Source organism: Pleurodeles waltl, chromosome 12 (assembly GCF_031143425.1).
Source record: "Pleurodeles waltl isolate 20211129_DDA chromosome 12, aPleWal1.hap1.20221129, whole genome shotgun sequence".
Classification (NCBI taxonomy): domain Eukaryota; kingdom Metazoa; phylum Chordata; class Amphibia; order Caudata; family Salamandridae; genus Pleurodeles; species Pleurodeles waltl.
Genome location: NC_090451.1, coordinates 199,190,790 through 199,262,878, shown reverse-complemented (window position 1 = coordinate 199,262,878; position 72,089 = coordinate 199,190,790).

Here is a 72,089-nt window from a genome sequence, read left to right as displayed (position 1 = left end):
GCTGGCCTTAGACAGGGAATCCCTAGACATAGAGACGGAAAGACAGAGATTGGGGTTAGTTCCCCATGGTGGCAGTAGCAGTATTTCTGATAGCAATCCTGTTAGAGAGCAAGATTCCAGGAATCTGCATAAGATAGTCCCCCCTTACAAGGAGGGGGATGACATTAATATGTGGTTTTCTGCACTTGAGAGGGCCTGTATGGTACAGTTGGTCCCTCAAAGGCAGTGGGCTGCTATCTTGTGGCTATCTTTCCCTGGAAAGGGAAGAGATAGGCTCCCTACTGTCAGAGAAAGTGATGCCAATAATTACAAAGTTTTGAAGGATGCACTCTTGGATGGATTTGGCTTAACTACTGAACAATACAGGATTAAGTTCAGAGACACCAGAAAAGAGTCCTCTCAAGACTGGACAGATTTTGTGGACTGTTTAGTGAAGGCTTTGGAAGGTTGGTTGCATGGCAGTAGAGTTTCTGACTATAAAAGCCTGTATAATCTTATTCTGAGAGAGCATATTCTTAACAAGTGTGTGTCTGACTTGTTGCACCAATACCTAGTGGACTCTGATCTGACCTCTCCCCAAGAATTGGGAAAGAAGGCAGACAAATGGGTCAGAACAAGGGTGAATAGAAAAGTTCATACAGGGGGTGACAAGGATGGCAAGAAGAAGGATGGTGGTAAGTCTTCTGAGAAGAGTGGGGACAAAAGTAAACATTCTGAGTCTTCATCAGGCCCACAAAAATCCTCGGGGGGTGGTGGGTCCAAATCCTCTTCAAACAATCTGAAAAAGCCCTGGTGTTATTTGTGTAAAGTCAAAGGCCATTGGGCAAGTGATTCCACTTGTCCAAAGTAAAACACCAAACCACCCACCACTACAACCCCTACTGCAACCTCTAGTGCCCCTAGTAATAGCAGTGGTGGTGGGAAATCTACTACAAATAGCCAATCCAAGGGTGTAGCTGGGCTCACTATTGGAAATGTAGTTGGGGTTGGTCTTTTTAGGGAGACCACAGAGGCTGTTTTAGTCTCTGATGGTGGCATTGACTTTGCCACCTTGGTTGCTTGTCCTCTTGATATGGGTAAGTACAAGCAACTACCCCTAATCAATGGTGTTGAGGTTGAGGCCTATAGGGACACAGGAGCCAGTGTAACTATGGTGATAGAAAAACTGGTCCACCCTGATCAACACGTACTTGTTCAGCAGTACCAAGGGACTGATGCTCATAACAACACTCTAAGCCACCCCATGGCTGTTGTGAATCTCAACTTGGGGGGGAAGGGGTTACTGGTCCGAAGAAAGTTGTGGTAGCCACTGAATTACCTGTCGATTGCCTACTAGAGAACGATCTGGAAACATCAGCTTGGGTAGAATTGGAGTTGGAGGCTCATGCAGCAATGCTGGGCATTCCTGGTCATATTTTTGCTTTGACAAGGGCTCAGGCCAAGAAGCAAAAAGGACAGGGAAACTTGGATCCTGGAACAATGGACCAGGTGCTCCCAAAAACTAGGGGCAGAAAGGGTAAATCCCTGCCCACTATCCCTCCCTCTACAGATGATTCCCCTTTTGAAGAAGAGGAATCCTCTCCATGTGCAGAACCTACACCAGAGGAGCTGGCAGCAGACACTGCTGAGCTTTTGGGTGCGGGGCCTGCCAGGGAAGAGCTGAGTGTGGCACAGCAAACCTGTCCCACATTAGAGGGTTTGAGACAGCAAGCTGTCAAACAGCAGAATGGGGATGTCAGTGATAACCATAGGATGTACTGGGAAGACAACCTCTTGTACACAGAGTCAAGGGACCCTAAACCTGGAGCTGCCAGGAGATTGGTCATTCCCTTGCAGTACAGAGAATTGCTTCTCACCCTGGCTCATGACATTCCTTTGGCTGGGCATTTGGCCCAGACGAAAACTTGGGAAAGACTTGTCCCCTTGTTTCACTGGCCTGATATGTCAGAGGACACAAAAGACTTTTGTAAATCTTGTGTGACCTGCCAAGCCAGTGGCAAGACTGGTGGCACTCCAAAGGCCCCTCTAATTCCACTTCCCGTGGTTGGGGTGCCCTTTGAAATGGTAGGGGTTGACATAGTTGTCCCCCTTGACCCTCCAACAGCTTTAGGCAATAGATGTATTTTGGTGGTAGTGGACCATGACACAAGATACCCTGAAGCCATCCCCTTAAGAACCACTACAGCTCATGCATAGGCAAAGGCTTTTCTGGGAATCTTTTCCAGGGTGGGTTTTCCTAAGGAAGTGGTGTCAGACAGAGGTAGCAACTGCATGTCCGTATACCTAAAAGCAATGTGGAAGGAGTGTGGTGTAACCTACAAGTTCACCACCCCTTACCATTTACAAACAAATGGTCTGGTTGAGAGGTTTAATAAAACTCTCAAATGTATGATAATGGGACTCCCTGAAAAACTCAGAAGGAGATGGGATGTCCTGTTACCTTGCCTCCTTTACAGGGAGGTACCCCAGAAAGGAGTGGGCTTCAGCCCCTTTGAACTCCTCTTTGGGAACCCTGTAAGAGGTCCACTTGCTCTTGTGAAGGAGGGTTGGGAACAACCTTTAAAAGCTCCTAAACAGGACATAGTAGACTATGGGCCTCATTCCGACCCTGGCGGTAAAAACCGCCAGGGCCGCAGACCACGGAAAGCACCGCCAACAGGCTGGTGGTGCTTCCTGGGCCATTCTGACCGCGGCGGTAAAGCCGCGGTCAGAAAACCGGGTCCGGCGGTTTCCCGCCGGATTAACCCCGGTTGGCCCAATCCTCCATGGCGGTGCTGCAAGCAGCGCCGCCATGGGGATTCCGACCCCCTTCCCGCCAGCCTGTTTCTGGCGGTTTTCACCGCCAGGAACAGGATGGCGGGAACGGGTGTCCTGGGGCCCCCTAACAGGGCCCCATTAAGCTTTTCACTGTCTGCATAGCAGACAGTGAAAAGCGTGACGGGTGCTACTGCACCCGTCGCACACCTGCAACACCGCCGGCTCCATTCGGAGCCGGCTTCAGTGTTGCAGGCCCTTTCCCGCTGGGCCGGCGGGCGCTCCCTTGGCGGGCGCCCGCCGGCCCAGCGGGAAAGTCTGAATGGCCCCAGCGGTCTTCTGACCGCGGAGCGGCCAATTGGCAGCTCCCATTTGGCGGGCGGCAACCGCCGCCCGCCAAACTTAGAATGACCCCCTATGTACTTGGCCTAAGATCCAGAATGGCTGAGTATATGAAAAAGGCCAGTAAAAACCTTCTGGCCAGCCAGGAGCTGCAAAAGCAATGGCATGACCAGAAGGCTGTCCTGACTCAGTACCACATAGGACAGAAGGTGTGGGTATTGGAGCCTGTGGCCCTAAGAGCACTCCAGGACAAATGGAGTAGATCCCATCTAATTGTTGAAAAGAAGGGTGAGGTTACCAATTTGGTAGACCTGGGCACTGCCAGGAGTCCCCTTAGGGTGATTCATGTCAACTGCCTAAAACCCAACTATGACGGGGCTGATCTCACCCTGCTCATGGCAACAGATGAGGGACAGGAAGAAGAGAGTGACCCTCTCCCTCATCTCTTCTCCACCACTGAAGCTGATGCCTTAGTGGAGGGAGTAGTCTTAGCAGATTGTCTGACTGCAGAACAGAAAGACAACTGCATCAATCTCTTAAGTCAGTTTTCAGACCTCTTTTCACTTATACCAGGTGCAACATCCTGGTGTGAACATACAATTGACACTGGAGACAGCCTGCCTGCCTGTCAAAAGTAAAGTTTATAGGCAGCCTGACCATGTCAGGGACTGCATTAAACAAGAGGTGCAGATAATGTTGGACTTAGGGGTGATTGAACCTTCTGAAAGCCCCTGGGCTAGCCCAGTTGTGCTTGTACCAAAACCTCACACCAAAGATGGAAAGAGGGAGATGAGGTTTTGTGTAGATTACAGGGGGCTTAATCAGGTAACCAAAACGGATGCTCACCCTATACCCAGGGCAGATGAGCACATTGATAAACTGGCTTCTGCCAAGTATTCTAGCACTTTTGATCTAACTGCAGGGTATTGGCAGATTAGATTATCAGAAGATGCTAAACCCAAGACTGCATTTTCTACCGTTGGAGGGCACTACCAATTCACAGTAATGCCCTTTGGTTTGAAAAATGCACCTGCCACTTTTCAGAGGTTGGTGAACACAGTCCTGCAAGGGTTGGAAGCTTTCAGTGAAGCATATCTAGATGATATTGCTGTCTTTAGCTCAACCTGGGATGATCACCTGGTCCACCTATGGAAAGTTTTGGAGGCCCTGCAAAAGGCAGGCCTAACTATCAAGGTCTCAAAGTGCCAGATAGGGCAGGGGAAAGTGGTTTATCTGGGCCACCTGGTTGGTGGAGAACAGATTGCACCACTACAGGGGAAAATCCAAACTATCATAGATTGGGTTCCACCTACAACTCAGACCCAGGTGAGAGCCTTTTTAGGCCTCACAGGGTACTATAGGAGATTCATAAAGAATTATGGCTCCATAGCAGCCCCTCTTAATGATCTGACTAGCAAGAAAATTCCTGAAAAGGTATTATGGACAGCCAGCTGTCAGAAAGCCTTTGAGGAGCTCAAACAGGGCATGTGCTCTGCACCTGTCCTAAAAAGCCCTTGTTACTCCAAGAAATTAATTGTTCAAACTGATGCATCTGAATTAGGGGTAGGGGCAGTACTATCACAACTGAATTCTGAGGGCCAGGATCAACCAGTTGCTTTTATCAGCAGAAGTTGACCCCTGGAGAAAAGTGTTGGTCTGCCACAGAGAGAGAGGCCTTTGCTGTGGTCTGGGCACTGAAAAAGTCGAGACCATACCTGTTTGGTACTCACTTTATTGTTCAGACAGACCACAAACCTCTACTTTGGCTAAAACAAATGAAAGGTGAAAACCCTAAATTGTTGAGGTGGTCCATATCCCTACAGGGAATGGACTATACAGTGGAACATAGACCTGGGAGTTCCCACTCCAATGCAGATGGACTCTCCAGATATTTCCACTTAGACAATGAAGACTCATCTGGGCAAAGTTAGCCTTATTGTCCTTTGTTTGCGGGGGGGGGGGTTGTGTAGGAGAGTACCATCTTGCATGGCATGTTACACCTATTTTCACTGTATGTATGTTTGTTTTTGCCCTGTGTCACTGGGATCCTGCTAGGCAGGACCCCAGTGCTCATAGTGTATGCCCTGTATGTGTTCCTTGTGTAGTGCCTAACTGTATCACGGAGGCTCTGCTAACCAGAACCTCAGTGTTTATGCTCTCTCTGCTTTCCAAAATTATCACTGCAGGCTAGTGACTAATTTTACCAATTCTCATTGGCACACTGGTACACCCATATAATTCCCTTGTTTATTGTACTTAGGTCCCCAGGATATTGGGGTTCCAGGAGATCCCTATGGGCTGCAGCATTTCTTTTGCCACCCATAGGGAGCTCAGACAATTCTTACACAGGACTGCCACTGCAGCCTGAGTGAAATAACGTCCACCTTATTTCACAGCCATTTTTCACTGCACATAAGTAACTTATAAGTCACCTATATGTCTAACCCTCACTTGGTGAAGGTTAGGTACCAAGTTACTTAGTGTGTGGGCACCCTGGCACTAGCCAAGGTGCCCCCACATCGTTCAGGGCAAATTCCCCGAACTTTGTGAGTGTGGGGACACCATTACACGCATGCACTACACATAGGTCACTACCTATGTGTAGCGTCACAATGGTAACTCCGAACATGGCCATGTAACATGTCTAAGATCATGGAATTGTCACCCCAATAACATTCTGGTATTGGGGGGACAATTCCATGATCCCCTGGGTCTCTAGCACAGAACCTGGATACTGCCAAACTGCCTTTCCGAGGTTTCCACTGCAGCTGCTGCTGCTGCCAACCCCTCAGACAGGATTCTGCCCTCCTGGGGTCTGGGCAGCCCAGTCCCAGGAAGGCAGAACAAAGGATTTTCTCTGAGAGGGTGTTACGCCCTCTCCCTTTGGAAATAGGTGTGAAGGGCTGGGGAGGAGTAGCCTCCCCCAGCCTCTGGAAATGCTTTGATGGGCACAGATGGTGCCCATCTCTGCATTAGCCAGTCTACACCGGTTCAGGGATCCCCCAGCCCTGCTCTGGCTTGAAACTGGACAAAGGAAAGGGGAGTGACCACTCCCCTGACCAGTACCTCCCAGGGGAGGTGCCCAGAGCTCCTCCAGTGTGTCCCAGACCTCTACCATCTTGGATTCAGAGGTGTTGGGGGCACACTGGACTGCTCTGAGTGGCCAGTGCCAACAGGTGAAGTTAGAGACCCCTCATGATAGGTGCTTACCTCTCTTGGTAGCCAAACCTCCTTTCTTGGTAGCCAAACCTCCTTTTCTGGCTATTTAGGGTCTCTCCTCTGGGCTATTCCTCAGATAACGAATGCAGGAGCTCACCAGAGTTCCTCTGCACTTCCCTCTTCAACTTCTGCCAAGGATCGACTGCTGACTGCTCCAGGACGCCTGCATAACCACAAAAAAGTAGAAAGACGACTACCAGCAACATTGCAGCGCCTCACCCTGCTGGCTTTCTCAACTGTTTCCTGGTGGTGCATGCTCTGAGGGCTGTCTGCCTTCACCCTGCACTAGAAGCCAAGAAGAAATCTCCCGTGGGTCGAATGAATCTTCCCCCTGCTAACGCAGGCACCAAAAGACTGCATCACCGGTCCTCTGGGTCCCCTCTCATCCTGACGAGCGTGGTCCAAGTGTCTCCCACAGTCCAGTGGCCCTTCTGTTCGAATTTGGTGGAGGTAAGTCCTTGCCTCCCCACGCCAGACAGCAAACCTGTGTACTGCGTGATTTGCAGCTGCTTCGGCTTCTGTTCACTTCTCCAAGGATTCCTTTGTGCACACCTACTCCGCCAAGGGGCGACATCCAGGTCCTTCCTGGTCCCCAGCAGCACCCAAAAACCTCTACTGCGACCCTTGTAGCTCACAAGGCTTGTTTGCGGTATTTCTGCGTGGAAACACTTCTGCAACATCCAGCACGCCATGGGCCATCTTCCATCTAAAGGAGAAGTTCCTAGCCCTTTTCGTTGTTGCAGAATCTTCGGCTTCTTCCACCCGGAGGCATCCCTTTTGCACCTTCATCTGGGGTTTTCTGGGTTCCTGCCCCCCCTGGACACTATCGCGACTCTTGGACTTGTTCCCCTTCCTTTTCAGGTCCTCAGGTCCAGGAATCCATCTTCAGTGTTTTGCTGGTGCTTGTGGTCCTTGCAGAATGCCCCTCTCACGACTATTGTATCTTTCTGGGGTGGTAGGGTAACTTTACTACTACTTTCTAGGGTCTTGGGGTTGGGTATTCTGGACACCCTTACTGTTTTCTCACAGTCCCAGCGACCCTCTACAACCTCCCATAGGTCTGGGGTCTATTCGTGATTCGCATTCCACTTTTGAAACATATGGTTTGTGTTGCCCCTAGACCTATGTTCACCTATTGCATCCTATTGTGATTCTACATTGTTTGCACTACTTTTCTTACTGTTACCTACCTGTTTTGGGTTTGTGTACATAAAACTTGTGTATATTACTTACCTCCTAAGTGAGGGTATTCTCTGAGATACTTTTGGCATATTGTCACTAAAATAAAGTACCTTTATTTTTAGTAACTCTGAGTATTGTGTTTTCTTATGATATTGTGCTATATGATATAAGTGGTATAGTAGGAGCTTTGCATGTCTCCTAGTTCAGCCTAAGCTGCTTTGCCATAGCTACCTTCTATCAGCCTAAGCTGCTAGAAACACCCCTATTCTACTAATAAGGGATAACTGGACCTGGCACAGGGTGTAAGTACCACAAGGCACCCACTATAAGCCAGGCTAGCCTCCTACACATTAGACCCATGTGAAAGTGGCACACATACTGACACAAACACATCACCCACTCCACCTCCCTCCATTTCAACCAGCCAATCCAATTGCACACGCATACAAGTACTGACTCACATACACAACAAGAAGCACAACATGACAGATACAGGGCCCCTTGTAATGTGCACACATTGACATAGTTGACAAGAGTGATTGTAACTTTATTGTGGTGCCAGCATTCATCTGAAAATGAATACTGACACCAAAATGACATTTCTGTATGTGTGTGATATGTGCTTTGTAACAGTGTTTCCCCATCAATGTGTGACAAAATGTAATTCCCAACATATGCATGTCACAGTAATTTGAAACAAGCATTTGCAATTCAATGGGTCATGTGTTTGTTCAACTTACGGCTATTAGCGTTTTAAACTCCTAACAGGACTTTTTTTGCTACATAAACTGAAAAGTAAAACAGTTTCACATAAGCGAGCCAACGACCACCATGAGCACGAAGCAGACGCACAAAAGGAAACAGAAGTGTGCTCATAGTGAAACGTATTTATATATCAGCAAAAGTGCAATTATCCATTTAACCGGCAAAAGTGCACTTATCCATGTAACAGGGTCGATGTCATGCAAATCGCTCGATTATTGCCCAGCAAAATTGCAGTGCCTATGAAATGAAAATAAAAAGTAGTCTAGAAACCATACGGAAAAAATCGACCCTCGCTTGTTTTCAGTAGTTGGCCGGTGCGCTTGAGGGGGGCTAAATATCGGAAAAGTCTTGATATGTGCATGCCTTTCACTAACAAAATCAAGTGAATTTTAAAAGGCAAGCCCAAAAACTAACCAAACTGATGGGCGTGACATGGGTGTGGTTAAAAGCCACAAGAGAGATTACACCAGGGACAGAGCACTTTGCACGCTCGACCCTAAAAATGACAGTAACATGTATATGACTGCAGTGGTCTAGAGCTCATGTTCAGATGTGCAGTACCCACACAACATACACTGGCACTGTGGATTCCCTACCTTCATGTCTGGCGAAGGGGGGCAGGGTGTGTTTTCTCTGTAGTCCAGTGGCAGCAGCAACGGAAGGTCTTGTCCTGTCTTGTTCAGTCGAAAACAGATGTGGATTAGTGAAAAAAGGTAGGTTTTTACCTCACTTCCCCTCCACTCCGCCAACTCAGGTGTGGAGGTAGTACCGCCACAGTTGCCTTGGCTGGAAGGCACACTAAAATCTGCTCAGCAGTAAGAGTGGCTGGAATCCCGCTGGCAGCCAATATTTCTAAAGGCCACGCAGGAAGGGTTTCCTGGTGGAGACGGCAGGACTCAGACAGGCTACCACATATGGGACCTCCAACATCTAAATCTGGCAGGTGGACTGCTAAGCCGGCAGACAGATTTTCCAACGGAAAACAATGGCAGGATGTAGGAAGTTGGCTCTGTATGTGCTATTTCAAAGTAAGGAATAGCATGCACAGAGTCCAAGGGTTCCCCTTAGAGGTAAAATAGTGGTAAAAATAGATAATACTAATGCTCTATTTTGTGGTAGTGTGGTCGAGCAGTAGGCTTATCCAAGGAGTAGTGTTAAGCATTTGTTGTACATACACATAGACAATAAATGAGGTACACACACTCAGAGACAAATCCAGCCAATAGGTTTTTATATAGAAAAATATCTTTTCTTAATTTATTTTAAGAACCACAGGTTCAAATTCTACATGTAATATCTCATTCGAAAGGTATTGCAGGTAAGTACTTTAGGAACTTCAAATCATCAAAATTGCATGTATACTTTTCAAGTTATTCACAAATAGCTGTTTTAAAAGTGGACACTTAGTGCAATTTTCACAGTTCCTAGGGGAGGTAAGTTTTGGTTAGTTTTACCAGGTAAGTAAGACACTTACAGGGCTTAGTTCTTGGTCCAAGGTAGCCCACCGTTGGGGGTTCAGAGCAACCCCAAAGTCACCACACCAGCAGCTCAGGGCCGGTCAGGTGCAGAGTTCAAAGTGGTGCCCAAAACACATAGGCTAGAATGGAGAGAAGGGGGTGCCCCGGTTCCGGTCTGCTTGCAGGTGAGTACCCGCGTCTTCGGAGGGCAGACCAGGGGGGTTTTGTAGGGCACCGGGGGGGACACAAGTCCACACAGAAATTTCACCCTCAGCAGCGCGGGGGCGGCCGGGTGCAGTGTAGAAACAAGCGTCGGGTTTGTAATGGAAGTCAATGGGAGATCTAGGGATCTCTTCAGCGCTGCAGGCAGGCAAGGGGGGGGTTCCTCGGGGAAACCTCCACTTGGGCAAGGGAGAGGGACTCCTGGGGGTCACTCCTCCAGTGAAAGTCCGGTCCTTCAGGTCCTGGGGGCTGCGGGTGCAGGGTCTCTCCCAGGTGTCGGGACTTAGGATTCAAAGAGTCGCGGTCAGGGGAAGCCTCGGGATTCCCTCTGCAGGCGGCGCTGTGGGGGCTCAGGGGGGACAGGTTTTTGTACTCACAGTCTTAGAGTAGTCCTGGGGTCCCTCCTGAGGTGTTGGATCGCCACCAGCCGAGTCGGGGTCGCCGGGTGCAGTGTTGCAAGTCTCACGCCTTTTGCGGGGAGCTTGCAAGGTTCTTTAAAGCTGCTGGAAACAAAGTTGCAGCTTTTCTTTGGAGCAGGCCCGCTGTCCTCGGGAGTTTCTTGTCTTTTCGAAGCAGGGGCAGTCCTCAGAGGATGTCGAGGTCGCTGGTCCCTTTGGAAGGCGTCGCTGGAGCAGGATCTTTGGAAGGCAGGAGACAGGCCGGTGAGTTTCTGGAGCCAAGGCAGTTGTCGTCTTCTGGTCTTCCTCTGCAGGGGTTTTTCAGCTAGGCAGTCCTTCTTCTTGTAGTTGCAGGAATCTAATTTTCTAGGGTTCAGGGTAGCCCTTAAATACTAAATTTAAGGGTGTGTTTAGGTCTGGGGGGTTAGTAGCCAATGGCTACTAGCCCTGAGGGTGGGTACACCCTCTTTGTGCCTCCTCCCAAGGGGAGGGGGTCACAATCCTAACCCTATTGGGGGAATCCTCCATCTGCAAGATGGAGGATTTCTAAAAGTTAGAGTCACCTCAGCTCAGGACACCTTAGGGGCTGTCCTGACTGGCCAGTGACTCCTCCTTGTTGCTTTCTTTGTTCCCTCCAGCCTTGCCGCCAAAAGTGGGGGCCGTGGCCGGAGGGGGCGGGCAACTCCACTAAGCTGGAGTGCCCTGCTGGGCTGTGACAAAGGGGTGAGCCTTTGAGGCTCACCGCCAGGTGTCACAGTTCCTGCCTGGGGGAGGTGTTAGCATCTCCACCCAGTGCAGGCTTTGTTACTGGCCTCAGAGTGACAAAGGCACTCTCCCCATGGGGCCAGCAACATGTCTCTGGTGTGGCAGGCTGCTGGAACTAGTCAGCCTACACAGACAGTCGGTTAAGTTTCAGGGGGCACCTCTAAGGTGCCCTCTGGGGTGTATTTTACAATAAAATGTACACTGGCATCAGTGTGCATTTATTGTGCTGAGAAGTTTGATACCAAACTTCCCAGTTTTCAGTGTAGCCATTATGGTGCTGTGGAGTTCGTGTTTGACAGACTCCCAGACCATATACTCTTATGGCTACCCTGCACTTACAATGTCTAAGGTTTTGTTTAGACACTGTAGGGGTACCATGCTCATGCACTGGTACCCTCACCTATGGTATAGTGCACCCTGCCTTAGGGCTGTAAGGCCTGCTAGAGGGGTGTCTTACCTATACTGCATAGGCAGTGAGAGGCTGGCATGGCACCCTGAGGGGAGTGCCATGTCGACTTACTCATTTTGTTCTCACTAGCACACACAGGCTTGTAAGCAGTGGGTCTGTGCTGAGTGAGGGGTCTCTAGGGTGGCATAAGACATGCTGCAGCCCTTAGAGACCTTCCTTGGCATCAGGGCCCTTGGTACTAGAAGTACCAGTTACAAGGGACTTATCTGAATGCCAGGGTGTGCCAATTGTGGATACAATGGTACATTTTAGGTGAAGGAACACTGGTGCTGGGGCCTGGTTAGCAGGGTCCCAGCACTCTTCTCAGTCAAGTCAGCATCAGTATCAGGCAAAAAGTGGGGGGTAACTGCAACAGGGAGCCATTTCTTTACACAAGCCCCCCCCAGCCCACAGGCCAGGAGACTCAGCCCAAGCTGGGAGAGTCTTCCTAGTCTGTCAGGCGAGGAAGAGTAGGAGAAATAGGCTGGTTAGTTGCAGGGCCTACTCTGCCTTACATCCTTCTGTTCAGGTCATTCCCTTTGGGGAACTGACCTACTTCCACAGTGATAGGACCTAGTCTGAATTGCCTCTTGTCTGCCTCTTCAATGTCTCCACCCATTCTTTCTATTTTGGTCTTAGAGGTATCCACCTCTGCTAACCTTATCTTGGCCAGGGTTACCCCTAGCTTACCCAGAGAGGTTACCCAGAGCTGGAGTAACCCCACCATGACCAATAGGGTCAGGGGGCCTAACTTGCTATTTGGCATGGGGTCAGACCACCATGCTAAGGATAGTGCAGCCATAAAGGCTAACACCCAGCAGAGGCCACTGACAGTTGTCAGTGCCCAGAACCACACCTTTAGCTCTTCACCTAAAAGGGAAGGGGCTAAGTTACAGGCCTCTTTGGGTTCAGGTTGCCTGTCTGCTGTATTAGAGTGGGGGGTTACCACATCTTGTAGTAAACACCCTTCTTCCACTCTTTCTTCTGTTAGCTGAGGAGCCACCCACTCAGGTTTAACAGTTGCCTGACTAGCCAGGACTTCTTGTGGGTCAGGTTGGACTTTATCAGGGCCATTTTTGGAGTTCTCCCCTACTGGAGCAGAATCTCCTTGGCTTGCTGTAACCTTGGCTAAAGGTTGTCCACCCTTCCTACTCTGTTTTCTTTTCTTCTTCTTCTGGGGCCTGCTTGCATTTACTGCAGAGGCAGGACTTCCAGAATCCTTGGGAGAGGACTGGCACTGGACCAGTTCCTCTCTTGGGCTCTGACTAACCTCTGGGTAGTCATTTCCAAGGAGACAATCAAGGGGGAGGTCTGTACTGACTACTACCCTTCTCCAGCTAAGAGTGCCACCCACTTCTATGGGTACTAAAGCCACAGGCCTCTTAGTGACCCTGTCTAGGCTAACTCTTACCCTGGCAGTCTCACCTGGGATGTACTGGTTTGAGAGCACCAGCCTGTCATGCACAATAGTGTGACTGGCACAAGTGTCTCTCAGGGCAGTGGTTGGGATTCCATTCACCAGTAGGTGGTGGAAGTGTCTACTTCCCTCTGGAATCTCCAACTCACCTGTTGGGCCCTGTTTCCAGTTGAAGGCTATGAAGACCTCCTCATCTGAGGAGTCATCTCCCATGGCTACACTGGTTACCCCTGGAATTTTGTTCTGGGGTTTGTTTTTGGGACAAGAAGTGTCCTTGGTGTGGTGCCCAGACTGTTTACAGTTGTGGCACCATGCCTTAGTGGCATCCCAGTTCTTACCCTGGTACCCACCTTTGTTTTGGGTTGTGTCTTGGGGCCCACCCACCTGTTCTGGTTTTTGGGGGCCTACAGAGGACTCTTTTTCTTTGTTTCTAGTGTCACCCACTTTCTCCTGGGGAGTTTTTGTAACCCCTTTCTTTTGGTCACCCCCAGTGGAAGTTTTGGTTACCCTAGTCTTGACCCAGTGGTCTGCCTTCTTTCCCAATTCTTGGGGAGAAATTGGACCTAGGTCTACCAGATACTGATGCAACTTTTCATTGAAGCAGTTACTTAAAATGTGTTCTTTCATAAACAAATTATAAAGCCCAACATAGTCACACACTTCATTTCCAGTTAACCAACCATCTAGTGTTTTTACTGAGTAGTCTACAAAATCAACCCAGGTCTGGCTCGAGGATTTTTGAGCCCCCCTGAATCTAATTCTATACTCCTCAGTGGAGAATCCAAAGCCCTCAATCAGGGTACCCTTCATGAGGTCATAAGATTCTGCATCTTTTCCAGAGAGTGTGAGGAGTCTATCCCTACACTTTCCAGTGAACATTTCCCAAAGGAGAGCACCCCAGTGAGATCTGTTTACTTTTCTGGTTACACAAGCCCTCTCAAAAGCTGTGAACCATTTGGTGATGTCATCACCATCTTCATATTTTGTTACAATCCCTTTGGGGATTTTTAGGATGTCAGGAGAATCTCTGACCCTATTTAAGTTGCTGCCACCATCGATGGGACCTAGGCCCATCTCTTTTCTTTCCCTTTCTATGGCTAGGAGCTGCTTTTCCAAAGCCAATCTTTTGACCATCCTGGCTAACAGGGGGTCATCTTCACTGGAGTTATCCTCAGTGATTTCAGAGGTGTTGGTCTCTCCTGTGAGGGAACCAGCATCTCTGACTATTATTTTTGGAGTCAGGGTTTGAGGGACCCTGTTCTCCCTAGATAGGACTGGTAGGGGGGAATTTTCCTCCAAGTCACTATCCTCTTCCTCTGAGTTGCCACCCTCAGAGGGGTTGGCCTTTTCAAACTCTGCCAAAAGCTCCTGGAGCTGTATTTTGGTAGGTTTGGGGCCCATTGTTATTTTCTTTATTTTACAGAGTGACCTTAGCTCCCTCATCTTAAGATGGAGGTAAGGTGTGGTGTCGAGTTCCACCACAGTCACATCTGTGCTAGACATTTTGTTTCTAAAAGTTGGAATACTTTTTAAGAATCTACAACTGGTTCTAGAATCTAATTCAAACTTTTACAAACTTTTAAACTCTAAAAGACAATGCTAAACAGGGACTTAACACACAAGGCCCTAGCAGGACTTTTAAGAATTTAGAAAAATTTCAAATTGCAAAAATGAATTTCTAATGACAATTTTGGAATTTGTCGTGTGATCAGGTATTGGCTGAGTAGTCCAGCAAATGCAAAGTCTTGTACCCCACCGCTGATCCACCAATGTAGGAAGTTGGCTCTGTATGTGCTATTTCAAAGTAAGGAATAGCATGCACAGAGTCCAAGGGTTCCCCTTAGAGGTAAAATAGTGGTAAAAATAGATAATACTAATGCTCTATTTTGTGGTAGTGTGGTCGAGCAGTAGGCTTATCCAAGGAGTAGTGTTAAGCATTTGTTGTACATACACATAGACAATAAATGAGGTACACACACTCAGAGACAAATCCAGCCAATAGGTTTTTATATAGAAAAATATCTTTTCTTAATTTATTTTAAGAACCACAGGTTCAAATTCTACATGTAATATCTCATTCGAAAGGTATTGCAGGTAAGTACTTTAGGAACTTCAAATCATCAAAATTGCATGTATACTTTTCAAGTTATTCACAAATAGCTGTTTTAAAAGTGGACACTTAGTGCAATTTTCACAGTTCCTAGGGGAGGTAAGTTTTGGTTAGTTTTACCAGGTAAGTAAGACACTTACAGGGCTTAGTTCTTGGTCCAAGGTAGCCCACCGTTGGGGGTTCAGAGCAACCCCAAAGTCACCACACCAGCAGCTCAGGGCCGGTCAGGTGCAGAGTTCAAAGTGGTGCCCAAAACACATAGGCTAGAATGGAGAGAAGGGGGTGCCCCGGTTCCGGTCTGCTTGCAGGTGAGTACCCGCGTCTTCGGAGGGCAGACCAGGGGGTTTTTGTAGGGCACCGGGGGGGACACAAGTCCACACAGAAATTTCACCCTCAGCAGCGCGGGGGCGGCCGGGTGCAGTGTAGAAACAAGCGTCGGGTTTGTAATGGAAGTCAATGGGAGATCTAGGGATCTCTTCAGCGCTGCAGGCAGGCAAGGGGGGGGTTCCTCGGGGAAACCTCCACTTGGGCAAGGGAGAGGGACTCCTGGGGGTCACTCCTCCAGTGAAAGTCCGGTCCTTCAGGTCCTGGGGGCTGCGGGTGCAGGGTCTCTCCCAGGTGTCGGGACTTAGGATTCAAAGAGTCGCGGTCAGGGGAAGCCTCGGGATTCCCTCTGCAGGCGGCGCTGTGGGGGCTCAGGGGGGACAGGTTTTTGTACTCACAGTCTTAGAGTAGTCCTGGGGTCCCTCCTGAGGTGTTGGATCGCCACCAGCCGAGTCGGGGTCGCCGGGTGCAGTGTTGCAAGTCTCACGCCTTTTGCGGGGAGCTTGCAAGGTTCTTTAAAGCTGCTGGAAACAAAGTTGCAGCTTTTCTTTGGAGCAGGTCCGCTGTCCTCGGGAGTTTCTTGTCTTTTCGAAGCAGGGGCAGTCCTCAGAGGATGTCGAGGTCGCTGGTCCCTTTGGAAGGCGTCGCTGGAGCAGGATCTTTGGAAGGCAGGAGACAGGCCGGTGAGTTTCTGGAGCCAAGGCAGTTGTCGTCTTCTGGTCTTCCTCTGCAGGGGTTTTTCAGCTAGGCAGTCCTTCTTCTTGTAGTTGCAGGAATCTAATTTTCTAGGGTTCAGGGTAGCCCTTAAATACTAAATTTAAGGGTGTGTTTAGGTCTGGGGGGTTAGTAGCCAATGGCTACTAGCCCTGAGGGTGGGTACACCCTCTTTGTGCCTCCTCCCAAGGGGAGGGGGTCACAATCCTAACCCTATTGGGGGAATCCTCCATCTGCAAGATGGAGGATTTCTAAAAGTTAGAGTCACCTCAGCTCAGGACACCTTAGGGGCTGTCCTGACTGGCCAGTGACTCCTCCTTGTTGCTTTCTTTGTTCCCTCCAGCCTTGCCGCCAAAAGTGGGGGCCGTGGCCGGAGGGGGCGGGCAACTCCACTAAGCTGGAGTGCCCTGCTGGGCTGTGACAAAGGGGTGAGCCTTTGAGGCTCACCGCCAGGTGTCACAGTTCCTGCCTGGGGGAGGTGTTAGCATCTCCACCCAGTGCAGGCTTTGTTACTGGCCTCAGAGTGACAAAGGCACTCTCCCCATGGGGCCAGCAACATGTCTCTGGTGTGGCAGGCTGCTGGAACTAGTCAGCCTACACAGACAGTCGGTTAAGTTTCAGGGGGCACCTCTAAGGTGCCCTCTGGGGTGTATTTTACAATAAAATGTACACTGGCATCAGTGTGCATTTATTGTGCTGAGAAGTTTGATACCAAACTTCCCAGTTTTCAGTGTAGCCATTATGGTGCTGTGGAGTTCGTGTTTGACAGACTCCCAGACCATATACTCTTATGGCTACCCTGCACTTACAATGTCTAAGGTTTTGTTTAGACACTGTAGGGGTACCATGCTCATGCACTGGTACCCTCACCTATGGTATAGTGCACCCTGCCTTAGGGCTGTAAGGCCTGCTAGAGGGGTGTCTTACCTATACTGCATAGGCAGTGAGAGGCTGGCATGGCACCCTGAGGGGAGTGCCATGTCGACTTACTCATTTTGTTCTCACTAGCACACACAGGCTTGTAAGCAGTGGGTCTGTGCTGAGTGAGGGGTCTCTAGGGTGGCATAAGACATGCTGCAGCCCTTAGAGACCTTCCTTGGCATCAGGGCCCTTGGTACTAGAAGTACCAGTTACAAGGGACTTATCTGAATGCCAGGGTGTGCCAATTGTGGATACAATGGTACATTTTAGGTGAAGGAACACTGGTGCTGGGGCCTGGTTAGCAGGGTCCCAGCACTCTTCTCAGTCAAGTCAGCATCAGTATCAGGCAAAAAGTGGGGGGTAACTGCAACAGGGAGCCATTTCTTTACACAGGACCATTACCGCCAAGATCTAATTCAGGCCCCTAGTGTTTAAAGAGGGGCTTGAGTTGGGTATGAGTGGGTTAACCCTCAGAAAAAGTTAGGAATATCAGGACCTTTGCTCGCATTACAGTCTCACGATACAGTATAGTAGGAGTACTGTGGTACCAAATTAAAAAAATTACTAAAATCTGATTGGTTAAGGGAGCTTTTTCTCCTATTGGCCAATTTGATACCACAGTCTTCGTACTGTTCCTACAGGACAGAAACAATCTGCTTAGCTGGCTGCAACACTGAAGAATATTTTGCAGCTGCCATTACAGGACTCAAGGACTCAGTCCTCAAGTTGTGAAAAAATATTGAAAGGACACATAAGGGGCAGACTGGGAATACATTGACTTCAAGAACCATGGTTTGGAGGTACCTAGGAGCCCCTCTGATCTAGTAGTTAAATAAAAAATAAAAATAGGGACAACCACTACAACGCACAGTGAGGTCTGTGAGGTACTCATGATGTTATTTGGGATATCATCAATGATGTCACCCATGATGTCATTTAACATGTCATGAGTGATGAAATATGTTAGTTCCTAAGCAGTGAACTGGTAAACCTTATTTTTGTTTTTGTTTTTTAAAAGTTAGCTCTTCCGTTACTTAAGTATAACATCACTTTAACCTTTGTTTTTTTCAGTGAATTTCTAGGATTTTTAAAAAACTTAAGATAAGATCCTAGGCAAGGCCAGACCAGCTGCAACAGGCATCCGGTGTTTCCCTAGGAGTCTGATAAAGTGGGGGACCACTTTTGTTACTGGGGGCTGGTTCTGTAGCATTGCAGCAGTTTTAGAAGCACTCTGGAGTTCCTTGTATATCTAACAGTTTTGAATTTTCTATACACTGATTTATAAACGGATTCATTGTCTCTGTATCTGTGTGTGATGTAAAGCGCTTTAACACCCTACGCTGCAAAAAGAGGCACAATAAAAAGCAAATGAAATACATGTGAGAAAGGTGCTATGTGGTGGTGTTGGGCACTGTCAGAGGGTGATGGTGAGGGAATCTCTGAAGAGCCCAAATAGAGACTGCTGTATCCTGGTGCACTGTAAGGTCATCATTTACTATGCTTTAAAATTTAATAAAATGTAATATATCATAAAAAATGTGCTGTAGAATGCACTATTTTTTATATTTATTTCCCAATTTTTCTAGAGGGGGAGGACACCCCAAGCACCAGTGTTGTGTTCAGGCTCGCTCACTATAAACCCTATGGGGGCTGGTCTGACAAAATGTGCTAGGGCTGCTTTGGTTTCCCAGTCTGGCCCTGATTTTATGACATACTTGACTATAATGCCACTTTAATCTTTGGATTTTTTCAGATTTCACAAAGTAAGAGTAGTCAATATTCTGGCTATGATATTATTGTAGTATGATATTCTTGATTTTGATATCCTTAAATACAACCTGACCGCTGGAGAAAAAGACCCTGGAGGAAATGCAGTGGATGTGATTAAGGAATGGTGCTTAGGGAAGATACAAGTTGAACTAAGGGTTGCAGACCAGTCGACTATAGGGACAATGATGAGGGAACATCTACAAGTGGACAAATTCATTGTAGACACCTTTGCTTCTGCTTTTGCTACTGGCAAGGAATTACGTGGCAGTAACCATCTAAACCTTGTGACGGGGATGACTTAATTAAGCAGCAAGCAACAGTACATTGTGCAACAGCAATGACTGCTGCTAATTATGCAATAAAAGGCACATTATCTAATACATTTTATTGCATTGATGTGTAACTATTTCCAAGTTTTAACTGATACCAAATCTACCCCAGTGAATAGAATACATAGATAACTTACAAAAACGATGCGCATTCAGACAATCCTATTATGAAAACTATTCACAATGAATATTTGTGTCTTTAATAAAAGCTCAGGAACATCACTTTTTTAGCACTGTTGTTTCTAGGAAAGAAGTCAATATGTAGGGGCCATTTGTAATAACAGTTGTGTCTCAAATATTCGATGCATTATACTTACGTTCTGAAACCTGTCTTGGATTTCGGGTTTACCTTGTTTTTAGGTCTGGCATTAGCCAAAACCTTTTGATTTAAAAAAAAATACTTATATATAATATACTTATTTCAAATGACTTTCAGCCAGCTGTCATTATGCATTGGTCTGTTGGGGGTGTCATTCACATTTTGCTTCCGCCCACTACAGCATACATCATGGGGCAGGGGCAGCACACTTCAGCCATTGGGTAACTCCACTTACTGCATTTTGCGGTTTCACGAGGAACACATCCCTATGCAAGATAATTCTCTTCAGTGCCATTATTTTTGCTTTTAATTGATTACTTTAGTCTCCCCTGTGTTTATAGTCTATGAGATAACAGGACACTTTCTGTCAGCTCTCCATGTTGATCGCAGGCAACATTCTAGCCTTATCAGTTCCTGTCTCCTGCTGATAGTGTTGTACTGGCTCAAAAAAAAAAAGTGGGTAAACAAACTGTTTTTTAAAAACTCTAGACAGTGAGGAATGCTGTCCTGAAAATTTAACAACAGAACCCCATTAAAGGTGGGGGCCCTGGGCCAGAGCCTAGTTTTCCCATGCCTTAAAACTTCTCTGAGAGGGAGCACATTCACCCACAAAGTAGTTATCTTCGGTTCCACCGAGAACTATAGTAAAGTGTGCTTTTTGCTGACCAACGCACATTTTTGCCTACAACCATTTTTTAGATTGATGAGGGCCCACCAGCTTACACAACAAAACAGTTTTACAAAAAACACAGCAGGAAACAACAAGAATTGCCAAAGCCAAAAGGCTAGTTGCCGGCGCCAGTCCTCTTGACTTTGACAATGCATGTTACAATATGTAATTTATTTAGCAGGCCCTTCCAGTCTATAGAGTACATTAAATAATACATGAAAAATAACTTTATCTGTATTCCTGAACATGTGTGAATAGAGAAGCCAAAAAACATAGCAAAGAATTATTTATTCCCGTTTGAACTACCCTTAAGTGCTGTATTTCAGTTTCCTGGTTCCTGTGCAGACACCAGTCATTCCTAGTCCACCAAAACTTAATGCTTACTCAACTTGGGCATCACTGCCACCTTTTTAAATGGCTGATTGTAGCAATCAATAGTGTAAGGTGACCATTACACTTTTGGAATTTTTTTAGATCCGCATGGCACCAATTTTAATACATTTTGACAAGTTTCAGTTAGAAATCATTTTTAGCTAAGATTAGCAAGTACAGCAAATTTTAATTTATGTAGAAAATGCAGGCACTGCCCAAATATCATACAGAGAACACTGCAGCCACACAATCATGTTTACCGTGTCCCTAGCTATTTTCTATACCTATAGCGTTTTTGCCTCTCATCTCAGCACAATTCACCTCATTGCATACTGGTAAATGCAGTAGGCTTACTACAAAGTTGCTGTAGTTTTTCACCAAAGTTGGTGCAATTAGTGCTGTTTTCTCTAGACATGTGTTTCAGGGTTTAGACCTTCATCAGTAGAGAGCAGAAGTAGCAAAGAACAGAGAAAAGTCATCTGGGGTTGCTGGTATGATGCCCTGGTCTCCACAGGTCACATACCACTCCACAGGCACACAGGTGCATCCCAGGTGAGCTTGTCAGCTCATTTGCTCAAGGGAGCCTTTTAGCCACAAGTGGGGGAGGGAGCAGACTGCCTTTCATCCCAGCACAGTCCACCCAATGGGATCCTGGTTAATGCAGTGTGCGTACTTCAAAGTTGCAGACGTTTTTCACCAAAGTTGATGTAGGTGGTGCCTTTTTCTCTAGACACATGTTTCTGGGTTTAGCCCTTCATCAGTAAAGAGCAGAAGTAGCAAAGAACACAGAAAAGTCATCTGGGGCTGCTGGTATGCTGCACATCTCTTCAGAGATCACGGTACTGCTCCACAGGCACACAGGTTAATCCCAGGTGAGATCGTCAGCTCATTGGCTCAAGAGAGCCTTTTAAACACAAGGGAGGAGGGAGCACGCTGCCTCTCATCCCAGCACAGTTCACCCCATTACATCCTGGTAAATGCAGTACGCTTACTTCAAAGTTGCTGTAGTTTTTTCACCAAATTTGGGGCAGGTAGCACCGTTATCTCTAGACATGTGTTTCTGGGTTTAGCCCTTCATCAGTAGAGAGCAGAAGTAACTGAGAACAGAGCAATCATCTGCGGTTGCTGGAATGCAGCCCAAGTAGTCCTAGGTCACAGTACCCCTCCACAGACATAGAGGTGCATCCCAGGTGAGCTTGTCACCTCATTGGCTCAAGGGAGCCTTTTAAGCACAAGGGGGAGGGAGCACACAGCCTCTCATCCCAGCACAGTTCACCCCATTGTATCCTTGTTAATGGAGTAAGCTTACTTCAAAGTTGCTGCAGTTTTTCACCAAAGTTGGTGAAGGTAGGCCTGTTTTCTCTAGACACATGTTTCTGGGTGTAACACTTCATCCTAGAGAGCAGAAGTAGCAAAGAACAGAGAAAAGCATTCTGGGGTTGGTGGTATGCTGTCAAAGTCTTCACAGGTCACAGTACTACTCCGCCGGCCCACAGGTGCCTCCCAGGTGAGCTTGTCAACTCATTGGCTCAAGGAAGCCTTTAAAACACAAGGGGGGGAGGGAGCACACTGCCCCTCATCCGAGCACAGCTCAACCCTTTGCATCCTGGGAAATACAGTACCCTTACTTCAATGTTGCTATAGCTTTCACCAAAGTTGGTGCAGGTAGTACTGTTATCTCTAGTCACATGTTTCTGGGTTTAGCCCTTCATCAGTATAGAGCAGAAGTAACAGAGAACAGAGAAAAGTATCTGTGGTTGCTGGTATGCTGCCAAAATCGTCATAGGTCACAGTGCCCCTCCACAGGCATAGAGGTGCATCCCAGGTGAGCTTGTCCCCGCATAGGCTCTAGGGAGCCTTTTAAACACAAGGGGGAGGGAGCACACAGTCTCTCATCCCAGCACAGTTCACCCCATTTCATCCTGTTAAATGCAGTACACTTACCTCAATGTTGCTGTAGATTTTCATCAACGTTGGGACTGTGGAAGCATTCTCAGCAACCCCTAATGAAATTTGTTTCCGATCTCCACTTATGGAGGATAAATTCCAGAAACACGTGTCTAGATATGTACAGCACTAACTGCACCAACTCTGGTGAAAAACTACAGCTAATATTAAAGTAAGCACAAACTTTGAACTACATTTACCGCAATGCACTGGGGTGAGCTGTACTGTGATGTGAGGCAGTGTACTTCCACCCCCCTTCTGTTTAAAAAGGTGCTTTGAGCCAACAAGCTGACTAGCTTTTGGATATGCACCTGTGTGCTTGTGTGAGGTACTGAGACCTGAATCAGTAACCCCTGATGAAATTCGTTTTCTGAACTCTACTGATGAAGGATAAAATCTAGGAACACATTTGTCTAAAGATGTACACGACTATCTGCACCAACTCCGGTGAAAAACTACAGCTAATATTTTTGGAGATGCAGCTGTGTGCCAGTGAGAAGTACGGAGATGTGAGAAGATTGTGGCAACATCCTCAGCAACCCCTGATGGAATTCGATTTTTGATCTCCACTGATGAAGGATAAAATCCAGAACCATGTCTATAGATATGTACAGCACTATCTGCACCAACTCGGATGAAAAACTATGGCTAATATTCAAGCAAGCGCAAACTTTGTACTGCGTTTACCAAAATGCAAAGGGGCAAGCTGTGCTGAGAGGCAGTGTGATCCCCCTTATATGTGTGTCTATATATATATATATATATATATGAAAAAGCATTGGTTACAGGGAAATTATAGCTAGGAAATAGAATTAAAAACCACAGAAATTCTATATAAAAAAAAAGGCCCTCATTATGACATTGGTGGTAAATTCCAAACACAGCCGCAGTGACTGCTGCTAACATGCCACCGCGGAGGCGAACATCCATCTGCCAGATTATGACACATACACACAAAACCAACAGAAACCAGCCACAGCCACAAATCTGCCAGACCCACTGAACGCGATAAACTGTCGGAACTAACACCCATACTGTTACTCCACCAAAACAACGCCCTCCAAATAATGACCCACGAATCATCACAGCGGCCATTTAAAGGCAGTAAACCATTGGCGGTGCACACCGCCAATGTGGGAATGGCCACCCAAATACAAAACAATACAAGATTGGCCAGAACAAAAAAAACAAACCTGACACAAATGCACACACCCCACACACCCAACAGCACTATAAAACACACCCCCAGAATACCCACAAACCCTTGCAAACACGAGAAGACCGCCACACCTTGCCACGTCAATCCCAGAGACAACTGCACACACATACCACAACTACCCATACAACCATCACATACCACACACCCTACCACATAACACATTATTCTCTGCACATCACACACACCACACAACACCCATGTCCCCACAAAGGCGCCCCCATTTCATTGATGAGGAGTTGCGGGTCATAGTGGAGGAAATAGTCAGGGTGGAGCCACTGCTGTTTGGAGCACAGGTACAGCAGATCTCCATTGCCAGGAAGATGGAGCTATGGCGGAGAATCGTGGACAGGGTGAACGCTGTGGGACAACATCCATGCACAAGGGACGACATAAGGAAGAGATGGAACGACCTAAGGAGGAAGGTGCGTTTCATTGCAGCAAGGCACCAGCTAGCCATCAGGAGGACTTGCGGTGGACCTCCACCTCCTCCCCCATAACTGGCAGCATGGGAGGAGCAATTCTTGGCAATACTGCATCCTGAGGGACTCACTGGAGTAGCCGGAGGATTGGACACTCGTGAGTCACCATTAACAGCCTACCACACCCCCATACCTTCATGCCATGTCGCCCCCTCATCCTGACTCCCTTCACCCCATCCATCCCACACACTGCTCCACCCAATTACCACATCTAAATGTCAACCCCTGCATGTCATACCCACAGCAAGCACATCCCTGCCAGCTCTGCATGCACACCCACCACCAGTGCATACACAGCATGGAGAACTACCAATCCCCCAATACATCACTATACACAACCAAAGGTGGGAGGACAACACCAATAACATTGGGATAGCTAGAAATGTGGAATATGTCACAGACAAGTACCCTAACACATCACTTACATCTCCACAGGTGCCCCAGCCAATGTCAGCAGCGAGGAGGTGCCACGGCTACCCAGTCCCCCACCAGAAGATGCCTCCACAGTGATGACAGCAACTCTGGAGGTCTTGATCTGGATGAACTTCCTGGCCCATCTGGGACCACTCGTCAGTCTGCTACCCCTCCCACAGCCAGTCCACCACAGAGCCCCTCTTTTAATCAAACACCACAGCAGCCAGCCAACACCCCCAAACCTCTGTCCCCAGGACACGTTAATCAGTAGTGTGCCCACCTATACAGGGACCCGAGTCCACACCACACAGGCAAGACAATCAGGGTCCTGGTGTTAGTGGAAGTGAGCACACTGTTCAGGGGACCCAGGCATAGGGAGCCAGGGACAGTCGGAGGACAGCTATGCATCAGGGCAAGGGCAGGCACAGGGAACCAACTACCCAGGAGTCGCTCACAAATGTCCTGGGGGCATAATAACAATACCAGGACAGGATGGGTCAGATGCTCAACATCATGCAGGAGAACCAGCGGCTGCAGAGGAACACCACCAGGAGGTCATGACACAATTGCAGGCCTTGAATTCCACCATGGCCTCCATTACAGGGGTGCTGAGTGACATGGCCAACATCATGCACGAGTGCACAGCACACCAGCGGGCCCCTACCACATCTGCTACAGCTTGTGGACAGGAGGCCCTGCCACAGGTCTCACAGGCCACCAGCATCCCACCCCTGCAGAAGGTGAACCTCCTCGCAAACGTTCCCTGCAACCCAGACAGACACCAGAGACAGTTGCCAAGACCAAGACCACCTCCAGGAAATGTGCCCCTCCAGAATGCCCCCCTTGTGTTCCACTGTGTCACTGCGTTCACTTTGAACTGCCATTGCTCCTCTTTCTATGGCCCATTGGACACTGGACCTGTACTACAAACAGACTAGCCCGCTACACTGGACTTTTCCCAAACATCACCCCACTCTATTGCACTTTGCATTGTATACCTAATTTATAAATAAACATCCTTTGACACAACTTGAGTAATAGTGGTTTATCAGAAAGAAACGTACAATGTACTGAACTGTATTGAACTGCATGATCCTGTGCAAATATCCTGTAATGTGTGAATCCATCCTACATATGTGTCTCAGCAGTCTGTGCACATCACAGCATTACACTGTTATAACCACACCAACATCTGCAATAAGGGAAGGCATAGGTGACAGTCAGTTGGGATGCAAAGGTATTGACTGGCATTATACTACAGCCGCACAGCACATCACTTAAATGGAGATATGTAAACTTCAACAGTCTTACTTGACTGTCATTGGAATGATATGTGTCCTGTTGTCCACATCCTCTTCCTCTTCATCCTCCTCACTGTCCTCAGTGTCCACTGCTGACACAGGTGCATTGCCACCACCTCCTCCTGCATATAGGGCACATGGCATCTGAGAGCCAAATTGTGCAGCATGCAGCACAGCACAACAATCTTGCAGACCTTCTCAGGGGAGTAGCATAGGAATCCAGCTGTCAGATCAAGGCCGATGAACCTGGCCTTCAAGAAACCGAAGGTGCGTTCAACAATCCTTCTGGTACGCCCATGAGCATCATTGTACCTAATCTTAGCCCATGTTCTCAGATTCCTAACAGGGTCAAGAGCCAGGACTGGTTTGGGTAGCCGGAGTCACCTGGAAGACGTTAGGGACACACAGTAGCCTTGCACGATGGCATGGGTTATGACTCCTCTAGGCATACACAGACATACATTTGATGGGGACTCAAGCTCACCTATGAGCCACACTCTGTGGCTCTATAGTCATGCCATCAGGTTTGGAACGCTGTGATTCCTAATGAAAAAAGACATCATACACAGATACAGGATACTTGGCAGTGACGGGGGAGGTGTACTGGTCAACAAGGCACACCATCTGGACATTGAGAGAGTGGAAACTCTTCCTATTCCTGTACACCTGTTCAACGGCCCTGGGAGGAACCAAGGCAATATGGGTCCCGTCAATGGCCCCAATCACATGTGGTATGTGTCCCATTGCGTAGAATCCAGCCTTCACAGTGGGCAAATCATAAAACTGGAGGAATGCGATGTAGTTGCACATGTGTTTGAGCAAGGCAGCCAAAACCCTTCCAAGCACAAAAAAGAACATTGGCTGTGACATTCCTGCAACCAAGCCCACAATCACCTGGAAATAACCTGTTGCCAGGAACTGGAGCACTGATAGTACCTGCACAATAGGGGGAATTACTGTGTTGCAACGGATAGCAGGTAGCAGATCAGGCTCCAATTGTGCACACAGCTCTGTGATCGTGGCCCTGTCCAGACAAGAGGTGAGTATGATGTGCCTGTCTTCCAGTGTAGCCAAGTCCACAAGGGGTCTGTACACGGGTGCTTGCCTCCTCCTCCTATTCCTCTGCAGAGGTTGGTACCTAAGTGAGCCAAATGTAAACAAGGTGTGGCAACAGGACCTATTGACACACAACATCAGTTTGCACAGAGCATGTATGTATGTTGAACACTAGAATTGTCTAGGTGTGTACAGTCAACACCAATGCCGCACATTTAAATTTGATACATGAGTACTAGCAGTAGGAAATGGCAACCACCTGTCCTGTATGCAGGGACAGGTGGAAGTGACCTCACTCCACCAGCGTTATGCGTCATGGCAGAAGGTGGTCTGCAGCGCTGTGCAATTCCTCATTGGCTAACATGGGGCTCTATGGAGTACAGGAACTAATGATGATCAACGCCGGCGGTGACGGTGGTCACCGCCGCGTACGTGACTGCCATTTTCTTCCTACTACTTCACTTGATTCTTGACTTTCCATTGGACTACATCTCCACTGCGTGTGCTGCTGTGACCTGTGTCTGGAATCTGCCTTGGTCTGTGCAACAGGGGAAAGGGCCCCAGCCTTCATGTCAAAGGAGTTGGAGAGGCTCGTGCATGGGGTCCTACCCCTGTATGGGCAGTTGTATGGGCCTCCAGACCAACGGGTGAGTACATCATGGGTACATTGCATGGGACATGGCTGCATGTAGATGTATGTGTGAGTACAGTGTGTGTGATATTCATTTGTTGTCTGGCATGGGATTTGGGTGCAGGGTTCTAGTCAGTGGATGCCCCAATATGCCAGTTTAGACATTGCTGCATGGTCCTGCTTAGGTATGTAGAGTGGTATGCATATTTGGAATTGCTAGGTAGCCAGCTTGTCATGACAGTCCCTGTAGGTGTGCAGGTGGTGGTGTTTGGGTCCTACCTGCTGTAGTACCTAGCCAATGGTATGTCACTGTGGTCCATACTGCTCATTCTTAGTCCCAGTGAGTGATAGTGATGTGTATGCCACGTGTGCTGTTGGTGCTGTTATTGACCCTGAGCTCCCTTTATTTCTCCCCCCCTCTCCTTTTGTCATCATGTCTATGTGTGCATTAGCATCATCTTGCCGAGGATCAGGGGAACCAGCAAGTGAGGGAACTGCAGCCCTCAGGACCTAGAGGCAGAGTCCACTGACTCAGAGGGGACCAGTGGGACAGAGGGCAAGGGGAGCACCACGGGGAAGACAAGAGCTGATGCAACTGACTCTTATTCCTCCTCCGATAGAAGCTCCCTGGTGTTGGCAGACCCCTCGGGGACCACCTCAGTAACTTTATCTTCCGCCACCCCCGTACCAGCACCGCCCTCAAAGTAGCCCCTACTGAGTTGCCGGTGCCTGCTCACCCAGGAGGGTGGGCGTCTCCTTTGCCCCAGGCACCTCAGGCCCTGCCCCAGTCAGCCCTGCTGCCCTCAGAGGAGGCTATTGATCTCCTGAGAGCCATCTCTGTAGGGCTGTCGACCATAGTGAATGCCATCCAGGGGCTGGAATCCCAGATGCAGCAATGCAATGCCTTCCTGGAGGGCATTCACAGTGGTTTGGCGGTCATACAGAGATCATTTCAGGCTCTGGACTTCTCTCTGACAGCAGCCAGTGTCCCTGTTTCTTCCATCCTACCGAACTACCTCTTCCCAGTCCCTGTCCCCTCTCCCCAACCCATCCCACGCACATATTCTGACAAGCATGCACCCAAAACAACAGATATGATTCGCACAGACAAACACAGGTACCACACTTCAGTCCACAAGCACACACACAGCCAACACACAGATGCACACACAACATCAGCCACTGCCTCCACTGCCTCCTCTTCCTCCTCCTCCCTCACAGTCACATTTGAACTCACACCTGCATGCACAGCATCAACAGTCCCAGATCCTGTCACCTACACAGCCTTGCCCACGGTCACAACAACAGCAGGCCCGCAGACATGCACCCCATACACCACATGCACAGTCACCACCACCACGTCATGCAGCACACCCTCCTCACTTGCAGACACCACCACAACAACCATCCACACGTCCAGTTTGTCCTCCCCCACCCTGTCTGCCCCCCCACAAACACTCCCACTCAGACACCCAACAGTCATCCACCTCACACACACACCATCCAAGCACCTACAACCAACTCCAGCACACCTCAACCTCCTACAACCACTTCCTCTACCTCCACTCCCATACCTCCTCCCACATCCCGCCCCTCTGCTCCTGAGAAGCGTTTCCTTTCCCGCCTGGTTCCATGGTGGCCACGGACTGCTGTGTGTCCATGGAGGTGAGTGTCTCCTTTTATAAGTTGTGTTTCCGACAGGCTTTTGGTGGTGTTGCTAACACCCTGGAAATCCTGGTGGTCTGCTATGTCATAATATGGTGTTCAGATCCTTGACTTCCGCCTGCCTGGAGATAACTACCACCATGTTCAGTGGTCATCCCGCACTGGCGGTTGGGGTGGTTTATTGGCTGTCTATGGGAGAGATCACTGCCATGGTCATAATTTGGCAGTCATTACCACCGGCCTGGTGGTGGTACTACCGTCATCGCCGGCGTGGCGGAGATGACCGCCAATGTCATAATGACCACCAAAGTTTTCAGGGACATTATAATTAGGCTCATATTTTAAATGCAAAAAAACATAGAAATTCACCTGTTATATTTAGAGCTATTTGATGTAACTATAACTCGCGGCCTAAGGTAACTATAACTCATGCCCCCACCATGCACAGTTTTCTCCACAATAGTTTTACTGCAAATGTTACAGTAAAATTATCACTGATATTATCAAAGGTGACTTGAGTGCTGTAATTTGTGGGGTAATTAGCAGTGCATGGTGAGGGTGCAAGTTATAATTACCTTAGGGTGCGAGCTATAGTTACTTTAAATAACTCTAACTAGAACAGGTGATTTTCTAGGGCTTTGTATGTTTAAAATATGAGCCTAAATATACAGTCCATATAACTTTAGTTTTTTTTAGTTGAATTTCTATGTTTTTTTAATGTAAAGTTATTTTCATTCCTATACTTTAATCCAACTACCACTGCGCACTGGCTTGAGTGATGGCAGTTGGCCACAGGGACTAGCCTGTGGCAAGGCCCTGGAGCCACGCCCTATACCCACCCACCCCTATCCTGCGCAAGGCCTTTAGTGGTCCCCGAGGTCTGGGGGTCCACAACAGATCCCGTATCTGTTTTAAAATTAGAGCTAGAGATATGGTGGTCCACAGGACTGTGGGAGGGCCAGAGAGCCCCCTGCATTGATTTTGAATATGGGCCCCCGGGAGCTGGCAGTCCCTGGGGCTGCAGCGCCCCCACATTTAATTAGAAATGAATGCCCGGGACGTGGAGGTCCCTGGGGCTGCGGGAGGGCTGGCTAGCCCCCCCCCAAAATTAATTTGTTTAAAGCCCCAGGGAGGTGGTGGTCCCTGGGTCTGCAGGTGGGCTCATTTGATAATTTGAATGCCCCCAGGGGCTGCAGTTAAACAAGTGCAGGAGCCCACACTTGTGGTTTTTTTGGTGGATCCATAGATCCGTCGCGGCTCCTGCCAACAAAAAAAATAATGTTTTTTTGGTCTGGCACCCCACCACCAGGGCTAAATGGTCAGGGTGCCTCTATCCTGGCCGAGTCCCAATATGGCTGCCAACACGTTGAAGTGTTGGCAGCCAATCAGATCTTAGCCTACATATATTTTTATATATATATATATTTTTTTATATATATATATATATATATATATATATATATATATATATATTGCCTAGTGGCGTTTGCAACTAGGATGTTATGGTTAGGACCTAGTTTCTATAGAAAATGCTGTTTTTTGCTTGCCTATATCTGTGGCGAATCTTCACAAAATTTTCCCCAAAAATTCAACATTACCCTGAGCTGCTGTCATATGTTCATTTCAATAGGAAAAATGTAACAGTGCAACCACTGGACGGAATTACACAAAATTTTGCAGATAGGTAGCTCTTGGTCCAGAAAGAGCCCTTTTTGCTATTTGGTGTAAATCAGTTCAACAGTGTTTGAGATATTTAAGGAAATCCAAAGTTGTATAAAAAGGGATGCAAAGGATTTGCGACCCCTTCCGATCTCATGCAGAAATCTCATTGGTTGAGAACACTTCAAACAAGGAAGTTTTGTCAGCCAAACAAGGAAGTGTTGCCAGCCATCTTGCGACTCGGCTTCACCTGAGTCCCAGAAATAAATGTGCAAAAACTTAAAAGTGGCCAGGGTAGGGACAGCCTGACTCCTTAGCTCTGGTTCCCGGGTCTCAAAGTGACCCCCCCCAGGGTCTGGCTGCAGTCCAGGTCTTGTGGGCAACCACCACTGTGCACGTGTGAAGCCTGCACACATTGCAAGCTTGAGTGCTTATAGAGTGTTGGCCTCAGGGCCTGGCCACAGGCCAACCCCTGTGGCCCACTGCTGTCACGCACGGCCAAAGGCCATGTGTAGCAGTGGTTGGATTAATGTGTTAGTAATGAAAATTACTATATATTGAAAAACAATAGAAATTCACTGAAAAAAGCAAAGGTTACAGGGACATTATAGTTCAGAAATAGAATGTTACTATTTTTTACTTTTATTGCAAATATTCCATTAATATTATCAATGTTGTTATCAAAGATGTCATGAGTGCTGTAATTTGTGGGCTAATTAGCATTGCATGGCGAGGGTGCTAGTTACAGTTACCTTAGGGCATGAGGAATTGTTACTTGAGGTATCTATAAGTATGATTGGTGAATTTCTATGGTATTGTACATTTAAAATATGAGCCTAACTATAACCTCCCTGTAACCTTTGGTTTTCTAAGTGAATTTCTATGTAAGACGCATATGGGAAAGACGGAGGAAGAGAAAAACGAAAAAGCAACACAATGGGAGAAGACAGAAAGCTGCAAGAGTGAACTGAGGGGGCAGGGATTGGCTGTAAATGGATTGAAGAGGCCCGAGATGACTTCAGGATTATTCTGTCTCAGTATTACGTGTTCGCACATTTAATAGCAGCAGCAGCAGCGTGTTTCAGAGGAGGGCTCTGGGCAACGGCACGTTTTTATTTACAAATTAAGCTCTGTCTAAAAGCAATCTCTTTAAGATCCCTGAAGAATGCTTTTTTAGCCAGCTGCCTGCATGACAGAGTGTAGAGGGAGGTTGACAAACCAACTGTTCATGTATACATGGGGATTTGCACTAATAATGCTACTGAACCATATTTTTCTTGGGTGAGTAGCAAGTACCATAGATTTCTGTTAATCAGATTCACAATAAGCACAGTGCACTTCTTAGCTGCCTTTCCCATTCAGGGCCCTTATTTTTCGAATGTACCTGTTTGACTCTGCGATGACCGTTCTACACAAAGCAGTATACACTTAATATTTTTTTGCAAATTTTGCCCAACATTGAGAAAACGCTATATGTTACCTTTTTTTAAAACAGGCTAACCTACGGTACTGCAGAACCGTTTTTAGTTATCTGCAGACATTGGCAACTGTGAAGATCTGCTTTTTAAATGCTGTTTATATCCAGTGTGCTATTAAGGAGAGGTCCTCTTTATCATGTAATGAATCTTAAATCTTTTAATCTTGATATTTTTGCTTGCTTTATTGGGTTTTATGTCTTTTTTAATTACCACATTTTTTATATTTTTAAGAATCACTGTTCATTGACTGTATGTACTGATGTTTTATATACTCTTATGCTCTAGCTAGACCATATAAAGTTATTCTGACTGACTGAAATGGATCAGTGCTTTTGTGTTTCTCACCTAATAAGTTGGTTGTGTGACATTTTTGAATTGTTAGTATGGTCTCTAGGGGGCGTTGTACAAACTAGTCTGACGTCCCAAAAGAGAGCAACAAATCAACACATCCTAATAATTCTGAACATGAGCGAGAACGTGCCCTACCACTAAACTGCATATATTATATTGAGCCAGCAAAGTACCACAGCTTGAATTTCAATATGATCGTACGCTACACGGAGAAGCTGCAACAAAAATGGTAAGGCTCACAGTTCACACTCTTGCTTTTACAAATTTGAGAGCTGCACATACATTTATTTGACTTGAATGTGCCCAAAGGGGTCCTTTGTCTTCATTTTTATCATATCATTGGACTCTAGTGGTCTAATCGTCGTCCTCATTGATAATATACAACAAGCTGGATAGAGCAAGCGGTGCGAGGCTGACAGATGTCAGGTGACTGGCTGTTGCAGGAGAGAGACATGCCATCATTGCTAAAGAAGGAAGGCCGTATAAATCTCATGCCAGCTTATTTTCACACTTTGTTTTCCGTGCTCTCAAAGTCTTTTGGAGTATATTTTTAGAAATAAATTTTAAGGAGTATAGTTTATGATTTTAAACACGCCCCCTTAAAATTGAGAGTTGTTATCACATTTTCAAGTATTTGACCCTGTGTTTATATTTATATCACTCTTCATGCTTTATTTTTTTCATTTTTGTAACATTGACATGTTGATATATTTTGTTGTAATTCTTGGGAGGATAGTATCCAAGTAAAAATAATAAATCTTTAAATCTTACTGTTGGACCTGGTCTTTTTTGCAGGATCATCCCCAAACTTTTTGCCTCCTTCCTCCTATTTTTTCTGACCAGTTTTTGTTGGTTTTGATACTCTGGGCACTTTACCTCTGCAAACCAGTGCTGAAGTGCAAGTGCTCTCTGTCTAAATTGTATTGGTGAGTGGTTATCTATGATTGGCATATTTGATTTAGTAGTAAGTCCCTAGTAAAGTGCACTAAAGGTGCCCAGGGCCTGTACATCAAATGCTACTAGTGGGCCTGCAACACTGATTGTGCCACCCGCAAGAGTAGCCCTGTAAAGATGTCTCAGACCTGCCACTGCAGTGTCTGTGCGGTCTTGCACTACAGGCCCATACCTTCCCTATTACTACATGTAAGCCACCCCTAAGGTAGGCCCTAAGTAGGCAGTGGGCAGTGTGTAGTGCATTTAAAAGGTAGGACATGTACTGATGTGTTTTATGTGTCCTAAAAGTAAAATACTGCCAAATTCGGTTATCACTATTGCAAGGCATATCTCTCTCGTAGGTTAACATGGGTATTGCCATTAACTATCTTTTAACTTCATTTGGGAGCAGAAAGGTAAATGGAGTTTGTGATCTCGGAACTTACATGTTTTGGTAAAGTTGGTTTTTAGATTGTCAGTTTGAAAATGCCACTTTTGGAAAGTGGGCATTTTCTTGCTTAACCATTCTGTGCCTCTGCCTGCTTGTGTAATCCACGTCTGGGTCAGAATGACAGTTGGGCTGTTTGTGAATTCCCACTACATAGTGACACAAAGGGAGCTGGGGAGTGTCCTGCATATCCTGATGAGTCTCCTTGGCTAGAGTGGGAAGGGAGGAGCTGACACCTGCACCTGAAAGGGCTGTGCCTGTCCTCACACAATGCAGTCTCCAACCCCCTGCTGTGTGTCTAGGGCCAGGTCTGGGAAAGGCAGGATCTTGTAAACAACTTAGAAGTTTGCCTACTTCAAAGGCATAAATGGGTATAAATAGTAGACCCAAACCCCCAGATGTTTAAATCACTTCTGGACCAAGAGGAACCTCTGCCAAGGAGAAGAGCTTGATGTTGAGGAGGACCTGCACTCTGCCTGTTGCTTTACTGTGCTGGCCTGCTTTTGCTGCTTCTGCTTAAGAGCAAAAGGACTGGACTCTGCTTTCTGCAATCCTGCTGGTGAAGTTTCTCTAGGGGCTTGGACTGAGCTTGCCTCCTGTTAAGGAGTCTCAGGGATGACAAACACTTACCAGCCTCTGGGTCTACTTGCTGTGTATTTTAGCTCCCCCGGTGGTGCCTACTCCAGTCTCTGGGCACCTGGGAGTGAAAGCTGCTTGAAAAACAATAAAACCCAGTGCAACGACTCCTGGGCCAACGCCACTGCTTAAGCCCGCAAAACCACCTGCAATCGAAGCCGTGATCTCCGCTGGAGTGCGACGACCCCGCCGACATCACCGGCTTGATGCTACTACAGTCCCGCTGACATTCTGTGACTTGGTGAGTCCTGAGTGCCGTGTCACACATATCCGTGACACCTGACTCTGCCACGGCACCCACAGCCCCATGGAGTGACCCTGCGAGGTCCCCCAACCGCATCTTGACCCGCTGGACATTGACCCTGCTGGTGTGTAAGGAATCAACGCTTTCCACAAATGCCAAATTGCCTCCTGTCCTCCGCAGTAAGGAACTCACGCACACCAGATCCAGCGACGCCCCTCCTCACCGACTCCGTGTACCTGCTTGTTTCTTCATTACCGAAGGTACTGTACCTGGGGGTCCATGTGGCTTCGTGACCGGCGCCATAGGCGTTGGATTGTTGGGAATGACTCTGTCACGATGCCGCAATAACTCTAAATTGAAGCATTTGTGTTTCTAAGCGCTACATTCAAGTTTAATCTTTAAAAATTCATACCTTTCCTTGTGTATATTGGATTTTTGTCACTTTGTTCTTGTTTGATTTAGATAAATATTGGCTATTTTTCTAAAATGGTGTTGAGTCCTTTTGTGGTGTTTTCACTGTGTTACTGCGTGTGTTTGTACAAGTACTTTACACATCGCCTCTGAGATAAGCCTGTCTGCTTGTGCAAAGCTACCAAGGGGGTGAGCAGGGGTTATCTGAGCTGTGCATCTCCCTTACCTTGACTAGAGTAAGGGTCCCTGCTTGGACAGAGTGCAAACTGACTGCCAACCAGAGACCCCATTTCTAACATTGGTGGCAGCTGTGGGATAGGACTTGTATTTGTATTTGACATACAGTGATTGGTGTACACTACACAACCACAAAATGTTCTATTTTCCTTAGCATTCTTTTTTCTTTTTCCTGGTTTTGGATTTTTCCTGCCTTGTGAACTTTGCACCTTGGTTGAACCTTCTCACAATCATGTCTCAGTCTGGTGAGCCATCAGTTGGAGCTGTAGAAGTAGTGTTTGAGCCGGAGAAGCTGGTGACTTGTGCGGTGCCTTAGCTCAAAATGTTCTGGAGGGAGTTGAAGTGTCTTATTAAAAGCCTCACTAAAAAGGAGGAGCCGCAAAAAGGCTCTGAGGGCCTGGCTGGCAGCAAAGGAGGCTGATGTGCCCACAGAGGAGGAGAATAGCACTGGGGAGCTGGAGGTGCAAAGTATCTATGATGATTTGTTGGACAACCAAGACTTGCCTGGAGGGAGGGTCTCTAGGGCAGGCAGCTCTGTGTTTTCCAAGGGACTGTCCCAGGAGGAACTAGCGGACAGACGGGAAACCAGGAGGTGTCAAGTGGAAACGGAAAGGCTCAAGCATGAAAGGGAGCCGGCTAGGATGAGGAGGGAGGGGAGAGAAAGAAAGATTTACTATGGAAAAAGAGAAAATCACCATGGAAAAGGAGAAAATGCATTTAGCTCACAAGCTGAAATTGAGAGAGCTTGACCTGAGAGCCATGAGGGCTGAGTCCAGTTCAGATGGTGGCAGCCAGGAGGCTGAGTCCAGTTCAGATGGTGGCAGCAAAAGTGTTGTGCACAGTACTGAAGAAGTACACATGCCCAGAGACTTGGTGCCCAACTTGAAGGGGGGTAACATACACCTGGAGGTTCAGGTTTATGAGGCAGCTTTAGTTTTGCACAGGGTCCCTGAGGTGGATTGGGGAACTGGCATGGGGAGTGATATACCTAGTGGTGGGAGGAACACTCTACAGGCTCTAGGTAAGAGTGACAGGGAAAGGGGTCCCCCCAGGTAGAATTCCTGGTAGGGGAGTATGGAGACACCCCAGAAGAGTGTGAGTTGAGTGTATGGAAGTCAGATACTATCTCACCAGTCTCAGGAGGGTGATTTGGGTCACTGGATGGTGAGGTGGAGGGAGTTTGGTTAACACATGATTGCGGTAGAACATATGTTCAGTCCTTGTTTTCCAAAGCTATACCAGAGTACCAGAGAGTCTGAAGAGGCATTTGGGGGTCCTCCTGAAGGGAGTGGCTCAGGTGTTCCCCAACCAACAGGGGTGAGGAGGTTTTCAGTGACTCAGGTAGGTCTCTGTGTAGTGGGATGGGTGAGGGGTCCCATGTCCTGTCTCAGGAGAGAGGGATTAGGGTGGGCAGAGGCCCAGGTTACCCAAGACCCAGGAGGGTTCCATGAGTGAACACAAGTAGGGAAGCTTAGTTTGTACCAGGAGGCCATGTGCTGAAGGGGACCTCATAGTGGCAGGAGGACTTTTGGGGAAAGCTGTCAACAGCATCCCACTAGTCCTGGTACTGGTGTCTGGCAGTACCACTCTAGAGTGGAGGGTGCAGGAGACCAGATAGAGGGGTGAGAGGGGGAGGCAGTCTCCAGTTGAGAACCTGGAGGGTCAGGGGTCAGGTCTAAGTTCAGAGCTCCCCAGGCATGACCCTGGCGTCACCACTTCTGTTCTGGAGGGCTTCATAATCCGCCAAGGGTGGAGAACGTGGAGGGTCAGGGGTCAGTTCTGAGGTCAGAGCTCCCCCAGGAATGACCCTGGTGATACCACTTCGGAACTGGTGGGGCTTCATGCTCTACCAGATGGGCAGGGGTCAGGAGACCAGCCACAGGCAGACTCTTGCGCTACACCTGAGGAAGGTGTTTCCCTTGGAGGGGATAGGAATACTCATCAGGAAGTCCTGGCTTGCCAGGCACAGGTCCAGCCTCAGGGTACAGACTCTAGGGTGGAGGACCAGGTTCAGGGTGTCCCACCTGACCTGGAGGGAGGGGTGAATGCTAACAGTGTCCCTATTGTGTTATCTTCTGGGGTACCACTCCAGGTGGGAGGGTGTGGAGCCCCAGAAGGAGGGTTAGGGGAGGGCCGCCTCGCCTCTGACTCCTGCCCAGCCAAAGGGTGCAGACCCTGGGCAGGGGCCCCAAGGTCAGGCTGTCATCCCTGACCTGGTGGAAGAATGAATGGATAAAGGGTGCCAGCCACATGGGGTAACCACCCCCCACTCTCCAAAGTCACAGTGGTTAGAAAGCCCTGAAAGGCCTCGGGCCTGGCTCTTATCACTGACAGCTGTCAGTGGCCTCTGCGGCTTGCCGTCCTGGTGGACAGAGTTGCCCCTGTGGGGGAGGGAAGGAGTTACAACCCAGGGGTGGTGTGGACCACACCACTGTGTTGGCGGCGGTGGTACTGTCTACCCACTGGGATTCATCTGTGAGCGAAGTAAGGTTAGATGCTGCACATATGGTATATGCAGATGAGGAAAGGCGTTCCCCATGGGTTACCTTAATGGGCCCTGGTAGCATGGACAGATGGATCCAATTGGGCTCAGGAAGTTGTAGAACTGGAACATACCCCTGCTGTAGGGGTCCTGGGTCCATGTTCTACCACCACAATCAGGAAGTCAATCAAGGTATTGATTGGTCCCCCCTGGCTTTAGGCTAGTGAGAAGCTGTGTTGGACCTAGCCCTTTTTGCAGGGTCATCCCAAAACTTTTTGTGTCCTTCGTCCTATTTAGTCTAACCAGTTTTTGTTGTTACAAAGTAAGCACTAGTAATTCTGATCATTTATTGTGGATCTCTGGTTCAGACAATATGTCATATTCGAGTACTTTGTCATGAAAACATAAAACCCTGAAGAATGAATGGTCACGGCTATGACAAAGTCCACCAAGAAAACAGCCTTGCAAACAGGGTTGCCTCGAGGGATTTTAGTGCCATGATTGAGCTAATAATTAACTTGCTGGATTCATAGCATGCACTGCTACTCCTCTATTTACGGGACATAGGAATTCCAAAATTGCTTGATAGCAAACATGTTGTTCTTTTACATAGCAATACATACCATGCAGGGATGTTTAGAAGTTCTCCCTAAAGGAAGTTTTTGGTGGAATTGGTGGATAATCGTACATTTAAGCACTTTAGGGAAATAATTCTTGCCGTACGCTTTACACAAGGTTGGCATGTTCTTGTGCATGCTCCCGGGCTTGGGAGGACATAACACCAGAAACACCTTTTCAGCAGGCACTTATTCCACCAAGCTATCTTACTAGCATTGGAACTGCAAGTTATAGGGAGGCCTGTGCAGCTAGTGCCCTAACACACCGAGCTTTCTTTAGTAGGAGGGCTTGGAAACAGTAGAAAGAAGTCTATTTCACTGCTGCTTCAATGTCCATGGTTATTCTTTATACTGTAATTAAGTACACCTGCACCCCGCCAGGAGCTGACAGCCCAACAAATGGATCACTCATTAGAATGCTCTCCTACAGTGTTCCTGAGAGGCTCATTGACATTACAGGTGTTGCTTAGTGAGAAGTCATCTCAAAGTAGGCTTCTGCAAAACTTTTATCATGCCCATTAAATTTACAAAATTCATGTTGCACGAAATTTGTTACATTTCATGCACACGGAATTTCACATAAATGTTTTTGCACTGGAGATAGGTTAGAGCAGACAGGGGGTAATTTCAGGTTTGGTGGTACCTGGACCACTATGTTGGCGGCAGCAGTTATACCACTGGAGGCCCAGTGGTGAAGACTGCCATATTATGACCATGGCAGTGTTCCCCACAGAACACAGCCAAACTACTGCCAGTACCGCCAGTGCTATCAGGCTGCCACGGACGGTGGTAGGCACATTCAGAGCGGTGGGGACCATGTTTCTGCTGGATACATTATGAGGTTGCACATCGCCAAGGTTTCCGCCGCGGTGGCACCGCCACCAAAACTCTGACAGAAACCAACAGAAGAAAAGGAGACACTCACCTTCAGGAACGTACCCGTTCGGAGCCGCCATGGAACCTGAACTCAAAGTCCTCACACTGCTCCTGCTCTCACAACTCCTTAACAAGTGACGGCGACAAAGGCAACAACCGTAAGTACACCCAACTAGCACACACTGGAGGGAAAGGCATTAGTACACAAACACCTGGGATGGCCTGTGATGGCCACACACACACATAACTGCGCACCCATATGAACACATTCACACACCTACATACACACACACACATACACATACTATGCACACGCACACCCAAACTACACACACCACGACCAACATACACGTGCCATACACACACCAGCCTACACACGCACATCACTGCCCCTGTCCAACACAATCATACACAACACCACCGAGTCTCACAATAATATCACAATTGCAACTACACAAACGCTTAGTCAAGCAATTACACTACACACCTACACATGACAACACATACAGACAACAACACGTAACACAACCAATCAACACTAACACACTGCCATAGAACGTTCCATATGTCACACCACGCCCACACAACGCATATGACAGAGCCATCACCACACTCACAGATGCATACACAACAACCACACAAGGGTACACATTTCCACCATAAGACATGGCAACACATACAATGCATGATTTAGCTACACACATGCATGTACCAAACACAAACTTTTCCTACACACAATACACAGCAATGACAGTGGGTTTATTGGCAGCCCCCCCCACACAAACACACACATACACACATGCAGCCCAGGCACAACTGCTAGCACAACCAACACACACACACATCTTACACACAATTAAACCAAAGTCCACAAACACTAAACAGCCACGTAGAAAGAAAGGCAGGACACGTATATTTCCATTGAATCCAATACCAGGTTGGCCCAGATGTATTAGGAAGGTGAAATGGAATAAAAATAAATTACTATTTAAAATCATAAGGCCATTGGCCATTTCAATGTTCATCCTGCCAAAGGCACAAATGGCACTTCACTGTGCCCCTACTTGACTCTTGACTGCAACATGACCTCCACAGGGCACGGGCATCAAGGTGGCAGGCAGGCACCTCAGGGGTGGGGGGGTGGAGGGGGATGGTTTGGGCTTGGGAGAGGAGTACTTGGGCTTGGTTTTGGGTTCTGAAGGGGGGTCCCTGGGCTTGGGCAAGGGAAGGGGCATGGGCACTACCGGAGGGGCAGGGAAGGACTTGGAGGTGGAAGACCGGGACTTAGGGAGAGACACAGTGCACTTGGGGGTTTCCCAGGGTCAGAGAGAAGTAGGGAACAGGGAAAACTCTGAGAGGAAATGCTTCTTAGATGCACTGAGTCATGGCAACAGGAGGGAGAGGGAATGGTTGTGAAATGTGTCTTGGTTGATGTCTTGGGTGCAGGTGCATGTGTGGAATGCTTGTGGGTGCTGGGTGTCTGTTGTGTGGGTGAGTGTTCGCATTGAGGTGTCTTGGAAAGAGGGGCGAGGTGCTGGAAGATGCTGTGGTGGAGGGGTAACTGTCTGTTGGGGTGGTGTCTGCAGGTATAGTACATGTGTTGCATGTGGGGGCTTCGGTGTTTGTGGTGGGTGCAGATGTGGTTACTGGGGTTGATGTTTGCGGGTCTGCTGTTGTGCTGACTGTGGGTAAGATAGGACTGGTGGCTGCATGTGTGTCTGGTGTAGTGTCTGTGAAGGAGGTGGTGGTGGGGGAGTCAGTGCAGGGAGTGAATGTTGCTGTGTCTGCAGGTGGGTGTTGCTTATGTGCGTGCCAGTGGTGGGCCTTGTGGTGCCTGTGTTTGTCTGAGCTACCCATGTCTGTTGTGGTGGATGCATGCTTGTGTGTGTGCTTTGGATGGGTATGGGGAGAGTGGGTGGGGATTGGAAGAGGTAGTTGGAGGGGGGACTGGAGACAAAAGGCTCCAGCTAAGGTCAGGCCGGAGCCTGAAAGGATCTCTGAAGGCCAGCAATAACATAGTGCATGCCCTCTAGGAATGCATTGCTTTGTTGGACTTGAGCTGCCAGTCCCTTGTTGGCATTCACAATGTTCGACTGACCCACAGAGATGGACCTCAGGAGGTCAGTAGCCTCCTCACTGAGGGCAGCATGGCTGACTGGGGCAGGGGCAGAGGTGCCTGTGGCGAAGGAGATGCCCACCCTCCAGGGTGAGCAGGCATGGGCAGCTGGGTGGGGAGCAACTGGGAGGACGGTGGTAGTAAGGGGGGTGGTAGACAAAGATGGTGCTGGGGTGGTCCCAGATGGGTCCGCCACCACCAGGGAGTGGAGAAGTGTGGCTCAATGGTTAGAACGGCAGACCCTGATGCAGAAATCTGGCCCGGGACCAGGGTTCAATTCCCGCCTCGGCGGGTCTTGAGCTCAATTTCCTCGGACCTGATAATTCTCGCATCGGTGCCTAATCTAATTCATGGGTCCCACTCTGTAACTCTGGACGATAGCTTGCTTAATCTCCACAACGGCCCCAACAGCGCTGGGATGCCTGGCTTCACCTTGGAGGTTGTCCAGGAGTGGGCACCTCACAGGGAAAAGCCAGGGGGCGTTCCACAGCGGTATGCGTACAGCGCCTTGAGACCCTAACGGGTGAGTAGTGCGCTATACAAGTACGAAGTTTACAGGGAGTGTCCACCGGAGGGGAATTCCGGAGAGGAGGTGGTAGAGATCCAGTCTCCCCCATGGCACTCCCCTCCATCCTGCTGGGTCCCTCGCCTTCACTGGTGCCAGCTTGATGGGTCCCGTGGGCTACTGCTTCCCCACTTGCCTGTGCCCCTTCTCCTGTGCCAGACGATGCTGATGCACACAAAGAGAGAGGGAGGGGGAAAGGGGCAGAAAGGGGAGGGAAGGATAAACATATACCTCCCATAGACACAGTTAAGCATGTTAATCTGTGACATTACATATCATAGCTAGGCAATGGCAGTTGTTATTACACATCATCTACATCATGTCTTTACATGTCACTACCACCCACACCTGTATACCAACCCTCAAAGTCATTCCCATTATACCAACCAAAGCCCTTTTAGCTGGCACAGCATGCCCTGGATGCAGTATCAATAGTATGCCTGGATACACATCCATTGGGTGTGCAGTTGACTGAACACAACACTTCAGGTCTCTACAGTAACAACACATGATAAGTCCATGTCCTCTGTGACATATCAATCACAGTGAAGAGAACTCTACTCACAGATCACACTTCACCTACCTGTCATATTACATTGCTGGCCAGTCAGTACAGTTATGCCACTATGGAGAATAAATCTGATTTACCCAATCCAAGTCAGACACCCAAAAAGTTCACTTCTGATGTGTACTATGTCAATCTGTCATACAGCCATGTGATCAGTCAGACCCTAACACAGTGCCAGTGCACCTGACACCCAAATCATACAACACAACTCAGCATACTGCTAAGTGCACCAACAATGGGCCATGTACCACAAATAACACATCCAAAAACATTCACTTAGCACAATATTACGACAGATGTACCACTGGAACACACATATGTCATCATGGACCACTGCCAATGCCACCCCAACTGCAGGTACACCAGTTGGACTACGCACCATGAGAACTCCAGCCTCACTCACACCATTCCACAAATGGCAAAACCTGTCACAGAGCCCAGACAACACAAATCTCAGAGGGTAAAGTATTCCCTTTATTAGGCCCACATAAACAAACACCACTGGCTGTACACCAATTACACATCCCACTACTACACGAGGCAGCCTCAGGAGACTGAATCCAAATATTGATTCACATCAACACTTCAGGTGTCATGCAATGCCCAAACCACTCCTAATCTGCCACTACCTATTGGCCAAGTCAAGCTGTAATAGTCACAGACCATCACATGTGCCCCCAAATATCTATTACCACATGATGTTGGCAGTTACTTAGCATAGGAATTGCTAGGGCCTTGTCATACATGCCATGTAAACACCATGGTGACACATAAGGGATCTCCCATGGCACTAACCACCTCTAGTACCATCCCATAGGTTTGAAGTGAACAACCCCCAAGTACAGCTCCTAGGTATGCATGTTCTGTGCAATCAGGCCTCATACAATCTACATATTTCAGAATCCCAGTTTGGCTACGTACACATACCCTACAGTCAGCAGATCACTTATATATGCCTAGTCAGCTATCAGGCTTATACATCTATCCCAGGAGGGCCATTCCTGTGGTGGAACTGTAATGCCAGCCACACAATCTGACAATACTAGATACAGTACATGAAGTACACAGTTGCAGTGATAAAAGGAGAGTCACACAATAGCATGTACAGGTAGGCTACATAGATGAGAGTGGTCTGACACCTCAGAGTGACTATTGCAGATGGATGGAGCTGGTCATACATAATGCATAGGGTGATCCAAACACTCACATCCATTGTATGGCCAAGATGGAATCAGACATGTGCCTATGTTATCAGTGCATCTCCACATTACATACATGGAGAGGTATGGAAATGTGAAATGTACATTCACTGACAGTAAAACAGGAAACACATCTACTTAAGATACTCTGCCATGGTGCCTAATACCCATTACCAATTAATGATTTACATGTAGCATAAACAACAATGTCACTTTGCCTCCTGTGAGGCACCCAAACCCATCTAAGGCCAGCCAAGTCCCAGGATATAATCAATACTCACCCCTGTGTGGCTTCTGTGCTGCCATCAAACGCCCATCTACCTCAGGGTAGGCTACTGCCAATATGTGGGCCATTAGGGGGGTCAGGGTCCAACGGGCACCCCTCCCTCGTTGGGAGGACATCCCCAGCTGGGCCTCCACAGTCTTCCAGGCCCAGCGTCTCAGGTCTTCCCACCTCTTTCTGCAGTGGGTACTCCACCGGCCATGGACCACCAGGGTCCGCACTTGCTTGGCGATGGCACACCATATCCTCTTCTTCTGATGGGCATTTACCTGCATGGGTGACACAGACAGAAGGATAAAGTCATGTAGACAGGCACCATACCAACAGCAGTGGATTATAAACATCAGACTCACCAAATGCCCACACATACCAATTGTCACGGTTCACATGCCTTAACTCCATGCCCCCTGCATGCATGTACTCCCTGACCGGTACACTTACACCATTGACCCTCACACACACCCCATCATAGATGACTATGGCATTGGGCTCACCTGCTCCTCTGGTTCCCCATATAGCTGTTCATACGGGGGCAGGACCTCTTCTACCAGCTTCTCCAACTCTTCTTGGGTTAAGGCTGGGGCCCTATCACCTACAGGACATGGCATGATGGCTCCCAGAGACAGTACACAGCAGCTCACATCATGGAGGTCTTGCTTGCGAGAGTGTCAGGAGTCAATGGAGCAAGGCTGCAGAAAATGGCCTCCGCGTACAGGACCGTCACAACCGGCGGTCCTTGCCATTGGCCCCAGTCCCCCAGAGACAGCAACATTAACTAATGAGAAGTTGCACGGCGGCTACGACCATCTACCACCATGACGACATACGCCAGCGGACTTAGGCCACTTCCAACTGTCTTGTGCGGCAGGACAGGCAGCTGCCATTTTATGCACATTTCATACCTTGCTGCAGCTACATAATACACATTTATTGACATGAATACGTAGCAGGCCTATGTTGTGCCATCATGGTTAGGCTGATACATGTGACATGCATGACACAACAATGTCATATGATGGGTTGTCACATGATGTGCATGTCCAGATACACGGAGCCTCATAGGCAGTGTAACCATATAGGTATATAAATGCTCAGTGCAGGACAGCTCAGTGTACAAGATATGGAAAATTACAGAAGTGATGTGCATCACAAACTATTGATCAGGGGCAGCAACTTGCAGCAAGGATGGTGCCCATGTTGCACAGCATGCCCAATATAGTGTGTGTCATTAGTGCAAGGCATGTCTACAGTGTTAGGTGTGTGTGAATATGGACATGTTCAACTGAGGTGTGGAGTGCATCTCACATTGTACATTCTTTCCTCTCTATCCTAGATGGCCTTTCAGGAGGAGATTGAGACATGCACCAGTGTACCATCCGCTAGTCGACCTTGCAACCCTGGAGGAGAGGCATTTCATCCAGACCTATTGTCTGAATCATTACACCATCATGGATCTTTGTACCCAGTTGGAGCCAGAACTCTTGCCTGCCATACATAATCCTTATGCCATCCCTCCCACAGTCCAAATCCTGTCAGTGCTACACTTTCTTGCCACAGGCTCCTCTCAGAATACAGTGGCCTTGGCAGCAGGGATGTCACAGCCCATGTTCAGAAGAATGTACTGTGTGCTTTCTCAAAACACCTGGAACGCTACATCAGGTTCCCCCAGAGTGCAGTTTTGGCCTATGAGGAGGCAGACTTTTACGAGATGGGACACATCCCTCATGTGTTTGGGGCCATAGATGTCACCATGTAGATTTGGTTCCTCTCAATGCCAATGAACAGGTGTATAGAAACAGAAAAAACTACCACTCCATCGATGTTCAGGTGGTGTGTGTGGCAGACCAGTACATCTCCCAAGTGACAGCCAAGTTTCCAGGATCTGTGCATGACTCCTTCATTCTGAGGAACAGCAAGGTCCCACACATGATGGCACATCTACAGAGAGAGAGTGCTTGGCTCATTGGTATGTATGCATTTGGATGTGTGTTTCTGTTTTGGCCACTGTCATCACAATCTTCCCTGTGTCTGTACCTGTATTGTAACAGGTCCCACCTCTGTGCACACAGATGACTCTGGCTATCCTAACGTCCCCTGGATGTTGACACCAGTGAGGAACCCTGCCACTGAAGGGGGACTCTGTTTCAATGAGGCCCACGACAATATGAGGTGTGTAATTGAAAGGACATTTGGCCTACTCAAGGCAAGATTCAGGTGCCTGGACCTCGCTGGAAGTGCCCTACTCTACATTCCCCAAAAGGCATGCCAAATCATAGTTGTCTGCTGCATTCTCCACAATCTAGCCCTTGGATGTCAGATACCATTACTGACTGATGATGAGGAGGCATCTAGACCAGTGGCTGGTGATGCAGACATGGAAAGTGTTGAAGAGGCAGATGAAGAAGGTGCAGCTGTCTATAGAACAGAACGCATCAATCAGTACTTCCAATAACACACAGGTATGTTGTGGGTGTATTTTCAAGTGTTGTATTTCCTCATTGTTTAGTATCAATGGTCCTCCTGATTACAATCATCAGTGGTGGTGTAATGTAATCCCACCCCTATGTGTGTGTTGTAGGAGGTGATTGATTGCATGTAAGATGCAGAGTTACAATGTCTATTCTATAACATGTGTACACCATGCAGGTTGCAAGTATCACAACTCCTATGGACAGGCCTGTATTGTGCTATGTGTCCAGCATCCTCCTGTTCTCATGTTATTCCAGCAAGTAACTGTGTACTGTGATTGCTTGCTTCACCTACATATTGCTTGAGGCATCCGTGTTCATTAGCCTTTGGTAACTGATTACAGAGTAGGGGTTAGCCAATGACAGATGCCAGCTACAGTGTTTTCGTGATGTATTCCCTGAGGCAGGTGATGTAGAAGTGACATCTGTTGTGCCCTGTTTAGTTGGCAATCCACGCTTGGCATGACAACTATGTACTACATAGGTGCTTTGTGTGCCACCATGCCAACTATCCTGATGGAAGTCTCTGCCATGGTCTTTTTGCAGGTTGGATCAGTGGATATGCTCTGGTGTGTGGCTAGACTAGTGACTCCCTTACATCTGCCCTGGGACATGTCTGTTGTTCTGTGTCTACTGCAGAAGATGTCTTCCTCTGCTGTCCATTGCATTGCTTGTCGGTTTAGGGGACCATACCCACATAACAAGCTGACCAAATTTTTGTATATGTGCAAATAAAGGCACATGCATTTTCTATGATCCACAGTGTTTATTGTGCAGTAATTGTCACACAAAGGATGAGTGGGGTCATGGTGGTTGAAATCATCAGAGGAGGTGGTGCAGTTGTCTGTAGCGCAGGTTCATTGTCCAAGGGCCATGGGAAAATGGAGAAATGTCATTGAACAGTCAACAGGGTGTCTCAGTGGCACATAAATGAAAAACAAATCAGGAGATGGTCACTTCTTGGCAGTGGGTTTTGTCTTAGCATCTGCTGGAAGTCTGGCTGGACGCCTACATCTGCAGGGGGTTCTTCTGCTACAGAGGGAGGGGTGCCTGTGGGCCGTGATTTCACTGACAGGTCCTCCATTCCACTGGCTGCCACAGATGTTGAGGGCTCAGATGTGATGTGGCTAGTGGAGGGACTTGCTGGTAGGTGGAGAAAGCACACAGGTGGGTGTTAATGTCCTTGAGCAGCCCTGAAATGGAGGCCTCGTGATGGTATTCCCTCTGAAGCATTTGTTTTTCCTCAACATGTTGATGATCCGGCCCATCCTGTCCTGGGATTGATGGTATGCTCCCAGGACTTGGGAGATGGCTTCCTAGACAGGTGACTGCCTTGGGTGCCCCGTCCTCTGGACCACAGGTTCCCTCCCATGCCCTCTAACCCCATATGCCTGTGCCCCTGGCACAGTGTGCCCACTCCCAGTGTCAGCTGGGTCTTCATTGTCTTGGGTGTGAGGGGTTGACTCAGGTCCCTGTACTGTGGGGCACACTATTGATTGAATAGTCCTTGAGACACAGGTTTGGGGACAAAGGGTTGCCTGTGATGTTGGTGCCACAGGGTGGGGGTGGGGAGGTTGATGTGGGCAGGGTGAGGCAGGGAGTGAAAGACTGACCAGGGGTCCCAGATGGGCCAGGTAGGTCATCACTGTACAGACATCGAGCTGTGTTGTCCTAATTGGGGCCCTCATCCTGAGGAGGGCTGGCAGTTTCTGGCATCCTCTCCATGGTGGCAATGGCAGGGGTACCTGTGGATGGAGTGAGAGAGGGTTAAATGGTGGAGGTGTGAATGGCTGTGTCTTTGTCTGCTGCATACAGTGACCTGACTTGATTCCCAGCAATGGCAATGACAGGTGCAGCACTGCTCACACAGTTTGTGGATGTTGGATTGTAACATATGTTCCATGCTTCATAGGGGTTGTTGTCAGTCAGGCTTTGTAACTTTACGTTGATAGGTGTGTTCTGTTCCTGTGTGATGGTTCACATGACAGGTGTGCCCTGTTAGCATGTGGCAATTCAGGCTTGCTAGTTGTGAGTGGGTATGGCTGTACATTGCAGAATGGTGTCCAAGTTGGAGGGGGGTATGTTTATGCAAGATTGCTTGTCATGTCTGTGCATGTTGGGCATGGTGTATCCCTTCTTGTGGGAATCATAGTGATTGTGTTTGGCAGTGCTATCCGTGCACTTGGCAGGGACTGTGTGGAGATTGGGGCTGGGTGGTGGTGTGGCATGCAGGAGAGGGGCATTAGGGGATTAGGTGGGAGGTGTGGTGAAGACAGAGTAATGGGGGAGTGATTGGGTAGTGAGGAAGCATGCTGGACGATTTGTCACTTACCAGAGTCCAGTCCTTCGGGTATTCCAGTCAGGTCCTCAGGATGCAGGATGTCCAAGACCTTCTCCTCCCACAATGTGAACTCTGGAGGAAGAGGTGGGGGCCCACTGCCACTCTTCAGCACTGCAATTTGGTATCTGGATGTCATGGAACGCATCTTCCTCCGTAGGTCATTCCACCTCTTCCTGATGTGCTTCCTTGTGCTTGGATGGTTGCCCACTGAGTTGATCCTGTCAGCTCTACTCTGCCATAACTCCATTTTCCAGGCAATGGATGTTTGCTGTACCTGTGTTCCAAACTGTTGTGGCTCTACCCTGACAATTTCTTTGACCATGACCCTCATCTCATCGTCTGTGAAGCGTGGGTGCTTTGACGGGACATGGTGGTTGTGTTGTGGGTGGGGGTGGGTGTTGTGTGTGTCAGGGTGCAGTGTAGGGTGCTTGGTGAGGTGGGGGTGTTTGGGTGTGTGTGGTGGTTGGTTGTGGTGTTAATGTGCAGTTGTGATGTGTGTATAGTGTTGATTGTGCTGTTGTGTGGTGTGTGCTGAGAGTGAAGTTTATACATGCCTATGATGTATATCTAATAAGTAATGAGTTTGTGGGACCTCGCTGTCTGTGTAAGTAGTTTTTGTCGCAAAGGATTGTGGGTTCTGTGGGGTGTGTATGTGTGTCAGGTGTTGTGTTCTGTCTGAGGTGACTTCTTGAGGGCGGCGCTACGAACCGCCAATGGTTTTCTGCCATGGAAGAACCACTGAGGTGATTTGGGGTGTGTAATCCAGGGTGGAAAGTTGTCGGGCTGGCGGTGCTTGGATGACTACCAACATGATGGTCTTTTGGCGGATGCCAACGCGACGGTCTTGCGAAAAAATCACCAAAGTCATAATGAGGCCCAATGTTTTGAAGAAGGAGAAAATATTTTGCAGGTGACATTCTTTTCTTAAGCCAGTCTCCTTGCTGGTATTTTGCATAACATCTGAATGTGAGGAATTCCCACATACTCAGTTTTCATTTGAGATACATCCATTTTAATTTTGCCTAATTTTCTTGAAAATGTGTGCTAAAATGAATGAAATACAACTTTCTGTATGTAGGCACACACTCTATCTTTCGCTCTCTTTCTCTCTCGTCCTACTCGCCCTCCCCACCAATCGAAGTATTACCACATCATTGAACGTGAAAACTGTGACCTGCAAAATGAACATGTTAGACCTGACAGCCTTAGGGTGCTCACCCCTAACTTTTTACCTGCCTCCCTCCACTTTTTGGACACTGTTTTTGCTGGTTTTTAGACTCTGCGCACTTTACCACTGCTAACCAGTGCTAAAGTGCATATGCTCTCTCCCTTTAAACATGGTAACTTTGGATCACACCAAATTGGACTATTTGCTTTACTTGTAAGTCCCTAGTAGAGTGCACTATATGTGCCCAGGGCCTGTAGATTAAATGCTACCAGTGGGCCTGCAGCACTGGTTGTGCCACCCACTTTAGTAGCCCCTTTACCTTGTCTCAGGCCTGCCATTGCAAGGCCTGTGTGTGCAGTTTCACTGTCACCTCGGCTTGGCATTTAAAAGTACATGCCAAGCCTAAAACTCCCCTTTCTCTACATATAAGTCACCTCTAATGTGTGCCCTAGGTAACCCCTAGAGCAGGGTGCTGTGTGGGTAAAAGGCAGGACATGTACCTGTGTTATTTACATGTCCTGGTAGTGTAAAACTCCTAAATTCGTTTTTACACTACTGTGAGGCCTGCTCCCTTCATAGTCTAACATTGGGGCTGCCCACTAACCCTGAAGGAAGTGACTACCGCAATAACCGCATTGGCTTCGGGTAAGACCCCCGGCCCAGACGGCTTACCAACAGAGTTATATAAAAGCTGCAGCGACGTAGTAGGGCAGCACCTCCTTAACATGTACGAAGAGGCAGAGAGCAGGGGTCACTTTCCACTAGGTATTGACCAAGCCACAATTGCTGTGATCCCTAAAACTCATCCGCCATCGCGGAATTGTGCAGATTATCGTCCCATCTCCCTTTTAAATATCGAAGTCAAGATACTCTCTTCGATCCTTGCAGCAAGGCTAAAACCAGACCTCTCATCGCTGATCCACCCGGACCAGTGCGGCTTCATGCCAACCAGGAGTACCAGGCACTGCATTAAACGCCTGCACCTGGCCCTGGCACACCGTGATGCCCTAGCCGACTCGTTGAGAGCTCTTCTCCTCCTTGATTTCGAGAAGGCGTTTGACACGGTGGATTGGTCATACCTACATCAGGTCCTGGAGGGCAACGGGATTGGCCCCAGATTTAGGAGACTCGTGAAACTTCTGTACTCACAGCCGACGGCCAGAGTACAAGTGAATGGAACCGCGTCGGACCCTTTTCACGTAGAGCGAGGCACACGCCAGGGTTGTCCCCTATCCCCACTCCTCTTCGCGCTAGTGATAGAACTGCTTGCCAAACTGCTCAGAGAGGACCCTCTGATTGAGGAATGGTCCTGGCCCTCTGGCTCAGAAGACCGCGTGGCATTGTACGCAGACGATGTTCTCCTGTACATTGCGAACCCAGCCACGAGCGGCCCACAAATTCTACATATACTTGATCTTTTCTCAGAAGCCTCCAGCCTCTCGCTGAACCACCGTAAGTCCCTACTTGTCCCGTTGCACCCTGCGAGGGACTGCATTGATTGGCAGCAGACCATCCCCATTCGTCGAAACAGCTTTAAATATCTGGGAATCTCAGTCTCCCTTGTACCAGAGTTAGCATGGGAACTCAATGTTGCACCACTTGTAACTAAAGTTAAAACCGAACTCCAGCGTTGGCAAACTCTGCCCATTAATTTACTTGGGAGAGTCGCTCTCTTCAAAATGATGGTTCTCCCCAGGTTTCTCTATCTACTACAGAATTTCCCATTCCGAATCCCCACAAAATGGTTTAAAAACCTGGATTCAATGACCCGCCAATTTCTGTGGAGAGCTGCCCGCCCGCGACTGGCTCTCGCTACCTGCCAACGTGGAATATGCGGGGGAGGTCTTGCGATGTCAAACTTATATTACTACCACCTTGCGACGCAACTTATCGTGGTGAACGACTGGGTCGGTGGAGGCTGGTCGGACCCGGCGTATCGGCTGGAGCTGGACACGCTGAAGTACTCGGGAGTGTTTGACGCACTCTATGGTTGCCCAATTCCCAACTCCACCCCGGAGGTAACTACGGTGACGCTCCTGGGATGGAGAGAAGCCCAGAGGATTACCGGTTGGTGGAAACGAATCACCGGACAGACCCCGTGGTGGCACGGTAATCTCCTGGCCCAGGTCAAGAAACTGCAGGGATTCCAGAAATGGGATGAAATCGGAATCTCCACACTTGGGGATGTCTGGGAGGGTTCACACATGAGGTCCTTTGAAGACCTTCAGAGCGTCTTCTCCATGAACAAAACGCAATTCTACAAGTACCTCCAGATCCGTCATGCTCTAACGACACACATGCGGACCGACACGCCCATACCAGACCATTCACCCATGGAGGCAAAGATACTACTGGGCAGCATGGGCAAGGGAGGAATCTCACAAATATATCGCTCACTGATTTCCAACACCCTTAGTCCATTGAACAGACTTCGCAACAAGTGGGAGGGGTGGGTGGGAAGAATTGAGGAGGGAGATTGGAACGAGGCCTTAGCAGCACCCGGTACCCTGACTATATCCTCCAGTCTCCGTCTAGTGCAATCCTACTTTTTACACGCTGTATTCATGACACCCAAAAGACTGTACGAGGCAGGCCTCCGCTCCACGGCTGCCTGCCCAAGGTACTCCCAGCCGGAAGCGGACTTCTATCACATGGTATGGTTATGCCCGATCATAGAGGACTACTGGAAAGCAGTTGCAGCACAGATCTCTGGGGCCCTACAGACTAATTTAATTCCCGAACCGCTCCTGTTTCTACTGGGGGTGGAGGGAGACAGAGACTTGGGAAGAATGAAGAGATCCTTTGTGGGAATAGCATGCCTGATTGCCAAAAGAGATATTATGACCAAATGGATGGCAGAGGGAGCTCCATCCCTAGATAAATGGAAACGGGTGGATGGACTGGTGTGCACAACAAGAGAGAGTGGTGTACGAGGCCAGGATGTGCCCAGGCAAACACGATAAGATTTGGGGGGATGGGAGGCCTTAAGAGACGACTAGATTACAAAAGATCCCAATTAATACTTGAAAGGCCGATCCCACTGACAGGCCCAAACCCTCACTGACCCTGACCCTCTGTTCGGCCGCGTACTGGGTCCGGGGGAGCCCAACCCCACACAACTAAGAGGCATAGCTACCTTAAGGTAGGCCCGCGATCGAGACTGGTCCCTGGGTGTCAATATGCCCCAAAAAGTTGCAACCCTTATCACGAAGCACCTGTGGACAGGAGACACACTTTTCCTTTTATTTAACCCTCACACCTTTTCCCTTTGTTTTGTTTTTTTGCATTGTTTCACCTCAATTCAAGTGATCCTATCAGATCCAAAATACGCTCCCTAAACATAGTAGGACGTTACGCAGTAATGTGTATCACTTGGCTGGAAAATGTTTATGTAAATCTTTATTTGCTGGAAAACAATAAAGCTTCTTTATTAAAAAAACATTGGGGCTGCCCTCATACATTGTTGAAGTGGTAGCTGCTGATCTGAAAGGAGTAGGAAGGTCATATTTAGTATGGCCAGAATGGTAATACAAAATCCTGCTGACTGGTGAAGTTGGATTTAATATTACTATTTTAGCAATGCCACTTTAAGAAAGTGAGCATTTCTCTGCACTTAAATCCTTCTGTGCCTTACAATCCACTTCTGGCTGGGCTTAGTTGACAGCTCCTTGTGCATTCTCTCAGACACACCCCAAACACAGGGTACTCAGCCTCACTTGCATACATCTGCATTTTGAATGGGTCTTCCTGGGCTGGGAGGGTGGAGGGCCTGCTCTCACACAAAGGACTTCCACACACCCTACTGGGACCCTGGCAGACAGGATTGAACTGAAAGGGGACCTGGTGCACTTCTAAGTCACTCTTTGAAGTCTCCCCCACTTCAAAGGCACATTTGGGTATAAAATAGGGCCTCTGCCCTACCACCTCAGACACTTCCTGGAGAAGACCCCTGAACCAGAACCTGCACCCTGACAAGAAGAACTGCCTGGCTGCCTAAAGAACTCACCTGACTGCTTTCTACAGAGGACTGCTGCCTTGCTGTTGCCCTGCTGTCTTGCTGCTCTCTTGCTTTGCTGCAGAAGTGCTCTCCAAGGGCTTGGATAGAGCTTGCCTCCTGTTCCCTGAAGTCTCAGGACCAAAAAGACTTCCCTCTTGTAAGTGGACTCCTTGTGCGGCGAAAAATTGGACGCACAGCTTGGTCCTTGGTGAAAAATTCACCGCTCGCCGAACCGGAACGACGCCGCTCGACTTCGCGAGGAAAAGATCGACGCGGCCCCTGAGGTGCGACTGGAACTTTGACGCACGGCCTGCCTGGACAACGCCGCCCGACTTCCAGAGGAGAAATCGAAGCAACGCCTGCCGTGAGGGAGAAATTTCCCTGCATCGCCCACCGGAATGACGCACAGCTGGGCAACAAGCCCAGGATTCCACGCACAGAATCCGGGGCATCTGAAAACCCCACGACCCAAAGAGGAGACCCGTCCGCGCGCCGGAAATCGACGCAACGTCTTCCCCGCGTGAAAAATAACAATGCAAGTCCGTGTGTGAAGGGGCGAAACCGACGCACACACCATTTTCCACGCATTACCTCCTCTGCGGCCCTTTGCAGAGATTTTTCACTCCAACCAGGTACTTTGTGCTTGCAAGAGACTTTGGCCCTCATTCCGACCCTGGCGGTTTCAAACCGCCAGGGTGGAGAGCAGAGGAAGCACCGCCAACAGGCTGGCGGTGCTTCCCGGGCCATTCTGACCGCAGCGGTAAAGCCGCGGTCAGAAAAGGGGAACCAGCGGTTTCCCGACGGTTTTCCCCTGGCCCAGGGAATCCTCCATGGCGGCGCTGCTTGCAGCACCGCCATGGGGATTCCGACCCCCTTCCCGCCAGTTTACACCGCCAGGAAGAGGCTGGCGGGAACGGGTGGCATGGGCAGTGCAGGGGCCCCCTAACAGGGCCCCACAAAGATTTTCTGTGTCTGCTTTGCAGACACTGAAAATCGCGACGGGTGCCACTGCACCCGTCGCACCCCTGCAAATCCGCCGGCTCCATTCGGAGCCGGCTTCCTCTTTGCAGGGGCTTTCCCGCTGGGCCGGTGGGCGATCTTTTGGAGATCGCCCGCCGGCCCAGCGGGAAAGTTGTAATGACCCCGCGGTCATTTGACCGCGGTGCAGTCTTTTGGAGGTTTCCGCCCGGCGGGCAGCGCCCGCCGCCCGCCGGGGTCGGAATGACCCCCTTTGTTTGCTTTTAAAAAGACTTAAGACACTGTATATCACTCTCCAGTGATATCTTTACATTTTCTTATTGCATCTTTTATCGTTGTGACCTGCAAATATCCAGATAAATATTATATATTTTTCTAAACACTGTGTGGTGTATTTTTGTAGTGCTATATTGTGTTATTGTATGATTTATTGCACAAATACTTTACACATTGCCTTCTAATTTAAGCCTGACTGCTCAGTGCCAAGCTACCAGAGGGTGGGCACAGGATAATTTAAATTGTGTGTGACTTACCCTGACTAGAGTGAGGGTCCTTGCTTGGACAGGGGGTAACCTGACTGACCTGACTGCCAACCAAAGACCCCATTTCTAACAGAACACAAACCTCTGGAGCGTTGCTTTACTCATATACTTTTCAGGAGCTTTTTATATGACTCCTGTGATACATAAAACCTTCAGATAGTATTGAATTTTTGACCTACCAAATTTTGCATACTGGTACTTGTGGCTTCTTAACTTCTCAAGTTTTCAACGTCGATGTGTGAGTAGGTCTGGCATTATCCAGGACCTTTAGGACTTTTTAAAAATGATGTGCCTCATGTACTTATAGGTATGTTTAGCCAACCAACTTCTTCCATTGGTCCATTACTTTGTTATTCATAATTTAGTTCTACACACTATAGCATAAAACATGGGACAATAGGCCAGCCCACTGCCGCCATTGGCTAACTTCAATGTGAGGGTGGCATTTGCCCATTCACGAGAAGCATATTTAGACATATATTAGTTATCTTTCATGCCAGAGACTACTTGCCCATTCATGAGAAGCATATTTAGACATATATTAGTTATCTTTCATGCCAGAGACTACAAGGGAAATGTGAACTCTCTGAGACCACAAAGTTAATTTTCATTTTAGTCTTTTTTTTTTAATTGACAAGGGCCCTGCAGCAACCCCAACAATAAATATTCACAAAAACTACGACAAACACAAGCATTCACAAAACCAAAAGGCTTGAAGCTAACACCAGATGTGTTGGTTAATCCAATGGCCGCTAGTTGCATTCTAGACTTGCAGTCCTGATTTTATAATGGGATAAAACGGAAACGACAGAATGCGAAGCAAAAATCTCAATTGAATTGGTTACTCAGTATGGTATAAAAACTCCTAGCAGAAAAAGTGCTGTTGGTTTAAATGTTTCAAATATTACAAGGGACCTTCTTTGCAGCTACCAGTAAATTAGCTAGAAAGCTACTGAAGTGTTCGAGATTTTCTACATTCTTGTTTAGGAATGCAAAACAGAAAGAGCTTGATTGAGTGAAAAATAATAAAAGTTAACTTTTGTGAAGCCATACAAGCAGTGTTAACCTGTAAGCAACACATGACAAGAAAGTATTTATTAGGTTTTACAAGTAAAGATGCACTGAGCACTTTAGAAAAAAAGTGTAAAAGGTTAACATTGTTTACCCCTCTCAGGTAGGTGTATGTATGTATGATGTAAGGGCCAAAGTACCACTGTCATACGTTATATAAGGATATTGCAAGTCCTGAGGGGTTCCATAACCATATTGAGGAAAGAGGCCGAAGGCTAAGTTCCGTTTTAAGGTTATGGAACTCTGATGTGACTTGTATTACCTTTATCATGTAGGGAAGGAGGTTCTTTATTCCATATAACACATGATCACACCTTCACATTTTCCACAAACCATTTAAACCATTGGTGCATAGCTCTTTCGTATAAAAGAGAGCATGTTTGCAAACACAAAGAATAAAAATAGAAAATTTAGTGCAAACTCAAATATGTGTTAGGTATTTGTTGCAAAAAGATATTAGAAACAGTTCAATATGTCAGTTTTTTAAAATAAAGCAAAAACTTGTTTCCTGACCTAGGGCTTCATGTGCAACATCACTGTTTTATGAACTTGTAGTCATGTTATAGTTGAGTGGAACCCATTGAACAAGCACAGCTGTAAAGTAAATATTGCTAAAAGTCCAAGCCTTTTAACCCCTTCGCTGCCAGGCCTTTTCCCCCTCATGTGCCAAGCCTTTTTTGGCTGTTTGGGGAAGTTCGTGCTTAGGACCTCATAACATTTTGTCCACATAAGCTACCCATGCAAAGCTTGCGTCCTTGTTTTCCAACATCATAGAGATTCTAGAGGTATCCAGAGTTTGTGGGTTCCCCTGGAGGAGACCAAGAATTTAACCAAAATGCAGCTGAAATTTTGTTTTAAAAAAAAAATGGGAAAAAGGGCTGCAGAAGGAGGATTGTGTTTTTTTCCCTGAAAATGGCATCAACAAAAAGTTTGCGGTGCTAAAATCACCAACTTCCCAGCTTTCTGGAACAGGCACTCTTGAATCAGAAAACCACACAACACAATTTCGCTATTTTACGGGGACGTACCAGTTTTTTACTATTTTATGTGCTTTTAGCCTCCTTCCAGTTACTGACAGAAATGGGTGTGAAATCAATGCCGTATCCCGAACAGCTAAACATTTCTGAAAAGTAGACACAATTATGAATTCAGCAAGGGGTCATTTGTGTAGATCCTACAAGGTTTTCCTACAGAACATAACAGCTGAAATAAAAAAATATTGAAATTGAGGTGAAAAAAACAGCCATCTTTCACCATGTCTTACTCTGTAACTTTTTCCTGTGACGTCCGATTTTCAAAAGCAATATACCATTACATCTGCTGGACTCTTCTGGTTGTGGGGATGTATAGGGCATGTAGGTTCATCAAGAACCTTAGGTACCCAGAGCCGATAAATGAGCTACACCTTGCAACGGGTTTTCATTGTATGCCAGGTATCCAGCAATTCATTTGGTGAAATATAAAGAGTCAAAAATAGGTATGAAGGAATCCTTTGTATTTCAAAATGGGCACAGGATAAGGTGTTGGGAGGTAGTGGCTACTAGCACGTCTTTGAATTCCAGGGTCCCCATACTAGCATGTGTATTACAGGGCTTTTCTCAAATAGATGTCTTTTGTACACACTGTCTTACATTTGGAAGGAAAAGAATGTGGAGAAAGACAAGGGGCAGTAACACTTGTTCTTCTATTCTGTCCCCCCCAGTCTCCCAATAAAACAGTACCTTACTTGCGTGGGTAGGCCCAATGCCCGCGACAGAAAACGCAACATGGACACATCACATTTTTACATTGAAATCTGATGTTTTTGGAAAGTGCCTCTAGCTCAGCCGGCACCGAGGGAAACCTACCAAACCTGTGAATTTTTAAAAACTAGACACCAAGGGGAGTACAAGATGGGGTGACCTGTGGGGCTCTCACTAGGTTCTGTTACCCAGAATCCTTTGCAAACCTCACAATGTGGCAAAAAAACACGTTTTCCTCATATGGAATCTGAGAGGAGCCACAAGTTTCCTTCCACCCAGCGTTCCCCCAAGTCTCCCGATAAAAATGGTACCTCACTTGTGTGGGTAGGCCTAGTGCCCGCAACAGGAAATGCCCCAAAACGCAACATGGACTCATCACATTTCCCCAAAGAAAACTGACTTGTTTTTTGCAAAGTACATAGCTGTGGATTTTGGCCTCTAGCTCAGCCGGCATCTAGGGAAACCCAGCAAACCTATATGTTTTTGAAAAGTAGTCACCCAGGGAAATTCAGAATGGGGTGACTTGTGGGGCTCTAGCCAGCTTCTGCTACCCAGAATCCTTTGCAACCCTCAAAATTTGGCAAAAAACAAACTTTCTCCTCACATTTCAATGATAGAAAGTTCTTGAATCTGAGACAAGCCACACATTTCATTCCATCCAGCATTCTTCCAAGTCTCCTGATAAAAATGGTACCTCACTTGTGTGGGTGAGCAGGTGCCTGCAACAGGAAAAGGCCAAAAACTAGTAGAGATTGAGGGGCTAGCAAAGCGAGTTGATAAATCATTCAAATCAAATCAAATCATTAACATTTATAAAGCGCGCTACTCACCCGTGCGGGTCTCAAGGCGCTAGGGGAAAGAGGGGGTTACTGCTGCTCGAAAAGCCAGGTCTTTAGGAGCGTCCGGAAAGCGGAGTGGTCCTGGGTGGTCCTGAGGCTGTTGGGGAGGGAGTTCCAGGTCCTGGCCGCCAGGAAGGAGAAAGATCTCCCACCCGCCGTGGAGCGGCGGATGCGAGGGACGGAATCGAGTGCGAGGCCAGAGGAACGGAGGAGGCGGGTGGGGACGTAGAAGCTGAGGCGTCGGTTGAGGTATTCCGGTCCCTTGTCGTGGAGGGCTTTGTGTGATAAGCACAATTTGTTTATTTTATACATTTATAGGCTGATGCTGCTTTGGGGACCCACACAAATGCAGTGTCCTTTTACTTGGGAGACTGAGGGGAACGAGGGTGGTAGGAAAAAGACTCCTCACCCACCAACCTAGCTGGTGGCATGCTTCATCATCAGGGTCCCACCCAAGACATCGAGCATGTCACAGGTGTGCTGCGACGCCTGATTACAGCAGAGCAGTTTTTTTCATTTTTACCACACATACTGGTTGGATTTGGCATGAGGGTGAGTGATGGTTCAGTAGATCAAATTTTATTAACAAGAGATTTTTTAGAAATGAAATGCACTGTTAATAACTGAAAGGCCAAAAAACTGAACCAATGACTCACAGCTCGTGTACTGTAAAGCCGCGACAAGGCACCAACTGCTTTACAGTCCATTCACACACCTTATACATGACATGCAGAAGACCATTGAGCCGCCAGCCGCAGGCCCAGCACATTACAACACTCGCATCAACAGACAGTTCCATTTAAGGGCCCAGCACATTTATGCACCCACATTCCTGACACAGCAATCACATCAGCTGATGTGAGTGTGTGGACTCGCGTTTGGTTAGCAGTGTGTTGCAGTGGCCAATAGCAAGTCACTATTTACACCAACAGCCAAGCGCCACTCCACGCACATCGCCAGCCAGGAGCCACTCCATGCACTTTGCCAGTCAAGCGCCACTCCACGCACACCGCCAGCCAAGCGCCACTCCATGCACACCATCATCACTTTTTTTTAAACAACAAAGAAACCACTAACTAATTAGAAATAAGTACAAAACTACAAACACAAAAGCTCTAACTAAGTACATGACAGTAATGCCAACTGTGAAACTGAACATATGAAAATATAAAACAAGCAGTTTACACTCACAGTAGTTTCCAATAATGTTTTTGAGTGTGGTAACTCCTGAAACAGCCACCCACACACAGCCCAGGCTTTGAAGGACAATCAGGGCAGTACATCCTAGTCTCCTTCCGGATACCTCTTCGAGCACAGACTCTACATCTCTTAGCAGGAAAGTCTTTTTTGGCAGTGGAAGGAATGTGCTCAGCAAAGTGGCGATCTTTCAATCTAGCCACATCCTCCACCTCTGCTTCTCTAGGAACTCTTGCCTGTTCCAGCACAACAAGGCTCACTATGACAGACTCCTGAAATTTCACAAGTTTCATCCCTGACTCTGGAGAACTATTCTTGAACACAACAAAAGCATTAAAAACTGCCAAGTGGAACAGGTGAACCTCTAATTTCTTATACCTTATGAGCAGCAGTGTAAGGTTCCAACCTCTGACCTACTCTATCAACACCACCCATGTGCTTATTGGAGTCTAAAATGCACACAGGTTTCCGCACTTCAGCAACTTGACCCCAAACAACCACAGGTGAAGTACTCTCATCATGGATGGTAGTTATAATGTATACATCCCTCTTGTCTGCAAATTTCAGAGCTAGCAGCTCATCATTCTGCAAGGCACTACACTGTCCCTTCTCACGTTTTTTACAGACAAGCTCTCTTGGACAGCCTCTCCACTTAGAGCGGATTGTGCCAGAAGCAACAGTGTCCACTCTGAACAATTCCTTGAACAACTTCACTCCAGTGTAGAAATTATCTACGTACAAATGGTGACGTTTGTCAAACAGTTGTCTACCAAGTTCCCACACAATTTTCTTGTTAACTCCAAAAGTGGGCGGACAACCAGCGGGGTCAATACTAAAATCCCAACCAGTGTAGATCTGGAAATTATAAACATATCCTGTACTACTTTCAGACAGCATATACAATTTAATTAAATACCATGCCCTCTTGCAAGGAATGTACTGCCTAAAAACCAAATGACCATTGAACAGGACCAAAGACTCATCTACAGATATTTCTTTGCCTGGAACATAGACCTCTGAAACCGTTCTACAAAATGATCAAGGGCAGGTCTAATCTTAAAAAGATGGTCAGAATCAGGGTGATCTTGTGGCAAAACTAAAATATTATCAACAAAAGGCAGCATCCGAAGAAGAAGCTCTTACCAGTTACAACTCATGGTTGCAGGAAATATAGCAGTTGCCATCAAGGGACTAGTAGACCAATATGAAGACAGTGATGGCTTCCTTATCAGCCCCATCAAAAAAGTTAAACCCAAGAACTTTTTCAACTCTTCCAGATTTGTGGGAATCAACCAGCGAGCTCTAGAGTGTGGCCTATGTCTGGCAGCGTTGTCCCTCAAATACTGCTCTGCATACAAATTAGTCTGCTCAACAATCTCTTCCAAACATACATCATCTATAAACAACTGAAAGAAATTGAAAGGCAGAATGTTTTCCGTATTCACTCTACACCCTGGGAGACCAGTAAAGGCAGGCAACTGTGGCTGCTCCACGTTTGGGGCAACCCAGAGTTCAGGTCTTCCAATGGGAAGCCTTTCAGCCCCTGGCTGCTGCACCATTGGCACATCAGTGTCTTGCTCTAAAACAGGCACTTCATCAGCACTGAAAGCAGCTTCATCATCAGGGAATTCCTCTCTGACAGAAAATTCACTTCCAGAATCTTACACTTCCTCGTCTGCCTCAGAGGCAGAGTCAGTCTCATAATCATGGTCAGAAGACAACTCAAAAAGCACACCAACAACCTGCTGAACGGTCATCCTAAGGCTAGCCATGATTCTTCCTACAAAAAGTAACTGGACAAATGCACCGCCAACAACCAGCACTGTGTAAGATAAGTGTTGCTTTCTCACTAAGAGTTATAAACTCAAAAACTATACCACTCGCTTGCCTAAAAAGCTAGACTCACCAGCAACTATTCTGCACAGCCACAGCAATCACCAATGATATACCACTAAAAATAAAAAAGAAAAGAAAATTACACATAAGACAACACAAATATCATTGTGCACTAATCTAATGACAATTTCACACACAATCCTGCATTTAGTACACCACTTACAAAATGTCATTCATGCATGACAACAATAGTCATTTGGAGTAAATTGTTTTTACTTACCTAAAACATGAAACTACGCAAACCTTGGGTCAACCACTGCCAAAACTGCAAAGAGCCACAACAAGGGAAGCAAAAGCTTTGAACTAGAACAAAAAGGAGAAATAAACATATATAATCACAAATGCAAACCCTTTGCCAGTTGACAAACACTCCACCACCAAACATTAAGAAATGTTCCCTGGTGTCTAGTGGTCCCTGTCCCCCTCGGGGCAGATGGGCCTAAAAAAACTAGGCCAATCTACCCCCAAAGGGGGCAGAAATGACCACCTTTACTGTGCTGAATCCCTTGCCCAAGGGTCCACCCCCAAACACAAAAAAACAAAACTAAAAAAATCCCTGGTGCCTTAGGGGCTTCTGCCTCCCTTGGGGGCAGATGGGACTAAAACTATTAGGCCCATCTGCCCACAAGGGGGGCAGAAATGGTGTAAATAATATTGGCCTTCCCTTGGGGAGTGACCCTTGTCCAAGGGTCCCCCCACACACAAAGCACACACACAAGATCCCTGGCGCTAAGTGGATTCCACCCCCCTTGGAAGCAGATGGGCCTAAAAAAAATAGGCTGATCTATCCCCAAGGGGGAGAGAAATGGCATAAAATATATTGCTCCCTTTGCGGGGTGACCCTTTCTCAATGGGCCACCCCCCACACAAAGTACACAGACACACACACACACACTCAAGATCCCTGGTGCTAAGCGGATTCTACCCTTCTTGGGGGCAGATGGGCCAAAGAAAATCGGCCAATCTGCCCCCAACGGGGGCAGAACTGCCCAACAGTGCTTTGCCCCCTCTGGGGGGTGACCCTTGCCAAAGGGGCTGTCCCCCCCACAAAAAAACTCAAAAACAATCCTTGGCTTCCTGTGGCTTCTGCCCCCCTTGGAGGCAGATTGGCAGAAAAAAAGAGGCCGATCTGTCCCCCAAAGGGGGCAGAACTGCCCAACAGTGCTTTGTCCCCTTTGAAGGGCACGACCCTCGCCCAAGGGGCCGCCCCTCCAACACATAAAAAACCCACAAAAACAATCCCTCGCTTCCAGTGGCTTCTGCCCCCCTTGGAGGCAGATCAGCCTAAAAGAAATAGGCCGATCTTCCCCCAAGGGGGGGCAGAAATGGCATAAAATACATTGCCCCCTTTGGGGGGGGCGACCCTTGCCCAAGGGGCTGCCCTCCACACAAAAAAACACACACATAATATCCCTGGCACTACGTGGCTTCTAGCCCCCTTGGGGGCAGAGGGGCCTCAAAAAATAGGCCGATTTGTCCCCAAGGGGGGCAGAACTGCCAAACTTTGCCTAAGGGGCCGCCCTCCCACACAAAAAAAAAATCACAAAAAAACAATCCATGGGTTCTAGTGGCTTCTGCCCCCCTTGGGGGCAGATGAGCCTAAAAATAAGAGGCTGATCTCGACCCAAGGGGGCAGAAACAGTGAAAAATACTATGGCCCCTTAGGGGAGCAACCCTTGCCCAAGGGGCCACTCCCCGACACATAAAAACACACACACAAAAACAAAATCCCTGGTGCCTAGTGGGCATTCCTGCTGCCCAATTGCATCATGATCAGGCAGAAGGAATGCTAAAAGAGACATTGAGGGAAAGGAAAAGCCTTTCCTTTCTCCCAATGCCTCTTTGGTAGCAAACACACCCCACCCCGGGCCAGAGGAGAAATTCACTTGTTTACTCCACTACGCGCTGGAAGCAAATGGCTTCCATAGAGTCCTGCACCCTCTGATGATGTCAGCGCACGATTGCGCACTGACGTCATTAGAGGGGAAGGGGGGGAAGCAATTCCCCTTCCATCCCTGCACATGGGAGAGGGGCGGATGGGATGCTCATGGGGGAAGCATTAGCACTCCCCCCATGAGCCAGTCCATGGACGTAACGGTTACGTCCTTGGCGCCTCAGCGTCACAGACAACGACGTAACCATTACATCCATGGCAGGGAAGGGGTTAATGTAGTGCACCTACTTTTCCACCTTGTATACACTGGGATGCCATTTTAGCTACATTACCCATCCAGGGATAGAGGGGTCTCAAAATTGAGTCAATGATTGGAAACTAGACTACCCCAGTGGCACTATACACTAGGGCCGGCTTTAGGGTGGCCCCATCAGTGTCAAGATAACTGGTGATTACTGTACCAGACGAACAGAGATCGGTGTTTCGTTAAGCAGAAGTTTTGATTCTTAAATAAAGTGTGCACAGAGTTAATATGACTGTTGCAAAGAAAGTTTACCATGCTGATCACAGAATTGCATTTAACTGAGTGGGTTTTTCTTTTTGTCGCAGAGATCCTTTCATTACTTGCAGTTTATAAATTACAATCCTTATATAGCATAGTGTAACCATGAACTGACAACAAGAAAACTGCATGCAAAGTGCATGGTAAAAAATAAAACATTGTTTTCACCAGACTTTTATTATCCTTATGTTGCTAAAATGTGTTTGTTTGAGTAGAAATCAACTCTTATTATTAAAGCCAATCCCAACCACTGTGTTAACGTTTTAAATCTTTGGTTTATGGTCATCCAGACTAAACACCCTTAAAATATACTGCCTCTTAGATTGGATGACAAGAGACTCCTACACCTTGTAGACCTCTTTGCCCTAAGTAACATCCTATACACTGATGTATACATGTATGATCCATTGTCTCTGTATAATGTGTGTGAGTAGCACTGTAAAACAAATTAAATGCATGTGAGAGAGGTGCCATTGGGAGAGAAGGACCACTGTTGGTGGGAGCAATGAGGGAATCCGTGGAGAAGGAGGTCACTGGTGGGCACCAACAAGGATTGTTGCAGAGGGTGCTACCAGTGCTAAATCTATCCCTGCTATCCTCCAGCCCCAAGGGGGAAATAATCTCCTGGTCATCTCAGATTAGCCAGAGGAAAGGTGGAGCAATCTCTTGAGGAGACACTGACGCTCCTCTACTCTGCCGACCCATTCTCACATACATCTCAGCAATCACACTAAGCAATCTACACTGGCATAGGCAGATTTGAGCTGCTGTATAACACGTAGAAAATGCACATATTTGCATAACATTAAACTTGTGTGAGTGCTCCTTTCATTATCATTTTGGTACTCCCATTATATGCTGTTGATATAGAAAGTTGAATCTTATTTGAGCACCCATTTTTATTAAAGTGGATTTTGGACTTGATTGCTATGCCTTTGAATGGACTGGTACTCACAGAAGCAGGGGGTCGTTAAGGAGAGTCATCATTAGAAAATAGAAAATAGAAGATAAGAAAGAAATACCTGGAAAAGGAAAGAGAGACAGTAAAATGTCGTGTGGATTTTTGCTAAAATATGTAACTATTCAGTCTTGATGAAGCAAAAATATTTTTATGTAATTTGACCAAAAGGGATGTAATCCTGACCTGCACAGGCTAGCATTTATTGAGTGATTATGCCATGGTACTTAAAGTATAGACTGCTATGGGTGCGTGACAAGGGACCTTGTGGACAATCCTGTTCAAAACTTAGGTTAGACTTTCAACTTTTAAGACTATAAGAACTTATTTGATACATATTTTCTGTCACTCGCATTACTAGGCCAGAGGGGGGCATTTAACACTGCCTGCAGTAGCTTGCATTTGCAGTCACTGTTGAGCTACTCTTCAAATGTAAATAGCCTTACTCAGGTCCCTACACTTATTGAAATCTGAGTGAACGCACTGTTTAGGTGCTTATGGTAAACAAAAACAAAAGTTGACCATCAGCCGATCTCTTCTTGCTCCAAAGACTACCATGTAAGAAAAGGTATAAAAGGCTTGTAATTGGGGCAGGGCAAGGAACACTGAAGTGGTTGCTACGGGGCTTCTGAGATAGGAATTCCTGACTTCTTGCCTTCTGGTATGAAAGTACAAGGGCTGAATGAGACTCAGCATCAACAATCTAAAAACAACTTAGCTGTAAATTACTTTGTTCTATTATATGTTGAAACTTAGTTCTATTATATGTTCTACGAATTAATTAGAGATGTGTGAAGTAATATGCCTGGGGCGCACTTAGCGTAACCCTTTTATTCACTTTGTTTGCTAATGATTAATTATGACAATAATTCTTGCTCACAAAGTTTGTAGGAGAAGAGCACATAATAAATATCTATTGTAAAATACCAGTAAGTGTGTACTAATTTCGGGGTTGACCTGTAAAAGACACATTCTCTGAAAGGTTTGTCTAGCCTCTCCCACCTCCCCCACTCCCCTCACATGAACATAACTCTGTAGGAGAGGTGAGAGACACCAGTCTGTTTTCCTTTTCTCTGAAAAGGTTGCAGATCCTTTTTAGGGATTAGGAACTCTAACAAGTGTGACCCCAGTAATTGTGGGGAACACAAAAACCCTGTCCTTAAAAACGTAGGTGTCTGGTTTGGTATTAATCCTGAAGCAGCCCCTCTTCCCTCTCATCCACTCAAATTCTGTAAGAGCCATCTGTTTTCATAGCATCTAAAGGCCACGCCACTCAGGTCCCAATCTTCTTCTTGTTGACCAAATTATTTGGCTCACCTCATTGAATCTACACTATTCCATGTGCATTTTTCTGAAAGGATTTTATACCCTGCGAAACTGCATAAACAAAACCTCTAACATCATGGTTTTTAAACTGCATCACTTAAGTGGCCTAAATCAATATATTTTACACCTCAAACAATAAATAATACAGGTAGCCACCTTAATCTTTTAGAATATTCCAAAGAACACCAGAGCTCACATACATTACTGTTCCCATGAAACATTTAATCCGTGGCACCTGGGGGTCATCTAATCGATTAACAATGAATGGAACTCAGTGCTTTTCAGATCTTTAGAACTGGGTAATTCTTTCTATCTTTAGCCTTGAGAGAAACTGATCCAGTACTAGCCTCAGCCCCTTTGCTTCCCTCTACTCAGTTTCAACTCACACCCACTCCACACACCCATTCTGCATCAACATTCTAACCAGACATCAAAAAGTATGCAGCATCTTGGGGGCATCTGCAGAACTAGTAGACACGGATGGATTAATTTCCTAGCAAACTGACCAGTGTGCAGGTAGCGAGCATTACGAATTGTGAGTGGAATATGGAACTCCGGGCGGAGACAGGGGAGTTGTGACGGTACACGTTGTACACGTCAGTGCTCTTGCCGCGAAAGTGAGGCTTTTCCTCTCTTTCCCATAGTCACCGGATAAAAAGGAGGACACTGGTAGTCCCTCATTACTTGAAAGGTGGGTCCTTCTGAGAGACAGGTGATGCAGGGAAGTACAGAGAAGAGCAGACCAGAGGGAGCCAGGTGTGAGGAGAGACGAGGTGAAGTGGGGAAGTGGTGTGGAGCCAGATGTTGTGGTGCCACTTGCCCTCGCTATAGACATTTCAACAGTAACTTTAGTCACTGACCACTCCCCTGAATTGTACTTCCTCTCTGGAGTAGTTTGACTTTGTCTCCCGGCCAGCTTTTTGACTCTTTCTGTGGAGTAGGGCGGAGAAAGAGTGAGGGCTGGAGAGGGCTGGAGAAGAAATCTTGCTAATGTCTGGAGGAAATTAGATACCCCGTAGTACCTACTCACGTCTAGCTCTCCCCTCTGGGGCAAAGTCATCACCTAGACACCGCCTGGTGCTTAAGTAAGGAAGGTGGAAGAAGGAAGGAGGAAGGAAGAAGGAGAAGAGTGAAGGGAAGAGACAAAGGTGACAGAAATAGGTGTGAAAAAGAGACCTACACACCTGCTATCTGTCATTGTTTGAGCCTGCGTAGTGTCGCATTTTAATTCACCCCCTCTGCTCTCCGCTCACAGCCCCCAGTTTGGAGTTTGTGATCGTGCTCTGTTCCCAGACTTATACCTGTATCCGTCCCTGTAGACCAGTGGTTCCCAACATTTTGACTTCTGTGGACCCCCACTGAATCATTATTAGAAACCGAGGACCCCCCCACTGAGTCATTACTAAAAGCTGTGGACCTAATCTGTTAATATTATTTAATTTTCGAAGCAGTCGTGGACCCCCTGAGGAGGGTTCAGGGACCCCGAGGGGTCCCCAGACCATAGGTTATGAACCACTGCCCTATACGATAAAGCAGCTGTGTTCAGCTGTATTCAGTCAAGGGCCCAGTCTATGACAAGGATGATGGCTAAACACTTTCGAAGGAGCAGGACGTTTTTGCTCAATCGCACATGTAAAATGACCAAGTCAAATCCCTTAAGGAATAAGAGCATTCCTCTCCTGCACACAAAAAGTATAAATTCCATCCTGTCTGTTGTCCAAAAGGAGTCACTTGAAGAACCAGCTCCTAACGATTGCACTGATCTAGAAGTCAGCAGTGCTCTTGATAGAGAGAAGGAGGCACTCGCTCCCTTTTTGAGGGTGGTCTTGGAAACTCACATACCACCCCAAGAAAATCAAAAGTCCCCAACAGCAAATGCAACGGGTGAGGTGGTAATTAGAGCAGGAATAGAGGATTTTACTCTCCCAGGTATTGACTTGGATTACGCCCACTTGGATTACGCCCAAGGGAAAAGAATCTCTCCCGATAGTCACCTAAAGGTTCATCTGGATAGTAACCTCGGTCCCATGACTCAAGGTCTAAGGTTAACTAGTTGCACTCCCTCTGACCTTTCTCTTTCTCCTCAAATATCTTCTCTGACGCCAGACCTCATGTGCTCTCTGCATCTGGCGAGTGGTCCCCCACAGCAAAACTTAACATTTTCAGATTCCTTCAAATGTCTCGAAAGAATCTTGTCTTCTATCTTTGTTCTCTTAGAAAAATCAGTTACTAACTCTGACCATATACACGACGTATTATTATCCATATTAAAAACCTTGCTAGATTCAAAGGACCTAAACCCAGGTCAAGTTGGGAAATCAGGTTCTACAACCATTTTTGTGCTCGCCAGCCCCGTGTGTGCCCATGACTTTTCCTACTCAGCTTTCTCTCTCGGAGCAAGGTACTCAGGTGGGAGATCCGCAAATTCATTGGAATCCTTCAATCACTCAGGATCCTTCCACCCAAGAAAGCCTTGTCTATTCCTTGGAAAATCTCTTTTCTAGTCCTTTTCCTGCGAGTAATGTAGCCCCCACTGACTATGAACCTGCTCTGAAAAAAGATGAGGCTATTCCCCCAGTGGCTCCCTACCCCATCTTTTTACCTAAAACAAACCCTGATTTGCTGTTGGTGGAACATGAGGGGATCCTGGCTGGAAAAGCCCCAAGCAAGAAGTTCTCCGGGAAAAAAGGGGAAAAAAAAATAACAGTTAAGGGGAAAAATCTGAGGAAAAGGAGAGATTCTAAAAAGAACCCAAGAAGGGTTAAGTTTGAGGTTATGGGCCAAAATGGGACCTCATCCCAGCAAGAAGAATGGGAATTGACTCTAAGGATGGAGAGTTCCAAGGTGGTTAGCTGGGCTAGCCCCCTAACTCCATGGGATGAACAAAACTCTATAACTCCTGTGGAGGTGCAATAGTCTCCCCTCCTGACTCTAGGAGTCTGTTTCCCATTGTAAAATTATGAGATATTTCCACCTGCAATTGTAAACGCAAACAGAGTGGCAGTAATTTGTTTATCTGATCCCTATAAAGGAGGGGATGAACATATAATGGAGGAAGTATCTCTTGATAGCACAGTGACTCGAGAATGTCTAGAGTGTTCCGCTTTATCTGATTCAAATGTGATCTTAAATCGTTCTACTTTAATTTCATGCCTCTCAGATATTGCTGAGTTAAAGTTTATTGACAGTTGTGATATTTCCTGTGTTTACCTTGAGCATAGTATAGGAATGGTAAAGACAAAAGCCTGGTTCTTTTCCAAAACTGTTTTAAATGAGATTTTAGTTCATTGTGAGCAGTTACAGCACAAAGGTATGGATGTGGTACCAATGTGGGGTAAGGAAGTTTCCCGTAACCAGATATAGCCCCATACTACCCATCACGCAATCGGTACCAATCTGCATCACAGCCTAGCTTATATTGGTCCTCATCAGGAAAAAGTTAACATTTCCGTTGCTCATGGTTAAAGAGTGGTAAAGATTTTGGAGGATGCCTCACCGTATTGCACAGGCACCAAAAAGGAAAACTGGAATTGGCTGGCGGGAACTTTAAATAGCACTTTAAATTGCACCTGGGTGAAGGATATTTCTTCACATCCCTGTTACTAATCAAAGTTTCTCCTTGGTCTCCTGGAATGCGGCAGGCTTAGGGAACACTACAGAGAAATTAGATCTGCTCTGTTCACTTCAAGTGGATGCAATCTGCATTCAGGAGACCTGGAGAGTAGCAGACTTCACCTATCCTGGGTATCTGGTTCTAAGAATAAAGGCGCAGCCATCTAAGAAAGGGCGAGAAAAAGGAGGAATTGCCATGTTATCGAATAATAAACTTAAATTGGAATATGCTAGCTCGTCTATCTCCTCAAACCTTTTTCAGATTGTGAGAGTGTACCCGACTCCAGGGAATGGTAGAAAAACACCCCTGTTAATAGTTAATGCTTATATCCCCTCAGATAAGGAATTTTATAGTGTTTTATTGTCTATGCTTAATCAAATATTAGTAATCTGCTCTAATCCACATAAAAGGGTAGATGAGTTACTATTAATGGGAGATTTAAATTGTAAAATCTCCAACTTATCCCTTTCCTCTTTTGGGGACCTAGAGAGGAAAACTGCTTTAAATATTCTGCCGACTCTATTTCCCACGAGAATTCGGACTGATAAAAGAGGATATATCCTATTGAAAGGCTTGCGAGAATTATGCTGTATCATTCTAAATGGGCGTTTTAGTACTGATCATCCAGCAGCCTTTACACATAAATCCCAGCTGAGTAGCTCAATAATTGATTATATGATAGCTTCTTACAATATTGCTCAATTAGTAGAGGATATGAGAGTCATGAATACATCCTTTAGTGATCACAAAATTCTCATTTGTTCGTTAAAAATGCAGTTTTCCCCTATAGATTCTTGAAATCCCCTGGGCAAAACCATTAGCTTTTGTGGGAAAACAGGTGGAATTTTATGGACTTCCGCAAAAATGTCCTCTGTAAAAAAAGCTCTTGAAACTGTAGTGAAAGATGGAGTGGAATGGAATGTCGATCACCTAAATCATTTTTCAAAATGTATTTAATATATAACCCGAAGTGTTAAATATCATCACCCAAAGCTGCGACAAAAGAAAGTAAGCCAATCCATTTTACTATTAAATAAAGAAATTAATAAATTGGTAAGGAGACAGCATGAATGGGAGTCTATAGATAGGAGCAAGAGAATATCTTTATTAAAAAGAAGAAGAGCTCGAGTGAAGTTAGGCATAAAAAGGGAAAAGGAGGAACAGATGTGGATAGAAGTGAGGGA